The sequence below is a fragment of the Centruroides vittatus genome, unplaced genomic scaffold (genome assembly GCF_030686945.1).
Source record: "Centruroides vittatus isolate TY-2023 unplaced genomic scaffold, ASM3068694v2 contig_14, whole genome shotgun sequence".
In the NCBI taxonomy this organism is placed as follows: domain Eukaryota; kingdom Metazoa; phylum Arthropoda; class Arachnida; order Scorpiones; family Buthidae; genus Centruroides; species Centruroides vittatus.
Window position 1 is genome coordinate 408,415 of NW_027120879.1, and position 58,581 is coordinate 466,995.

Below are 58,581 nucleotides of genomic sequence, written 5' to 3' on the forward strand. Positions count from 1 at the left end.
TTTTATTGCATACAAAATGCAACATTCGTCAGGGAAAAGGCTTCATAAACGTCTTGCGTCTTTTATGGCGAAATTGTGGTCTCCCATAGGTTAATTAATGAATTTCCCAAATGGCCTTTGGTCTCCTAGCTCCTTTAATTAAAAAAAAAGTTTTTGTTTAAACGCATTATTATTATTTTTTGCTATAACCAAGCAGCTTGATAAATTTTAATTTACCATTAAATTGACATCTTTTAATATTTAACATTATAGCCTAACGAATGCCTTTGGGGAATTCATTAGCCTACGGGAGATTGCAACTTCGAAAGAGGAGCATTGGCGTAGCCAAGGTTTTGTTATGGGAGCCTAGTAGAGGCTGTAATTTTCCGGGGAGAGGCACCAGGTTAACTGGGGGGCCGTGCCCACCCATGCCCCTTCCTGGCTACGCCCATGAAGAGGAGTCATTTACATTGACTTTTTGTAAACGCTTCTGTTCCTAATTAGTGTGCATTCTAATTTTTAGAATACAGTAAATAAAAAAAATGGGTGATTCTGTGCTGAATTGAGGGTGCCTCATATGTCGTAAAATAAGGCAAGCGAAAGATATGAATGTCTCAATGAAATGCATCTAAACTGTGTGGCAATTATAATTCGATCTCCAAAACAGAGCAATTACGTTGAGTGTGTCCATTCCTCAAAGCTGTTAAAAATATACATGAAATCAAACATTTCGCTACTTATCGGGGCTTTCCCTCTGTCCGGACCATATGAGGAACCCATAGAAATGGTCCTCTATCTGCCTCTACTGACTCAGTAATAGTCAATTGATTTTATACGAATAAATCGAATAAAAAAAAATCAAACTGATACTTTCGTATTTAATTTGTAAATTCTCCCTTTAATTTCATGAACTAAGTGCGGGAAGTTAGGCAACACAATGCCTTGTTAAGGGAGGATGCCTCCCGAGAGGACTTTTCTAAGGGGAAACTGGCCTCTAGGGTATTCTTCACGTTTGTAATACCTAAATAAACTCCACGTGGGCAAGTGCGGAAAGTAAAAAAAATAAATAGAAAATTTACAGCTCAGGCTTATTTTTAACTTAATTACACGTTACGATTCATTTAACAAATGAAAATTGACGTTTTATTTAAGAACTTGGACTCTTGGTTGAAATCTAAAAGAAATATTCGTGTTATCCAATTAAATGCCATTAAGAAAACGAGTAGCATCTTCCAGTATAATATTTTAGGGGCTGTCCATAAATGACGTCCACACTGGAAGGAAAGAGGGGGTTATGACAAGTCGGACGAGGGGGGCTGAATTTCAGTGGACGTCCATTTATTTTGTTGAATTTTATATAGTTTATGCATTTTATTCATAAAGTGATGAAGGTTTTAAGGGGGGTGAGTTTTGTTGGGCGTTCGAAGAGGGGAGGGGGGAATAAAAATTTCAAGAAAAATGCGGACATAATTTATGGACAGTCCCTTAGAAAGTTTGATTCTATAACATAACTAAAAATTGCAAAAGCAATTATACTGATCGTTCAGTGGCACGAAAATTATCGTTCTTGCCGAGAAGACTTGCATTTATCATTTAATTATGATTGCTGTATCGAGAGAGCATGATACCAATTACTATATAATAACAAATATAGAATTACTGCATAATTGCGGCCATTTTTAAAATAATTTATAATAATAATAACACAAATGAGAAGGAAACGTTAACGATTATTTAAATCGCTCTGTAAATATTAATCGATTTTAAGTGAAAGAAAATATTGTGACACGATAAAAGGTTCACAATTTCAAGAAGCTAGTGTCTCCACTTGTTTATCGTCATTGTCAGTTATGTCTGGAATCTACAGAGTGGTGTCTGTAGCCTCTAGGCCGTAAACACTACTCGGTAGATTCCATTGTGTTAACAATTCTTTTAAAAGCATATATCCGCAGTATGTTATCGCTATGTTATAACAAAGTAGTAGCTAATATCGGGTGTAGAGATCGTAGAACCTAAAGAGTGACGTATCTATGATTTTGAGAATGAGTGCTACTCGAGGCAGATTCAGGGGACCAAGACACGTGTCTCCGGACATTTTTCGAGGAACGTTACTCAGTTACCTAATTGAAATCATGCGATACGCGTTATTATTATTATTTTTAAAGTAATAGACTTGTTTATTTTATTGGCTTCGGATCAAGAGGGTGCTGCAACACCATAAGAACAACCTGAACTTAAAATATAATAAAGGATAAATATTTAATAATATAAATGTCATTAAAATGCTACTATTTAAAAGAATGATAAAATTTAAATTATTTCGTGGTGTTAGGCTATATATATAACAAATATAACAAAAAGTTGAGTATTTAACATCAAAAATGATCCATTTTAGTATCGAAATCTCTAAATTTAACTCGTCGTCATTAATAAATTAATTTTAATTATAACTTAATTTTAGTATGTATTATATTCTTAAGACAAAATGGGGTCAATCCTCTAGGAGTAATTTAAAAAGATTACCATGTGAGAATTTGTGCGAAGTTTTTCTCCAGAAACTAATATTTCCCACGATATTAAACGTCTAAATTCCATGTTTATTTCGTAAGTTTGATCGATGATCCTTAATTCTTGAAATTCGATCTTTAATGAGGACATTGCCACTTGGAGAAAGAAGTTACGTCAACTTTAAACTCCTCGTTAACTCGGTAACAAGATTAAAATGGACGAGTCCGAGTAGATTGGCCTTTCGCATGTTTAAAACACTACGGGAAATGATAAAACGTGAGCCACATATAATGAGCCAATTTACGTTATCGCTATAGAGGAATTTCCTTCAAAATTTAATTCCATTTTAAAAAATTGAAGGAAATTATAGCTTATACAAAAACTTTCAACATTCTACGAGATATAAACAGTATAAATTGAGGCAGAAAGAACGCGAATTGCTCAAATATAAAGGATTCGTATTGCTTTTAAGCTTTTATATTTAAAATACGAGTTATGTACAAATTTACAGTTCCAATGCATTATTGTAAATCATAGATTTGTAAAATGTGCTTAACCCCTGTGCCTTTTGTCGAAAATTTAAAATTTTATGGGGAGGTTTGTGTACTGGAGAAAATGTTTCTAGAAATTTTCAAGAAAATTGGATCGTTGGTTCAGGAGATATTAAGGAGGTGAGACCATGTCTCTAGAACCAATGATCCGATTTTCCTGAAAAGTTCTAGAAGCATTTCCTGCAATACACAAACCTCACTAGCAAAATGTCAGAAATTTTCGACAAAAGGCACAGGAGTTAAGTTTCAAAATGGGAGAAAAAAAGTCATATCCCCACACAATAAAACCCCCAATTTTTGCATTTCTCGGCGTTTCAAGGTCTCCTGAGTCAAAAAATGTAAAAATCTTTTGGGGTCATTTTAGTCTTGCGTTCGTTGTCCGAGAGGAATTTTTCAGTTATTGCAAATACCCTAAATTCAGGTTGGCTGGATGACTGAGCGGTCAAGGTAGCGGCCTACCGGGGACCCGGGTTCGAATTCGAACGGGTCGATTAATCCCCAGAAATTTTTTGGGGAGCAGTCCGTCGGATATGTCAGGGTCCTGTCCCTCACCACCTGACCGCCGCATTGTGGGCCTGGCCCACAAAAAAATCCTACATTTAGGGCCATTTTGAGGTTCCTGGCCCAATTCTTCAGGGCATTATACAAATAAATATAGAATAAAAGTATTAGTAATGGGCAAGGAGATGCGGCTCTTGGTTATGCGTCAAACTTAGAAATTCTTAAAATATATTAAGAATTTCTAAGTGTTTTGATTGTGGACGTATAAATAATTAAAGTTTACAATAAATACGTTCATTTACGAATGTAAATTACATCAGTAGTTGCCAAAAACTTGATTTCCTTTATTGAGAAAAACAGTCTCCTGCATTTTAATTAAAGTAGTGCCTACTTTTTCATTAATGGATATTTGGTCCTTCTACGTACAGTACACAGATTAACTCCAGATATTTCTACCTCAAGAGTATTCGTGTTCATGGAATTTTGGTTCTTGAAGATATTCCACAGCTTCTTGTTCTTGTTATCCATTTTTCTAAATTGAATATGTATACATTTTAATATTCAATCTGTTCGGCTCTTCTCTTAAGTATATTCAATCTTAAAACTGATTTAATTCATTTATATTCTATGTTATCTTATCAAGATGTGTATCATGTATTAATGCTTTGATTAATTATTTAGGTTGCATCTATCTAGTTTTTCTGATATTTATATATACGTAAACATGATTTATATATGTAAAAAATAAGGTCGTTTCACGTGAATATAAATATCACAGGGCATGAGAGAGATGAGTCAACCCAGTCACAAACATGGGTTCTAATTCTTTTCTCAAATTATATAAAATAATATTTTAATATTTTATCAAAAGAAAATTTAATTTATATCCATAAATACTTTGCATAAAAGTAATTTTGAGATCTCTCTGTGTCTGTAATCCAGGACAAAAGAGCTTGTTAAACTTTTCTTTCCGAGTTTGCAATATGGAGTACTCAGAACAAAATTTTTACTTATAATCGAGGTTTAATGACATTCTAAATCATTGCATTTTATCGCAAAGAAACAAAATGGCGCCCATTTATAGCTATTAAACTTATTTCTGTAGAATTATAATTAACTTGCCATCTGCTCTAGGCATTGCCTCTACACCATTAAAAGTAGAATATGTGTTAAATCCGTCGTCTTCTCCCTATATGGGCCTCTAACAACGTATAAACAATGAATATCTCTTCATTAGAAGTCAATTAAATATATTTGTTCTTTTTATTTTTTGGTCAAATTGAATATTTATAATTAAAAATTAAGTTAAATAACCGGTAAAACTGAAAATATATAATTAGATGATTATTTTTGTGATAAATATTTAAATGGGTTAGGAAACAGGTTTCAATGATGCATCACTAATACCACGTAACCTTTTTTTTTTTTAGCGGAAAAAAAATCTCTTGAATTTAATATGAAGAATGTCAGAAAATATTATGTACTAAACGATTTATGAAAAAACTTGTATGAATTTTGTTATAAAGATTGAATGTTAATTGGAAGTAATTGTAAAAAACATTTTGCACAAAAAAAAGAATAGCTTGAAAGCTTTAAAATTTTTGCAGGGATTTGTTTATCTTGCCTGAGAGAAGTGAGATAATGCCTGTCAAAAGTATGAGGCCTCATCTCTCTCGGAAAGCTATAAAAATATATCATTGAAATCAACAAAACAGATTTTTCAGACTCGTGTTTTTCTACATGAAAGACCCACCAGTGACTGAGCGGATGCTACTGCTGAACAATGGTAACAGGGCAGATAGCGTGAGTTTTCCGGGTTTCTTCACGTGTCCAGCACTTAGAGTCAGTTTCCCATTAAAAAAAATCTTCCCGGGAGGCACCCCCTTATCTGATCGCCCATGTGTTCGTTGCCTTATGCCATCAATCTACTCCTTTTCTATATAAAAGACCAAATTCTGAAGCTTTCTGGTTCTTTGTGTCTGGGGCTGGGTCAAATAGTCCTTATAGTATCCTCTCTGAATATGCAGAACATATTAAAAGTAAATTATATTAAATGCGAAATATCAACAAAAGTCTTTAAAAATGAAATGAATGTCAGATTAACATATACTAAGGCTAATAGAGTTAAAAGTCGGTTAATCATTGAAAAAGCCGAAGTTCCTAATTTATAGTTTGCGACTTATAGGCCTACTCTTAACTGATTTTTGGGATACTGTATATACAGACTTAAATCTATATTATTGAACTATATTAGAAGAAAGTAATTTATGTTTTCTATAGTTAAATATGTAATTTGTATTCTACAAATAAATCAAATGAATGGAATTTTAAGTAAAAAAATATAGTTTTAATGGTGCTTATTAACTTAATTTTCTCATATAATTTTATAAATATAATATATTTTAGTGGGACAAACAAACGTGTTTGAAAATATGTGAAGTCAAAGGCTGCCATACAGGTTCGGGCATTTATCTTTTTGAGGCAGAAATCACTAATTCTTACGAAGAGGATCTATTGTTCCATTGTATGAGATTCTATTCAACATTACGAAACAACAGATGATCTACACTATCGATTTATAATACAGTTAAGTCAATATATTAAAATTGTTGAATAATATAGAAATATATAGTTTTAATGCTCTAGTTATACATAATAATCTGTACACTAGACGTTGAGATCGTATAATATTTGCATTTGGTTAATGGTTCTGACCTAATATTTGATACTACCTAACTGTAGTTTAATGTTACAATTTAGCCTATAGCAACGTAACTTATAGATCATAATTACTTTTGTAATTAATTATTGCTTAGCTTATATTACTTATCATAGTACTAACACAGTTATAGTATCATCATATAACTATAGTACCACTAAGTATCTATGGTACCACCACAGTAGCTATATCTGTAGTTGCTATATGTTAAACAGTTAAGGAGTGAGTTTTCTCCATAATAGTACTAGTAACGCTACTACTGAGAAAGTGTTTTCTATGATACGCATTCGCGGAATATTTTTCTATATGTGAAATGAATGTAACTAGCCAAAAAATACGCATCTGTTTATAACAATTTTATATAATCTCGTCTAAATAAAGCTGTAAAAAATAATAAACCTGCGGGTTATAATGTAGCAGAACGTTTATTCGAGAATTTTTATGTTTTAGTATTCAAAATTCTAGAAAAAACTGGAATGAAAACGATTGTCTAACCTGTCTTTTATTCCTTCTACATTAATAAATTATATTTAATTACATTATCACGATGCTCTTATAAAAAATCTTTAGATCTTTGAACCTTGACCCGTCCATCCCTTCTAGATAACCTAACCTGATCAAAATTTAAATATGTCTAGCTATAAGGCTAGACAAGCCTGTAGGCTTATAACTTACGCTAGTGAACTTGCCAATCATTCATTATAGGCCTAATTCTTTAGTAATTTTTAATAAGGTTGATAATTTGCTACAAGATTTTCTTTTTTTACGATCTTTTGTTTGTCCGCCATTTTGTATTTTTCGCTGTTCTAGAAACTTGAAAATTTTTAAAAAATAGATTTTTGGATCACTTTTTAATGCAAGAAGTTGTACATTTTGAAGGCGTTTTAAGCACTTAAAATGATGACGTGTTTATTAAATATGATTTTAATCTTTATTAACACGAATTCATTTTAAATATTTAAACAATTATTATATGCAATATAAACGAGACATTGAGTAGGGAGTGGTCAGACAGGTGTCGGAATTGTGTCAAGGATCATCGATGGACACCTTTTATAAATGTACGAGATTCGCTTTTATGAAAATTCCATAAGTAATTAATGAATTATCTGGAATAATTTTTAAAATAATTTTGTATTTAAAACGATGCATGGATCACTGAAGTGACCAAATTCAGATTATTGAGTCTAATTAAGATGTAAATTAAAAGAACTAGCATTCATTTTAATAAACCATAACAGATTTATTGGCTTAAAAAAAAGAACTAAATTTACTATAAACTCTTATAATTAAATACCATAGCTATAAAATATTCATATGCAATGTAGAATACTTGAATTTTCTATCGCATAGTGGAATTTGTAATTTTATTATTTTAATTCCTACTAAACACATAAATTTATAATGAAAACAAGAGCCACAAAAATGGTAAAGATTCCGTGTAAGACCCTTCCAGAGTTGAGTGACCAATAAATGAAGAACCCACGCAGTTCGTTGCCAGTTTATGGAAGCGAATTAACTTCTTAGCAATAGAGGATGACTTAAGATTAAACCTGAGATTTCAGAAAAGAATAACCCTCCTAATCGACCATTAAAGATGACTGTGTGGAGATTAATATATCAAAAGGCTCAAAAAATGGATCTGTGACGTCAAGAGAAACGGAGACAAAGAGTGGAAACGCAAGCATCCAATAGTTATTATAAGACAGGGACAGTGACTTCTACATGACAAGTTGCCCGTCGAGAACCGGTTCTGAAGTCTGTTTGTGTGTCGAACGGTGTTGGCTTAGCAGAGTTCATACCTGCAGTTTCCGAGGATAAATGCCTTTACGTTGACTTAGTTAATGATGATACAAACTTTTAACGGATCCTTTCGTTAATTGTTGGATTGTTATTTGAAGAATGCATCGTTATTTCTGTTAACAGCGAGGCAGGTAAGTGGTGCGTAACTAAAACTTAACGGTGACTGTTTTTTTTTTAACCATTACTATCTGACAGAAGTTGGTAGAATTTTACAAGCGCTCGAGTCTAGTAGACAGCTGTTGCTTGATTATGAAAGTATATAACAGGTGATTAATTTTCTTGATAGCTACGCGGAAATTGAGTGACCATGTGTGATTGTTACCTGCTTATTTAAATTTGGGCACGGAATATGTGAATATGTTAACGTTTTTCGTGAACGTTTAAAAATAATTCGTGTTTATGATATTAGTTGACGTCAAATATATTTTTGGAAATTTTTTCATGCCCAGTTTTATGTTGGCGTTATGTGTTATCTATTTTTGATTGTGCTACAAGTTATCTGTTTCTCTACTCCTATTGCCTTTTAGGACACAGCATTGTATGAACGCTTAACTATAAGATTACGGTCACGAATAATTGGTTTGTAGAGGATATAAAATGAGGAATTCTCACAATGTGATTCCATTTTAGATCAAATTTAAGCAATATCATTTTATCTGATAGATCGAGGACGTTTGTTTATCATACTCTTGTCTCGTTATTAAATAAGAAATACCGATTTTATCACTTATTTCTTTTGATATCGTTCAGGAACTACTTCATAAATTTCTTATCCTACTTGCGCTTCGATGCCTGCTTCCGTTTAAGAGGTTTTTTCACAAATTACAATAGCACAAACTCACCTCTCACCTAGTTAAAATGTGTTTAAAATGACAATTAAGCACATTCGCTAATAACATAAAGTAAAAATTACTTTCGAGAAATTAAACTAGTTTAGAAAAATGGGCATTTAAAGTAACAACTAAAGAATTTTTTTTTTTTTTGACATCCAGTTTTATTAAATACCGGAACCGAATGTCACAGCACGTGGGCCGTTAAGTGAATTTTTCATCGAGTATGACTGGACACAATCGTGTACGTGTACTGTTTAGGGCGAATGCAGTGTCAGAGTAGGCAGGAAGTCGTACGAAAACTGGTTTCGTCCAGGGCCAAAAACCTATCGCCCCAGTGACCTTGCAACGTGGAGGACGTTTAGCATAGCGGGATCTTCTTGTAAAACCATTAGAAAAAGTAATCACGCCCGCATCCATTTTCGTTTTCCACGTTGTCAATAGAAGAGAATGATTGTTTCTTTTAACTAGGAAAATTATAATTTTTTTTCTTTTGTTGATTTATGGCATCGTGACTCGTTTAACCAGTCTCATCCAATTACTAATAATTTAATAAATTTATCGTAAGGTAAGCATTAATGCACGTGGACGTTTGACACATGTAGGAGGATGAAATTGAATTGATACTATGTTTCCAGAAGTCCAACTTTCACGCTTAGAATATTTCTCACGAATATTTAAGTATTACGTCCTTGTTTCTAAACAATTAACGCAATTATGTTGACAGTGACACGGCGATCAAAAAATTCCGATTGCAGCAATCGAATATTTTCAATTCTGTTACAATTTCGTAATTGTAAAAATACCAAAACCATCGATTTAAATTCGGATTATAACCCGTATTATAAAGCTAGAAATAATAAATTGTGTGACTAATCAACGTTTTTAACTGGTAATCTACATCGGCTCGAGCCATTTTTGTTCGAATCTAACGGAACTGGAACGATTAACAATGGTTACCGGAACACTCCAGTTTTTTTCCTGCTTACCTTGATGCAGAGCGCGATATTCGTCCCAGATAAACACACGTTTGAATGACCTAAATTTCTTAGAAAACCTGTTTTTTTACCCCCACCGTGACTATAGATACAGATACGTAACTGCTTTCCCCTCTTTGATTTGTATAACCGGATAACTTTTACTAAAATTTTAATATTTTAAGAGGATATCGAATATCTTCTGAATGTAAAATTTATATAAGAAATTTTCCTGTGTTAAGATGATTAAAACGATATTCACGACTGGATGATTAAAGTTAAGTTCGTAATTAGGACACATCTAAATAACTCATCGTTTGATTGGTGGGGATAATTATACCATAATTTAATTAATAATTGATACATAAAAGTTATATTTTTGCGTCTCGATTATTCAATTAACGTTTGTGGGTATTATTTAGTTAACAAACTTAAAAAATCATATTATTTACTTACATTTTTAGTTTTTGATGCTGTTCTTTCACAGCTAGGAGGTTGAAAAATGCTTGGAATATCTCCCTGTAATGTTATAAAAAATATATATAATATTGGTGTATTTATGAAATTAAATTTATATATCGAATAGGTAGTTTTAAAACATATTTTTATAACTAAATTTAGATTTATGTCTCCCATAAACAACTGGAGGAATGGATAAATCGAGCAAAATTCTAGATGACTCTTCAGATGAAACTAATGATGATGAAAAGGAGAGTCTCATCGAAAATACTTATGGAAGGTAATGTATACTTTTGTTCTAAATTAGTATGAAAGATACATTTTTCTTCAATAGAATATGTTCTAAGTACGCTCTAAAAACACACACATTCTTATAAACGAGCAGATATATATATATATATATATATTCTACAGACGTAACTTTACTATTATCTAATTATATAATTCTGTTTTAAACAGTCGTAGGAGCACGCAAGAGACGAAAGCATGGGACGTTTTCGTTGTCACACCTCCAGATGACGAAGATGAAACGATCAGTTCTAAAGCTATAGAAATTACTTTAAAATTCCTTAAAGTATTCGTTTATGGTCTTACTTTCTTATTAGTTTTATGCACAGCTGTGATAGCCAAGGGAAGTTTTCTATTTATGACATCGCATCTGAAGATCAACAGAACTTTAACAATATGCAAAAAAGGAATAGGTGGGTATTGGAAAAACCTTATTTAAAGAATGTTATAAATTCTATGAAATCATAAATATTTTCTCTAGAAATCAGTGTTATTTATCACTGTCCATTCTATTGTTAAACGTGGGTGATGGAAAGATGGTTCCACCCTGCATTGTTTCTTACAGGTTTAGTGTTTCTTGTAGCATGTTTATCTACATTATTGCAATTTTTGAAGTATGAATGTATGAAAAATTTATTCAACTAGATTAAACTTTAGTGTTGATTAACATTAAGTCTGTGTTTTTTAATAAGATTTGTTATTTTATCTAGGCTTGGAGAGGGATAAAGAGTACACAGTTTCCATACCAGATCGTGAAAAAACAGCATGGATATGGGCTCTGTTCTTCGTTTTAATTGTACCAGAACTATTCACTTTCTTCCGAAGTACTAGAATTTGTGTTTTTAAATCGTATAAAAGGCCGAAACTTCCAGTTTTTTTAATGGTAATATGCAATTTTAGTATAGCATTTGAACTTTATTATTGTTTTATTTAGAATTTGATTGAATATCTAGGTCAGTAAACCTTCTCTTCAGTTGTATATAATAAATTGGGGTTAATTTCAAGCTCGAATGATCAATTCTTTTTATTTTCTCCACCGTGCTTCAGTTATTTTTAAGCGTTCAAACATAATGCATTTGTTAAGATTTTTTTTTTCTCAGATAAGCTACTTAATATTAAAATAAATAAATTTAGATTTGTGATATTTTATAACAGAATTTTTGTGCTTTTGCAGGTTTTTTTAATGGAAACGCTACACACCATAGGTCTTTCGCTCTTGGTTTTTGTAGTATTGCCAGATCTGGATGTAATTAAAGCCGCCATGTTGACGAACTGTGTTTGTTTTGTGCCCGGAGTTTTATCTTTGCTTTCACGCAACAGCGAAGAAGAGAAAAGAGTTTTGAAAGTTGTTGTGGATTTCCTATCCATTTTGGCTCAAGCAACGGGATTTTTTATATGGCCTTTAGTAGAACGTAGCAATCATTCTTGGGCCATTCCTCTTTCCATATTTTTGGTCTCGTTTCGATGGTGGGAGAATTATATAGATAAACGATCGCCCTTAAGTTGTATTAGAAGGTTAAGCAAAATGAAAGACGATCTCAGAAGGAGCAGATACTTGACTTATGTCTTCATATCCTTATGGAAAATTACCGTCATCTTTTGTAGCATGTTATGTTTCCTCTACATGACAATGGAAGACATATCTCATATTTTAAAATTGTTTAAAGAAAGCTTTCAGACCCATCTTATAAATGTGCAGCAAGTAAAGAATAGCGTTTTATCCGGAAAATTACCCGATTTACCGACAGCTAGCCCTTTAGACGAACAAATAGCCATCGAATCGTTTCCCATGACTCCAATTTATGTCCTTTTTATACAGTCGATTTCTGCCCTACTCTGCTATGTATTCGGGAAATTTGCTTGCAAGATATGTATTCAAGGTTTTAGTTTTGCATTTCCTATTAGTTTAACCATACCTGTTTCTATATCGTTGCTGATTGCTTCTTGTGGATTTCGGATGGAAGATTATTGTTTCTTTGATGAAGTCTTCCCAAAATATCTCTTCTGGACATGTCCGCAGGGTGATTTTTTTCAAGATTTTGTTTCAAACCAATACGCTTGGATGTGGCTCTTGTGGTTGCTATCGCAAACATGGATCGCGGTACATATTTGGATGCCCAAATGCGAAAGATTGGCTTCGACTGAAAAGTATGCAAAATTTTACGCATTATAAATTAATCATTTTTACTTTTATACAATAACTTTATATTTGCACAGGTTGTTTGTTAATCCTATGTATTGTGGAGTTCTCATCGATCAATCAGTGGCTTTGAACAGAAGAAGAGATGATGAAGGAGAAATTAAAAGTGATGTAAGTTATGATATTGTTTAAAATTAATTAAATTTTATGGTGTTTGCAGTTGTTTAATACTAAAAATTTATATTTATACTATAAGATTAGACATTGTAATACATGTTTTAGTATAAATTAGGTTCTAACATATTAAAATAATGCTAGAATACGTCAAAAATGTATTTTTGTAGGAATTGGACCTGGAAGGAACAGAAGATAACGATATTTCTCAATACTATGAAACCATCTCGATTCACACTGAAACATCAGGAAGTCAGAATGGTGGAAGTAAATCTACTGTTAAGAGTGCTGATCAGATAGTTCGCGTATATGCGTGCGTGACTATGTGGCACGAAACTAATGAAGAAATGCTTCAGATGTTGAAGTCTGTAATGAGGTATGCTTTTAACACTTTTTTTTTACAAAAATAAAAATATTTAATTTTTTAAAGCAGATTTAATGGTTATCACTTACGCATGAAATAACTTAGAGTGCAATAGTCATTAGTCTTTTTATTAATTTTCAGGATGGATGAAGATCAAAGCGCTAGAAGAAATGCCCAAAAGTATCTCAGGATTGTTGATCCCGATTATTACGAATTTGAAGGTAAAAAGTTAAAAAATACAATAGAACTTGAACTTTCATAGAAACTAATCAATGATTGATAACAGTTCATGCCTATTTTGATGATGCTTTTGAATTGAGTGATGATAATGATGATGAAATGGTGGTTAACCGCTTTGTAAAGGCAATGATCACAATTATTGACGAAGCTGCAAGGTAAATGATAAAAAAAAAATGGATTTAATAACCTTTCTAAAATTCCTCTATCTTAACTAACCACATTTTTTATGTTATTAGTAACGTTCATCAATGCAACATACGTTTGAAACCACCAAAAAAGATTCCCACGCCTTACGGAGGTAGACTAGTTTGGACTATGCCTGGAAAAAACAAACTCATTGCTCATCTAAAAGATAAAGCTAAAATTCGTCATAGAAAAAGATGGAGTCAGGTAAATTTATGAGCTTTAACGTTATTATAAAGGTCGAGGTAAACTAGTGAATAAGTTGGAATGACGTATGATTTTTCATTTGAGAGTAGTTTATATCGGGTAAATAATATATCCAGAAAAGCAAGTTTGTATGCTACTTGGAATTTTTTAAATGCATATCTAAAACTTGATTTTATAAATAAATAAACTTACTAAGAAATCAGATTACTTTTTCTCTCTATCTTTTGAAAATGATATGGATACAGTTATATATAACAACCTCATAAAATATATATCAATGGCTTCTTGATAAAGTAACAACCATAAATTTACTTATATACTTCACTTAAGCAGTCTTTGTTCAAGCCCTCCATGGGTTCAAGCAAGCCCACAACAGATGGCTGGGTAATGAATGAAGGATTGGGCTCGACATATTGTGTAAAGTTATCCCGAGAAATTATCTGAACTCGGGTCCTCCAGAGCAATAGGCTTTGACTATCCAATTGCCTTACTTATGGATTAATATTAAGAAGAATGGAGCTTAGTAAAAATGTTATTAAATTGTTCTTTCCAGGTGATGTATATGTACTATCTTCTGGGTCATAGATTAATGGAGCTTCCTATTGATGTCAATCGTAAAGCGGTCATGGCTGAAAACACTTTTATATTGACCTTAGATGGGGACATTAACTTTACACCACCAGCAGTACAGTTACTGGTCGATTTAATGAAGAAAAATAGAAATTTGGGTGCTGCCTGTGGTCGTATCCATCCTGTCGGATCAGGTATGTTTTTTAAATATTTGTTTTATAATAATTTATCTTTATATCGAATTAACAATAACATTTGTCCATCAAGGACCAATGGTATGGTACCAAAAATTCGAATATGCTATTGGCCATTGGCTGCAAAAAGCCACAGAACATATGATCGGTTGTGTACTTTGTAGTCCTGGATGCTTTTCTTTATTTCGTGCCAAAGCTTTAATGGATGACAACGTTATGAGAAGATATACAACACAATCTGATGAAGCTAGACATTATGTGCAGTACGATCAAGGTAAGATTTGAATGAATTTATAAATCTAAGTTGAATCATTGACGAATATCATTGTTAGAGTATAAAAAGTAGAAAATTCAGCAAAAACTTGTATCAATGTTAAAATCTATATAATTACAGTAAAAAAACCCGTGAAAGTCCATTCCCTACACAGATAATTTCAATAATCCTACTTTGATTGAAGAGACTATCGTTATGTTTTAAATATAGGCATTGTTGAATTTTGAAATTCTCTGATTTTTAAAAGCTCTCGTATAACGACTAAAATGTATCTTAGCTCATTTTTAATATATTTATTCAGGTGAAGATCGTTGGTTGTGTACCTTACTTCTTCAACGGGGATATCGTGTAGAGTACAGTGCTGCTTCCGATGCTTACACACATTGTCCTGAAGGATTTGGAGAATTTTACACACAGAGACGTCGTTGGGCTCCATCAACCATGGCTAACATTATGGATCTTTTGGGAGATTATAAACGAACTGTTGAAATTAACGATAATATTTCCGTTCCTTACATTATGTATCAAGGAATGTTGATGACTGGTACAGTACTTGGACCTGGTACTATATTTTTGATGTTGGTAGGAGCTATGGTAGCAGCGTTTAAGATTTCCAACTGGTACTCCTTCAATTATAACATTATACCTATTTTATTTTTTATGTTTATATGTTTCGTGGCTAAAAATGATATTCAGGTGAGTATCGTATTCTAATACGAGGTATAAACATTTATAAAATTAAATATTAATATTTAATTTTTCTTTGAGACAGATTATGGTAGCTCAAATTATGAGTGCTTGTTATGCTCTTCTGATGATGGCTGTTTTGGTTGGTACGTCTATTCAATTATCTGAGGACGGTATAGGTTCTCCTTCGTCAATTTTCTTGATAGCATTATCGGGGAGTTTCTTCATAGCGGCCGTTGTTCATCCTCAAGAATTTTGGTGTGTTGTTCCTGGTTTGCTTTACTTCTTAAGCATTCCTTCTATGTATCTGCTGCTTATTATTTATTCTCTTGTGAATCTTAACGTCGTTACTTGGGGAACTCGAGAAGTTCAAACGAAAAAGACAAAGAAAGAAATGGAAGAAGAGAGAAAACAACAGGAAGAAGAGCTAAAGAAAAAGAAAAAGGGTGGAAATCTGCTAAATTGGTTAGGACTTACTTCAAATGATGATGAAGATGGAAGCATCGTTATCAGTTTGGGAAATTTGTTAACATGTATGCTTTGCACGTATCCAAAATCAAACGAAGAGAAAATGCATCTGATTAGGATTGGCGAGCAATTAGATCAACTTAATAAAAAGTTGGAATCAGTAGAAAGACAATTGGAAGTTACTCACGGGTTACCTGTAAAACACATTTCTTCTATTGGTCGAAGATCAGGTAAAGGTTCTACTGGACTTTCTACGGTTGCTGAAAATGAAGATGAAGAAGAAGGTTTCGATTCCGCATCAGATTTAACTGAAAGTGAAAGATTAGGTGCGTAAAAAACGTATATTAAATTTAATATATCTTATTAATTTGGTGATTTACATAATAAATCATAATTAGCTTTATTGCATATCTATTGTTTACTGCAAAGTGACATTCCGATTTGAGTGATTAAATTTAGGTTTTTTTTTTTTTTTTTAATCAAGTAAATAGGTAGAGCATAAGGTAGAAAAATAAAAATACTTCAAAATTTTTTACAACTTTGTAACAACGTAAAAATGTTTAAGTCATAAATTATGTAATTTTTGTCTAGTCCGTATTTCTAAGAAGACATTCCAATTTTTAACGCTGAATCACTGTCACAAACTCGTTCCAGTTTCCATCACTTTACTCAGCGTTACCCTGTAGGGGGTGAACTCAACAATGTCATCATTTAGAGGACATACTAGAAAGTTAATTCCCTATATATCTTGAAAATTAAAGGCACACAAAATAATACTATCTCGATAATGTAATTGTTTAGCATTTTAGCAGGCAAAAAGTAGGAAATACATAAAACAAAAAAAAAAAAATCGAGCAACGAGTTGCCTAACTTTCCCGGCCAAAAATACTAAGACATACTAGCACAAAATTAAAATTGTCTGTGACGTCATCTACTATGAGATCTTTGTTTATAAGCTTAAAATGGCAAAAAGCTTAACGTTGAGGGTAGAGATGAGTTTTATAGAAAATTGCTAATATTAATAACGAGTAAAATCTTCATTAAGTCCGACCCCACTCGAGATATGACACATGACCCCCACTGTCTTCTCACCCACTTGACCTTTAACCACCAAAACTTAATAACACAAATCCTTCTAATACAAAAACCTTCCTGCAAAATTTCGGAAATTTTCGACAAAAGGCACAAGTGTTATTAAGCTTAAAAGTGGGTAAACAAAATTGTGTCCCTCCCTACACACACACACACACAAACAAACAAACAAACAAACAAACAAACATCCATATGTACAGAAAAAACAACTTGTTTTTTGCATTTCGCAACATTTCAAGGCCCTCTTAAGTTCAAAAATGTAAAAATCTTGGAGTACAATTTTTACCGATCATCATACTTTATCTCTTTTATATATAACAGTCGGGAAGTAAAATTAATATAAATTTTATAATTTTTTCAAAATATATAAAATAAATTACACTTATTTTCTTGAAATGCTAAACTGCAAAACTGTTGTTAAATTTTTTCATTATTTCACTTTATCACTCAACAATATCATAAATATACAAGTATATTACTTTAAGAATTTGTTTAAAAATCTTACCAAGTAGCTAAATTATACTTTATGATTTATTCATTTTTTTTTTTTTTTATAGAAGTTAAACAAGAAAGAGACGATTTGGTGAATCCATATTGGATAGAAGATAAAGACTTAAAAAGAGGAGAAGTAGAATATTTATCAGGTCCAGAAATTCAATTTTGGAAAGAACTTTTGGAAAAATATTTGTTTCCAATTGATCAAAACAAAGAACATCAAGCTAGAGTTGCTGCAGAATTGAAAGAACTGAGAAACAAAGTGGTCTTTGCGTTTTTCATGTTTAATGCGCTGTTTATCTTGATAGTATTTCTTTTACAATTGAATAAGGATCAATTGCATTTAGATTGGCCTCTAGGAGTTAAAACCAATATAACGTACATACCTGAAACCAGCGAAGTAAGAATAGAAAAGGAGTATTTGGAACTGGAACCTATTGGTTTGGTTTTTGCTGTTTTCTTTGCTCTTATTCTTGTGATACAGTTCGTCGCTATGTTGTTTCATCGATTTGGTACCCTGTCGCACATTCTTGCATCTATAGAATTAACTTGTTGTAATCAGAAAACCGATGATGTCACTGATGATGCCTTCATCGACAAGAATGCTGTTCAAATAGCAAAACAGCTACAAAGATTGAGAGGTTTCGACGAAGATGATACAAGCGACGATTCTAAAGGAACAGGTGACAGATTGGCCAGAAGAAAAACCATTTTCAATCTGGAAAAGAGAAGACATCAGAAAAACAGAATTGGAACACTGGATGTTGCCTTTAGGAAAAGGTTTATGAATATTTCTGCAGCAGATGTTGAAGGTAAGTTGATTTATTCGTTGCAAAAAATAACGAGAAGTATAACAAAACTATACTATATTTATTTGCCTTAAAATAATTTAAACTAGAAATATTTTGCGTCGTGTATTTTTTATTTTTAATGGAAGCCTACAGCAAAAAATATTGCATGTAATGTATCAAACATAAATGAAAATGCAAAAAGCTTCAAATTCTCTGATAGCGTGACGTTAAATTTAACAAATTATCAAAAATTTTAAAGTGTAGATCTATGATTAGATTATTAAAGCTGATTAATCAGATTTCATCAACATTTTTGTTCAAGAATATTTAAGAATTAATAAAAGAATTTTCAAGAAAATCTTCTTGGAGCATTGATATGTAGATCTAATAAAGTTCCTATAAAAGTATGAATAGGTTTATATGATATGTTAAAAATTATTATCATAATTCTTTATTATCATAAAAGTTAACATAGCTACATCCTAACATTTTAAAAGTGATTTTTCTTGTATAAATCTCAAATAAATAAGCAAGGAGTTACAGAAAAAAAGGTCCTCTTTAGCCTAATTTGCAAGATAAATGAAGGTGCCTTCAAATGAAACATAGACTCAGACATCCAATGCAAGTACGACACGTAAAGATTTACAGACACAGTACACTTGCCGCAGGGGCCGAAGAATCTAAAAAGTACGCCCCCTCTACCTGTACAGTGTCGCCCTATTGTAACTCATTTTAAACATCCCGATGGTCCAAGTTGATTAACAAACAAAAGTATTGCATAATGTTTAACTAAATACTTATTTATAAATAGTAATCAGAACTCTAAGCATATATAAGATTCTGGAAATGAAGTCTGACATAATACATTTATTGATTTTTGGTAGTTAGGCCTAATATTTTTTAATATAAGTTTAATTTAATCGAAAATAGTGTTAAATTCCATTTTAGTTTCTGATTCGGTTGCAAAATCCGGTTTTAGTCGAACCTTACCTGTTAGTGAAATATGTAACGATACCAGATCCGATACCCGGGAAAAAGTATCGATACCGGTATCGGTACGGGACCAAAAGTATCGAGTACAAAAAGTACTCTGTGTCGATACGGTATCGGTAGTATCGGGACGTCCCCAAGTCTGATACTAGCATGCTAGATTGTACAGTAAATTATGTATAAGTTAATATATGTGTAACATATTGTAATATAAGCTTTTCTGTATGGACAAACGAGTAGTATATGTTTGATAATTCTTATTCTTCTAGCTATAGACTATATGTAGAAATGTGGCATATCTTCTACTGTAATAATATGCATGTTGAAAAAATAATAACTTTTTAGTATTTAAATTGAAGTTTTCAAACAAATATCAAGCAATGGGATCGGTTATTGTATATTTAAAAAACAATAATCTCTAAAAAATTTGTAAAAATTTCTTAAAAATAAACGAGTTTCAAAAATTAACTCTTTTTTATCCGATTTCGAAAGAGCCAAGAACTGAGATGGACACTGTGAAATTAATAAATATTCCTTACTTTATTGTTCATTATCCATTTGAATAACAACGTATGGATAATGAACAATAAAGTAAGGAATATTTATTAATTTCACAGTGTCCATCTCAGTTCTTGGCTCTTTCGAAATCGGATAAAAAAGAGTTAATTTTTGAAACTCGTTTATTTTTAAGAAATTTTTACAAATTTTTTAGAGATTATTGTTTTTTGAAGTTTTCAGTTATTATTATTTTAACATAAATTATATAGATTTAATATGTAATAATATCTAAAATTTCATTTCAGCAACACCAGTTCTCGGTGCATTAAATAGAATAGATAGGAGAAAAGAAACGTTAAGAGCGCTAGAAGTCAGAAGGAACACTGTGATGGGTAATCAATCGAAAATGCAAACTCTCGGTGCCAAAAATGAATTCAATTCACGTAATCGGACAAGGTCGAATGTGAGAAGAATCGATCAAATGTTTTCTAATGGTAACTTAGAAAGCTACACTAACAACGCGCTGGATGTCAGTTCGGACGAGGAAACCGGCAAGAGCATGAGAATGCAACACTACGGCTCTAGGAACAGTATAGCTAGTTACAGAGAAGAAAACGAAACGACAAAGAAAAGAAACAGCCATTTATAATGAGGATTTTCTTATACCCTTATAAAAATGATCTAATATACTCATAAATCGCAATAATAGTAATAAATATTATATATATTGTACAGTAAAATAAAATTATTTTTGTACATTACCCATACAGAAAATCTACCCGCAAAGTCCCTTAAAAATTGTTAATTAACTATTTTAAATATTTAAGAAAATGAATTGTTTGTAGAGTGCTCTATTGTATGCAAAAAATTATTACTTGCGCCATCTGGCGTATAAAATTTAACTTAAACTTCTGTTATGTTACAGGTATGTTGTTGTTTTATGTCTATAAATATTTTTAATTCGTTTAATAAAAAAATTTTTTTATGAAATATTTAAAGTTATATTTATATTGACTACGTCTATATTATTTACAAAATTTAAGCAGGTAAATAACATTTAAAGTACTGTACATGAACTGACAGCATGGATATTTAGTGACGATCTACTATTTAATAATTAGAAAATGAAGAAATTTGACTTTTTTATTCGATTATTAAACAATACTCTATTCTGGTCTCAAACTAGTTTGTAACTTACTAATTAAACTCTCGAGTGGGATTAAGAATAAGAAAAAGCAAATTGCTTTCCTCTTTAAATGATTTTTTTTCCTTCTGTTTAAAAGTTTAAATTAAAAAACTAATGAATGTAATAATTTAAATCACGCTGTTATTTTATGCTTCCGCTTTGTTAAAACGTGTTCAGCACGTGTCACTCCCCGTCGTGTGTTAGAGGGAAACACTACAAAAATTCAATGAATACAATAGAGAAAAACCTCGTGCTTAATACGCATAAACGCATTTCCTGTATCTTTAGTATCAAAAATACACTTCCGCACAATTGAACTACTTTTTGCATTTGTGATGTCACGCTTTGTACTTTTTTGTATTAAATGTATCAAAATTAATCATGTTTTTCAATAATGACGCAGTTATTTAAATATGTAATAGTTTTTTGAGATGTGTAGTTCTATAAATAAGTGATAATTTATAAGGAAATTGAATTTTAAACCACGCAAGATAGGGCGTGTAAGAACTTGAAGTTGAAGAAAATGTCATTAAAATGTTGAAAACTTTTCTCAATGCTTATAAAATTACAATCCTGGTAAAAACTATTAACTTAACTGTTTTTTTATTTTAAAATGAAGTAGTAAATTTATACATTAAATGTCGATTTATAATGATTATTTAAAATATTTTTTTTTACCTAAAATGTTTTACAAAATTATTATAATTATTTATTTCTAAAAACGTATTATTTAATTTTTCTGTTGTATGGTTGCTGTATATTGGATATTGTGTATGAACGTCTCTTTAATCAAACTTTTGTTCGGTAGATTATCTCACAGCATCACTCTTATAAACATTATTATTTTTTTTAAATTGCAATGTAAAATGCAATGTAATGCAATTTTTTAAAAATTAAAAAAAATAAAGATGTTTCTAACCGTGATGCTGTGATATAATCTACCGAACAAAAGTTTGGATTAAAGAGACGTTCATACACAAGGTATTATTTAATTTCGTAACGTAATGGGTTTTCCAGCATGACAAATTCTTTTTTTTTTGCATTTAAATACAGTATCCAGTTTACCTCACGCTGTATCTTTATTTATGTATGAAGCAGAAAAATTAAAGTTTATAGATGGAAAGATGTCCATTAAATTTTTTAAATAAATATTTTGAGATTTTAAGTCCTTGCGTATTTAACCTATGAAGTATATTGTATGGGGATTAACAAACTCTTTATTGTATGAGTATAATTTATATAAAATATGAATAACTACACTTACACAATTGTTTCTAAATACAACCTATCTTAAATATAGCCGGAAGTGTAACCCACTGATACATACGACAGTTCTATTGTTAGTCTTATATTTAAAAATTAATGTACGTACAGTACATCAAACCAGGAACGTAAAGACTAATAAAGAATATTTATTGCTTTGATAGTATTTAAAATGATAAATATCTAGGGAATAATGAGCTTAGTCTTTCCTTTAAAAATGTTGTCAGAGTTAATTCTTTAGGATGTAAAAACATCCTAAAGAATTAACTGCCTGAGAACTAAAAAGAAAGAAGAAAAAAAAACTTTAAAAAAATCCGGCAACGAGTTACGTAACTTTCCCGGCAAAAAAGTTAAACAAGGTGAATGGGAGGCGCCATACACCATTTTTAACTTTTTTTGCTTCTGTTACGAGATTTTATTTTTAAAAACTTTTAATATTATTATTATAAAATAGCAAAAAGTTTAATTTTGAGGATAAAAAATGAGTTTTATAAAATACTTTATTGTAAATGCCAATAACGAGTAAAATATTAAGTCCACTCCAGTGGCGTAACGTAGTGGGAGCGGCAGGGGCAGCACTTTTAGGTGGCGACAAAATTTCACGATAATAATAATAAATAATAATATCTTGTAAAAATTTGAACCATTTCATTTCATATTTTTGTCGCACCTACGATTCGGACCGATTAAAATGAGCACGGAATTTTTCATTACTTATTTTCCTCCGCCCCGGGCGGCTGACACCCACGCTACGCCACTGGTCCGATCCCACTCGAGTTATGTCACGTGACCCTTTTATCTCCCCATCCACTCAACCCTTAACCACAAAAGTTTAATTGCATCAATTTCCCTAATACATAAACCTCCCTGCAAAATTTCAGAAATTTTCGACAAAAGGCACAGGAGTTATTAAGCTCGAAAATGGGTGAATAAAACTATTCCCTCTCCACAAACTAATATCCGGAAAAAACTACATACAGCAAAAAACCCCAACATTTTTTCCGATACTGGCCGTTTTAAGGTCCTGAATCCAAAAATGTAAAAACTTGGGAGGTCATTTTTTTGACCGATCGCCGTACTTTCCCTCTATCGAGTCAAATGATTTTAGCGATTGGTTTAAATATGAAATATTATAGATGAAATCAATTTAAATGTCCTGTAGGTGCAATATTGAGTTCTTATAAAGATGTGATTTTGTTTTTGGTTAAATATTTAAGAATTATTAATGAAAACGAATGTTGATAGCCTGCATGTTTAGAATGCTACATTCACAGCTATAACAATTAACACGAACTGAATTATTAAATTTTACAAATTCTGAGTTGTATCTAATAAGTAGCTTAATTTAAACATTTCAATGTGTGGTATCGATTAATACAAATTTATATAATTGTTAATATATAGGCCTATATGCTTAACAATAACATACTAATAATAAATAATTATTTATATAATATTCTATTTGATAAAATCGGTTTTAGTATTTATTAAACAATAACATTTCATAAAAGCAGAAAATTTTAAAGAATTTATATATCCCGATTATATAATTGTTAACAAGAAATTAAATTGTTCGGGAATTCTTAGTAATTGAAAATAAAATTATTCTCCTTTATCTGTTTCTCCAAAATTTTTATAGAGGTAATAATTATATCGGGGTTGATCTGTATAAATATTGAAGGGACGGCCAAACGACAATGCGTAAGAAACATTTCTCATTCTCATTGGATATAAAAAATAAGCTGTATTTGTTGTGTACACTACTAGTTTCTACTTTTAATTTTTTGTAGCTAGTTTAGAATAAAAATATATTGGGAGGGGACAATTTTCTGTTACAAAAATATTGGTGTATATGTCCTCTTTCTTTCATATTGATATGCCTATGCACATGTATAATTAATATAGGAATTTAATTTAATTGTATTTTTAAAATGTATACAAATTTATAAACAATAAAACAATTTCCAGTTTGTTCTGATAAATGTAGGCTATATAAGAAGTTATAATAGTTTATCCTGTTCGTGTAGAAAAAATAATTGATACTTGTCTCACGTGGCTCAATAATTTATTTCATGTTTATAAATTTATCATTAATTTTAAATCACCTAAGACGTTCGCTTGATGCAAAAAGTGAATATTATATCTAATCCAATCTTCTCTACAAAAAATTTACCGCCAATTAATATTAAAATAATTCATAAAATTAAAAAATAGGCCTGTTCTAGTGAAGAAATACGGCATTTTTGAATCAACACTAAAAGTAATTTAAACTCTTCCTTCCTTGTTAAATTACTTTACTTCGAAAAGTTATTGTTGTTTAGACCAGTTGCGTCTCCACTTAACACTACACTCAAAAGAAATTTTTACTGTCGCGGCTCTTTTGGTCAGTTATACAACAATACTCCCCACCAGCAATTTCAAACCTCGAGCTTTCTTCTAGATCGTTTCTAAATGTTTTTTGTAGCCCCTCCTACGGTTTTCTGAGATTTAAGCTAAGTGCTGCGTGTGGCTAATGTGACCCAACCTTCTTAACTAATGACTTAGTCTGTAACTCTGAGACAAAAGCGAAATAAAAGAAAATTCACTTTACTTCACCGGCGACATCTCAGTAATTCAGTTCCGACCCTGGATTTGTCAGTTCACTTTACGATTCCTCCACTCTCAGACTTGTTTCATGGCCTAAAACCAGAATTTTCTTTATTTATAAGAGCTGAAAGAGAATTTCGAGAATGGTTATCGTTGAAAATATACCGTTCATTCATTTATTATTTCGGTATGTATCTAGTTTTTTTAAAAAAATTAACTTAATGTTGTTGTTAGATTTTCATAAATTTCAGTATCAAACAAGTATAAAATTTATGTTTTACGTTTTGAATATATATATAGATCGTAATATTAGCTTATCAGATTTCTAAAAATTCAATAAATAGTATATTGTAAAAAACATTTGAGTAAAACTTCCGTATTGTTTGAATTTTGTTTTAAACTGCATGTTTAAATTTATATTATTTACTCTCTTCAAATTATTTAGCTTAGTGTTCTGTCTTAGATTAATTAACAAATTATATTGTAAGCGATTAAATTGTAAGTAATTAACATACAATTTATAGTATATAACATACGATTTATATGTATAACATACAATTGTAAGTAAGTAACATAATTACAACTAAGTAATTAACATAGTTTTATTTTATATAGACCCACACTGCAGGCCAAGCAAAATGCAACTCTATGCAATATCTATAGTCTATCATGGTGTTGCATTTTACTTGATCGGCAATGTATATTATAGATATATACAGTATATATTTTTAAAAGAAAATTGTCTAATTATCTGTAAAGTGTTTTATCATTAAACATGAAAATTTAAAGCAAATGATAAAGTGTAAGATTACGGTCTCCAGTGACCAGATTTGTTCGACTAAATATTAATAGTTAAACGGTGCATAATCCGAAACGTGTTCCTTTGCAATATTTTCGCTGCCAAATTTGTGCTATGACATAATCCGTCAGTCTGTCATCAGAAGTGGTCATATGACCACTTCCCACAGTCTGTCATCAGTCCGTCAGAAGTGGTCATATGACCACTTCTGACGGACTGATGACAGATTATGTCATAACACTTAATGACGGATTATAGAAGTGGTCATATGACCACTTCTATATCCAGCGCCGGATCCAATAGGTGCGAGGCCCGATTGAATTTTTTTTTTTTTTTGCGGGGCCCCTCAAACTTTAAATAACAAAATTAATTAACTGTTAATTTACATATTGAAATATGTTGTTTTATTTTTAATAATAATATACCTAGATATTTATTTTTGTAACATGTACTATTTTTAAATATATAAATTTTGACGTGATGCGGGGCCCCTTTAAGCGCGGGGCCCGATTGGCACCAATCGCTCCAATCGCCTAAAATCCGGCCCTGTCTATATGACCACTTCTGATGACAGACTGTGGGAAGCATAACTGGCATGATTATGTAATAACTTACTTAGGATCATGTTTCGGCAATGATCCTGTGATCGGCCATGATCTTTTTTATTTGTACAGGAAATTGACAATCCTGGTGTTTTCTATGTTATATATATATATGTAACAATATCAAATCTTAAATCAGAGAGTCATTTTCTTTGAATAATAAGGAATTGATGGAAAATGGATCTTTTTTTATCTATAATTTTTAAAAATTTGCATTTTGTAAAAGCTCCCTCGACATTTATAGAATGTTTACAAATAGCGTAAATAAAATTGTACTTTTTAAAGGAATTCATTGATACGTTTGTCTTGTTTCCTCTATCCTTTCTTAAAAGTTATTATAAACCAGTGGTGTACAAACTATAGTCCCCGGCCAAATCCGACAGGCAAACAATCTTGACACACACAGGCGTCCGCATAAAATTTTCCAGGGAAAAATGCCTGAAGACAGACAATTACGTCAATAAATTTTTATTTAATTATTTAATTTTCTTTTTCAAAAGTAGTTTATAGAATACATTATTGTATCAAAGCGTCCCATGGTCGAGGGTATAAGGTTACATATTTCAATCACTTTTACAATTATAATTTGTGAAATATTTTACTTGATCCCAGGGAAGGACAAGTGTCTCTTATGTCTCCCTATGTAGACATCCATGTTGATACATCACTTATAAATGATAGAAATGGCCCTACTTTTTGTATATATAGAATGTACAAAATATTTGTGCCCCGTCTACGACTATGAGCACCAATGCTATAAAGAAATGAAATTAGACTCTATCTAACAGTTAGTGTTCCTTTATTGTTCAATATACAATAACTGTTTCTGCAAGAAAACTTAAAGGGTATAAAACCTTTAAAGATTCCTACAAAAACGTTTTTGTGTAAGAAATGAAAATGATTATCTGTAATATAAAAACAAATTTGTATAGAATAATATGAATGTTGCATGCAATTTGTATTAAATTGCATGCAACATTCCATTACCTAACTCATTAAACTATTTAAAACCACTTCTCACAATAAAATAACGATTATCACCGAAGAATATATAAAAAATATTTTAAGATTTATTTAATTTTTAAACTTATTATCAATAAAAATTCTAATAGAATACGCTAAAACCTTACCAGTTCCATAAAATGACAGACGACAAATCACCGAAGCAAAATAATATATATTTTTTATTAATTACTACTACAGAAAATTTTCAAGGATATTTATTTATTACTACCGAATAAGTATAAATATTAATATAATATTATAAAAATTAAAAGACAAAACTGAAATTTCTAAATAACCTCCATTGAATATAATAGAAACGGCATTCGAATTAGGGTGGTTTATGTTGTGGATTGCGTCGATGTTGGTAGAGCGCAAAAGAGGCCGCCCAGCAACTCGTGTTGACGCCATCCGGTAATAAGTAGAGTTCGAAGAATAATATTGAAAATTGCCATAGAGTTAAATGTAGTAAATTAAATTTATTATTTGAAGTAAATTTCGATCATTTATTTGCTATAATGACGGAAATTTACGATCCAGCTTATCCAACCGGGTAAGTAGCAATTATAAATATTAAGTCATTCAAACGACAGCGTTTCATTCTGTTTATAATCATAGATGTCCTTTTCCAAAATGGCGTCCACAGGTTAGAAGGAATTCACTCACAGAACAAAGAATTAACCAATTGATTTAACATTATAAATTCTAACATTCTACACTTACACATTGACATATCATTCGTGTGTATATACAAAATAATAAACATTACATTGATCAGTAACACAACCATAGAATTATATTGAGATGTATTTTTGTTTATTCTTGATTATAATCACTTACTTTTTTTCTTCTTGTAGAAATGCAGTTATATTGCAAGAAATTCACTTTGAATTGTTAACATTTTTAAATGTATCTGTATAAATATATTTTATTTAATAATATATATATGTATATATATATAATTTTAAATTTATTTGTATTATTAAATATTCATAAATTTTCAATATTTTTTTTGTATAGGTTACAGAAGAATTTGCTTAAAAATATATCCTAAATGCCATATATAACATCAGAAATGTAGTACAAGAGGAAAATTTATTACATAAACGAACACTTTTGACTGTTTAATGGGCATCGTCAGGTTGAAGAATGGAACGCCGAACATAGACTAATCTGCACACGCATGACATTAATGAGTTCCGTAATTTTTAAAATTTGTGTTATATTCTATGTTCCATTCTTCAACCTAAAGATGACTATTAAATATTGCAAAAAATGCTCATTTATATATTAAATTTTCTTTTTTGCACTGGATTTCTGGTTGTTTTTGTTATTATATATAGTACTTTTATCCAGTTTCTTCTGTATATGTTGATGCATATTGTGTTAAATGGCTTAAATATATTTATTTTTTTAATTAATTTTTTATTTGTTGTTTCAGTGATTATAGAAGAGGCAACCGATTAAAATTCTTAATTGTTTGACTGATTAGATGTTGCTTAAGTGGCATTTTATGTGCTTGGTGTATTAGAGTGCTATTATATACGAGACAGAATTTTCTTTGTGGTTATTATTGATAAAAGGTGATTGTGAGGAATATCCAATTTTCTACTTAAAAGAGGTTTTCTTAATAGTTATTTTATATTTGGTATTTTTATTATATATCTATCATTATCATAATTTTGACTCTGATTTGCTTTTAGACAAAACTGTGATAGAATTAAAACTGTTTATTTAATTTCTATCTCTTTGAATTCATTTTAAATTTTCAAAATGAAATTTTGAGATTCTTTTAGGTATATGATTACTCTCTAACATGCTTCATACTAGTATAAGAATTACAGTAATAATAAAGTTGCAATGTTAAAGATTCCATGTATAATTAATTTTAAGTACCTAAATGGTGCTGAAAATGTTTAAAATGTAAATAGTCGCTACATTTGATAAGTACTTATCAGCTTAGCTACCATTGTATATTTGAAATTGAAATATGAAATAAGCTATAATAGTTATGTGTTGATCATGTCGATTATCTGTTATAAATTGAATACGGTATGCAGATGATCCTTCCTTTGAATTTCTTATTTAATTAGGTGGTATATGGATATTTTATAGACAAGTTGTGAGAAGTATTGACCGATTACAGCAAAATTATCTACTAAACTGATTTTTGTATTAAAAATTAAAGCTTGCATACTTGTAACTCCCATATCAGTAGTTTCCATTGATATATTAATGAACTTATGCTATTGATAGAATTATAGAAGAAGAAATATATTGTTGCTAACAGAAAGTGGTAATTATGTATATTATATATGAATACATTCAGATACATTTTTCTATATAATTTTTAAATATTTTATGTTCTTCATAGGTTCACATTGATGTTAATTTAGCTTTCAAATAAGAAAAATAATATAAATTGCTTTGTATCTAATTATTAATTAGCCTTAATATAGCCCAATAAATAATCTAGCAGATCATTTGGAAAGAAAAATAAGTTAAGTTAATGAATAAATTATGTTAATTTAATGCAAGTTCAAGTTAAATTTTTATTTTTGACATAAAATTAACAACACTATTGATTATTTTATAATATCTCATGTTATAGAAGCATTTAAAATAAACTCAACAAAAAATTGTTTGGTCTTTGTTAATGAATTATTTGATATAAATATTTGATACTAACAAGTTTCATTTCAATTTTATATTTATTAAAAATCATAGATTTAACTACTAATGCAAACTGTCTAAAAGTGATTCTTATATACGATTAAGATTGATTTTTTCCTTAGATTTCAGACTTTATTATTAAAAATAAATTTAAGAATTTTATACTTTAAATTGCATTAGAAAAATAGAATTTGTTAGAAGGAACACTGTCTCCCTTGTTCATTGTGACACAAAGGTATGTTTGCTATTTTTTTTCTATACCTTTTTACTTTGTTGAATTCCTCCTCTCTCTTCATCTCAATCATTATATAGTTTCTGTCCCTGTTTGGAATATTTATCACTATAATAGAATGGGCCTAGAGTTAGAAATGAAACCATAACCCTTAAAATAATGTTTTTCACTTGAGTGTGTACACCTCAATTATCATCATCATTGCACCTAAAGACTCCAATGCAACAATGTTGGTTCAATCTGTGGCTGAACAGTGAACAAAGATAGAATTTTATTTAGAAATTCTTTGCAATGTAAAGTTTGTAAATAGGCTTATAGCTTTTGAGATATTTTCTTTTTTATTTTATTAAAAATTTTCTTAGACAAAATCATAAGTGCCATTCTGGTTATCAATATAAATTCCTAGATTTTAATAATATAAAATTATTAAAAAAAATTCAGTTATCTATGATAAGGAAAATGGATAATAAATTTATTTGTATTTATTGATAAAGTAAGATAAATGTTTATTTTTTCTAAGTTTTGTTATATTTAAGAAATTATTTGCTACATTGATGAATATTATATTGAAATAATTTTCTTTTCTTTATTTCTAAATACAGTTTTATTATTAATTAAATTAATAAACAGGTTTATGTATACATTATCTAATTGTTATGATTCAAAAACTAGAAAATCTAAAATTGATATTTTTCTACTAATTGCATATTTTTCCTCATAATCGGTTAACTTCATCTTGTGTAATTTATATTTTATGTTTTATATTTAGTTATAAATAATTACATATTATAGACTTATTTCAAATTAATTTAATAAATAAACTGTGAAATTATTGTCTAAAATGAATTATGATTTTCCATACAAAATTTAATTTATTCTGTCAAAAAAGAAAAAAATTGTTTGCTAGTTGTGGAGATAAAGATTATTTTTCAGGTTTCTTTGAGCATTTTTATTTTACTTAAAGAATATTTGATTTTTCCAAAGGATTAGTAGCAGCTTAGTAGATGTAAATTGCCTTCTTTTACTGGCAGAGACAGTTAATCCTTCTGTAAGTATATGAATTCTCTGAAAGTTTATTTGTGATTACTTATAAATTTTATTCTAATATTTTAAAGAATTTTGTTATCAAGTTAACAGGTTTTTTTCCTGTCTACATTTTTTTTATGCCAAGTGATATTGGATATTGGAGTAACGGTATGAGGATTGTTTTTTAATAAAATCACTCTAACAATTAAAATTTACTCTCTTTCATCTAATGAGTTAGTTTGTGAGTTGAATAACTTTGATATTTTGTAGTCTATATCCTATTAAAATTAATAAACATGGAATTTTTTTTTGTAAAAATATGGTATTTTCACTTTTTACTCACATTAATTTTATTGTATGAAATTATTATTATAAAAAGTATTTCAATGTTATAACCTTTATTATGTACTGCATTAACTTGATCATAATTCATTTAATATATATATTAAATGAATTTATTGATTGATTTTTAGTTAGAATAATTACATTTTAATAACTGTAAATTAGTAATTGTTAATTAAATTAACAATTATGTCTTGATTAAAATTGATATCTGTTAAACTAATAATCTAGATTAATAACTGAACATAATGCTAATTTTCATGATATAAATTGTTTTCATGCATTATTTAGTTGTTAAATCATCCTTCTTTATTCAAATAACAACATCTATAGTTAATTCATTATATTATTAAATTATATAGATAATTAGTTAGGTTTTTAGATGTTTAAATTTAATGAATACGTAATTTTATAGGTGTTAATTCAGATTGGCATAAGTATAAAGTGTAGAATTTATGATGGTTTACATCCCACCTTCAAAACAAAAATGATACATTTCTAAGAATATGAATTGTTGCATCGGAAAACAGAATAATTAATGCTTGGAACTTGATTGAATTATCTATTAGTGTATGAAATTTTTATTATATTATCAATTATCAGTCTCTTCATTTGGTAATTTGTTACAAAATGATAACTATTATTTGGTTATTAATGATCAAATTGCATTTTGTTTTTATAAATTTATGAAAAATTATTGTAATTTTGTGTAAACTCCTCTTACAATCATAAAAAATATTATAGATAAAAGTAATAATGCAATAATCAATATAGATGATTTGCAGACATTAAGAAAAATTCCCATTGACTGTGAATTATTTTCTTGATTTAAATATAAAAAAAGTATAAACAGGTAAATTTTTAAAATTTTTGCTGTTACAATATATTGTATAAATTCAGCTTTTTAATGTTATGTTTTTGTTTTAAAGTATATTATATTATATATTTTTCTTGTATGTTCAGACCTGAACATACAACAACAGCATTATTAATAATGTAAAGAGAATAAATTCTCTTATTGAATATATTTAAAAGTAAAGGGATTTACAATTTATTAGAATATTAATTAAGCATACAACTCTCTTTATGAACTTAAATTATATTTTTATACATGTTTTCAAGTAACGAGAAAATCTTGGAATTTGAATAATTTCAAAAATCAATAGTTACTGTCTCATGTTAGATAATAATGTACATAGTCTCATTAAATGCAAAATACTCTTGATGTAATTTACGTTTCACAAAAGATTATAGATTTCTGTATACCATAAATAGTTTTTAATCAATATCACGTGCTTTAGTATTCAGAAGAGTATAATTTAGCTATAATTTATATTAAAAGTTTCTTTTCTTAGTTTCCAATGATAATTTTAAAGTTTCATTTGACTTTCTAGTTTAAGGTAAGACATAATTTTCATTTCTATAGTTTATATTATTCAATGTACAGTACTTGTTCGCAAAGTTTTCAAGTAGAGATTTTCAAATTTCTTCTTTTAAAATTCCTATATAAATTTTATTATATTAAATATGAAAGTACATAAATTATATTGAATTTTCTTTTGAGTCTATTCCTTGGCTTATTATTATGTAATAATTTTAAATAAATTTGGTGTTTTTTGTTAAAAATCTATAAAACTTCATTTTAGATAAAAATATTATTATTCATTAAACCTATTTTGTATTATTAAACCTAACTCCCATTTACATTAACTGCATTACTATAGTAATTTTTGTAAGCAATGTTATATAAGTTACATGTTTATTAATATAACTTAAGTTGATAAACTAAATTTAAAGACAGAATTGGCCATTATCCTATCTTTCTGGTGATTGTATTATATCCCAAGTAATGTAGCTTTCAATGATAAGTGCCATTTTTGTTTGTGTTTTCTTTCTTTGTATCAGAGATAGTAAGTAGATATATTATAAATGTTAAAAAATATATATATATCTAGTAAATTATTTATATTACAGGCAACACAGAATCAGTTTAAACAATACACTATATCCAAAAACTATAGTTTGCTTATTTTTATGTTGTAGTTACTAACTCAGTTCAATAACTCAGCGTAAATTAATATGGGGAACATTGTTAAATTAGTAACTATACAATTACCCAGTGTGGTGTTACAGCTAAACATAATTAGGTTTATAAATTAAATATTTATAGGGAGGAGATAATTTGTTGGAAGGAGTTGACAAATATTTAAATGATTTAATGGCTTTTATTCTTAACATTCATGATCAGTAAGAAAAGAATAAGTATAAGCAAAGTAAGAATTAAAGTATTAAATTTGATAATATAAAGTATAATGGTGGAACTTATAGAAGTATAAAAGTGCAATTCGGCCTATGTTTAGATAACCAAATTTAAATCAAAGTTTTAAACTTATTAGAAGACTTGAATTTGTAGCAAAAGATCACATGTTGTAAAATAAAAAAAGATAATTCTGTGATTATCAATGTGATAATTGTAAAAATTCATTTCATTTAGAACTAAAAATAATTTCTGATAAAGTATATTAAGTTTTTATAATCATAAACATTTAAAATTTTCTGGAATGCTCATTAATCATAACAGAAGGTATCAGATTTACTTGTGTTTGTAAACAGGAAGTTGCATTCAAATACTCAGTTTCTACATTTCTCAATCAGTGGTTTATGATCCACCTGGGGTCATGAATTTTGTTTCTGGATAATTTCTATTTCTTCCAGTTGACTAAAAAGTAGGTCATACACTGAGAGAAATTTTCTTGATTTTCATTTATCAAAATCAATACAAATTATCCTCACAGATACATCATGGAATATTCATTCTGTAAACTTTTGGTTAGTAATTCGAATTTTTTTATATCGATTTCTCTGTTTTTTTTTAATGAGTTTTATCTAAATGTATTTTTAATCATTAAAAATTATTAGAACAAATTACAAAAATAAACAATTGTTTTTAGACTAGTTTAGTCCAGATTAACTTTTCAAATAGAACATAGATACAACTGTTGATTTACTTGCTGAACTGATGCAGGGCTAAAATTAAAATTAGTCTGAAAGCATTTCTTTTCTAATAAATACTTTGGTTTTCTTAATTGTTTATTTTTGAACTTTTGAATTTGATACCAAGTTTCATTTGATCCTTTGATAAAACAAATTGTTAACAAAGTCTGAGTAATGTTAATGATAGTACAATGATATAAATAAAAACAATAATTATTATTATATACAGTATTATTAAAAAAGATTTTTGTAAAATCTTATCTTATAAACATAAAGTATTTAAATGATGATAAATTGATGCATACATAGTTTTAATGAAAGTTTATATAATTTTATAAATTTACTAGAAATAAATTTGAACTGCTAGCTAAAATTATATAATGAAACCTTGATCTTTGACTTCAAAGTGTTTGAATTTTCAAGTTGTCCAGACATTGTGCTAAAATTAGTTTCTTGTTAGATTTCAGTTATGATGACAAAATTTTATTATTTTGTTATTTAAATATTATTTTTATATCTCCACAATTTTACTGTAGGGATTGCTTGTCTTGTGATATGTCTGTTATTGTAAAGCATGAAATATTCTAATATTTTTAATATTACTTTTATTTTAATTTCATAAGCTTGATGTAATTTTACTTTTAAAATATTTTATAAATATATAATTTTTTAAAATACAGTAATCCATATTGCATTTGAATCAATTTAAAGCAAGTTGTATCAGTTCTTGTACAATGAGCTGGCTCCTAATTTTGCTTTACACCATATGAAGGTTTTAGAATATTTGGAATGCGCCACTTTTTAGAGGTTGGTTGGAATTTTTGCTTATTTTTTATACAGTTACTCATGTTTTGGTTTTGATTTTTAGAAATCAGAAATTTATTCTTAGTTTATTTAGAAATAGTTTAAGATGAACTCAAAAGTAGATAGGAAAACTGTTAGAATTGAAGTCAAAAACATAATACTAAATGTAATAACTTTTCCTGTTTACAAGATGTCTGATTCCTTATAAAAAAAATAAAGAAAGGAAAAGATTCCTATTTCCCTTATTCTAAATATTATAATGCCAGCATATGGTTTAAGGAACTGGAGAGGCTACCTTATCATGATAGGCTATAAACACAGTATAATTTATAGTATAAGAACTTTATAGTACTCAAATACAATTCAGTTGCTGAATATAAAATATTTTTATTTTTAAAAACTCTCTCTCTCTCTTTGTGCATGTGCATGCATGCATGCTTATAATTATATAATAACAATTTTACAGATAGCATGTTACAAAATGGTGCATGAACTAATTTGAATTCTTATAAAAATGAATTGCTGAGCTGGATGTAGTTTTAAATGATCTTTACCTCAGATCTTGATACTCAAATCTTTATCTATAAAACAGACTTCTTAAATAAATTATCTCTTGGTATTACAAAAGTTTTTTTTTGTAATATATCATTAATTAAATTTCTAAAATATTTGTTTATTTAGGTAACATACATTGTAATATAAATACACATAAAGAATTGAGGAGAAAATCATCAGGAATAGAAAGAAAATAGTATTGAGATTGGATCATGATTAAAGGTTTCTCTGTACATCCCTGAAGCTAGATATGTTGCTTTGTTCTCCACTTCCAATAAATATGTAATTATTTATCAAATTGGTAGGAAATTGGGATGTATACTTGTTAATACATTACTTTTCTATAAAAAAAAATTATCTAGTTATGACAAAAAAGTGTGTATTTAGTGTTTCAAAAGTTCTGTTATTTATCATGTGCCAAAATTTGATACTGTTTTAAATTTATATTAAGACAATCCTGAATGTTCCATTAAGGAGACAATTGTACGTCACAAATTCTCTGAAATGGGAACCAATTGTCAGATCTAGTGACTTGGGTAGATAGAAAAAAATTCAATAGGTTTATTCAGATGTAAAATTTATTAACATATTCAAAATATACTTTGTCTATAGTTAGATGATGTGAATATTTTATATGTAGAGGAGAATACATTAACTTAAAATATGTATAGTTTATATAATGTAAGTTGTATGTGTTAAGGTCAAACAAAATGATTTGCAGGCCTTTGTAGACATTCATATTCCTTATCATTAATAAATGTATTTACTTAATTGATAAAATTAAATGCTTTTAAACACAAAATAAATTTACATTAAAGCAATTAGTTGTAAGGGAAGGCAAGGCAAGATGATATAGTCTGCATTGTGCTTAACAAGTGTTGTAACTTCTTATTAGTAAATATTGCAAATAAATCTGCATACTGGAAGTAGATATTGGTAAAATTGCTGTTGTTCAGTGTTTTTCACCCACAAAGGAAACAAAGTGTTTGACAGCCATGTTGGTATAATTTGTTATATTTTTAAAAACATTTGTAAGTAAGTAATGCAAATTTTTTAATGGCCAGCTTGTTTGAATAAATAAAAAAAAAAAGAAGCCCGAGGAAGAGCCCAGAAGGGGCTTCGAAAATGTTTGTAAATATCAATCTTTTGCACTCTGGTTAATATGTTATTGTGAGTCGTTCCCATATATATTCATCCCTTATATATTCATCCCAGTGTGGTGCAGTTAAATGCAGTTAAGTTTTTAATTTTTTGACTCTGTCTATAGAGTCAAAAAATTGAAAAAGAATTCTATTATAGAATTTTTTCAGCTTTATGTGACTGTATGATATCTTTTATTAATACCATTTATTACTAAGGAGTTTTAAAAAAAAGACTTCAAAATGGCATATTGGGACAAGATGGGGAATAGTCGTGGAGCAAAATGAGGTTGCTTCATCATGTCTCTTGTTTGGTACCCCATCGTAATGAAGAAAGAAAAAAAAAAGTTTAAAAGAAGACAAACTTAAGAGACAAAACAAAAAGAGGAATGATAATCGACTTGCAAAAGGATAAAACAAAGAAGAAAAGGAGGCCTGCATTAGTTAAAGCATCTGAATGTCTTCACTATGGATATTTATATTCTGATTCAACAGAAGGTTTGATATGCAGTGTAATACCAATGGATATACTTTTCATGAGCTAGTGAAGAAGATGAAAATGATGAGGTTCATCACATTTGTGCCTTATGCCTTCAAGAAAAGTAGAATATACTATAAAAATGTCTGTAATAAACTCTAAATATTGCTTCATTGCTAATTTTGATGTTTTATCTTAATAATTATAAAAAATAAATTTAATTTGAATTACTCCATATTTCCTTGAAAGTTTTTCTGTATTTTTTAGTCATCTGATTGTTGAATATTACAAAGCTGCAGTTTAGATCACTAATTAATTAGATTTTTAGAAGTTGCAATGTATTTCTTAACTCCAAATTTTAAATAATGATAGTAGAATAATGATTAATTGTAGAAATATTGTCTGCAATCATTAAATTTGACAGTTTATAACTTTATAGAGTAAAGTAGCAGGGATAGTTCGTAAGCATGTACAGATAGTTCACAGATTGAACTAGTCATTTTTCTAAAATATAATTCTCTGTTTAGTCAGAGAAAAGTATATTTTTATGCACCATTTATTTTTTATGTTAGATTCTGTTTATATAAAAATTTTTAGCATGCACCTAAGATAATTTTTTTATGGGATTAGAAGTGAATGGAGGTAAAGGTGCTGTCACATCTGTTACTCAAATTAAGTGATCTATAAAAATCACTAGTTTAGAATAATAGATGATGATTAAACTTTTTTCTGAAAAGATCATATACATGTCTAACTGGAATTTTATTTCTTAAATTGATAAAAATCTTCTTGGAAAACAATTTTCCAATTAACCTATCTTTAAAGTATAAAAACCATGTATAAATTTGAAAAATTTGGGAAAATACATAACATAGATTTACTCTATTCATCTTACATTAATGTGATTTCTTATAAATCACTGTGCCATATAAACCATGTACATATTTAATGAGTGAATGTTCTGTATCAAATATTTTATTAGCGAGGTTGAGGCCGAAGTTTTAAACATGAAAACGTGTATGTCGGACGTTCAGCGCCACTTTCCTCGTAAGGCTAGAAGTTTGACAATGGCATTTGGAATGTCGAGCATGATTCCACTGACTTTCCAAACCCCATTGTAAAACTTCTAGGCTTACGGGAAAGCAGCGCTGAACGTCTCACATACGTGTTTTCATGTTTAAAACTTTGGTTTCAACCTCACTATTGTTTTTTTATATAGTTGTTTCTACATATTCTATATTATTATTGACATTATTTTTTGATATCCTGTTTAATTGAACTCAATTTAAAACTAGACTTGAATAATTGAAGATCTGTTAATACATATCATTTCTATAATTTTTAATTGATACATGAGAATATCATAACATATTTCAAAATAAAATTTCAATTAAATATATTAGTTTTATTATTGTTCCTTTTAATTCTTATATATTGAATTTTTTATGACTATATAATATGTATTTGATATATTTCAATATGTTTATCCTATACAAAAGTTTCTGAAAAATCATTTAAAGAAGGCAATAGTGAGCTTATATCAGCGATTATCAACCTTTTCCAGCCTGCACACTCTACCATGAAGATGGAATATTTCATCTATTCCTAAACCCTATAAATTGAGAATGAAGAATGTTGTCAAATGGCTTTCAATAGTTGCTCCATAATTTTTAATTTAAAGTATTACTGTATTTATTTTAATAATCTAGATACAGAATTAGGTGATAGAAAAGAAAGATTAATTTAAACTAACTGAATTTGGATCTTCAGAAGTGTATAAAATATTATATTTTAAAGCGTAGAAAATTTTCTAGGACTAAGTTCTTAAAGCATAAGCTTTCTTTGAAATTGAAAAATTCCTGATTTAAAATTATATTTAGTAGTCATTACAGGTTCATTTCAGATAATCCCTGGAAGTGCCTCACATACTCATGGGGTATGTATAGTCCAAGATGCTTAGTCTCAAGTTATGCAAGTAGTAACATGAATGTGTTGAGAGTGTAAAATACAAACTTTTTCAGTTAATGGTCTCACTGATTGAGTTGGTACCTCATGTTATTCTCACCATATTTGCATTGCTACTCACATTATTTGAGATTGCACCCAGATATGCACATTATTTGAGATGAGAAATGCTGGTTTGTATAACAAAAAAAACCAAACAAACTAAAGTGTAGGAATTAGTAATTTATTATATTAGAAAAGTTTTCAGACATTTCAGTTTAGCATCATAAAATGTCTTATATTGGTTAATAATATGAAACATATAACTTGATATCTGTAAATAAATAGAAGAATTGTTCTGTATTCTTATTTGTAGATGCCATAAATAGTGAATAAAGACAGAAGCATTCTTGTTTTATTTAATATTTTTCTGGCTATTATATACAGAGGGGTGCAAAGGTAGATATACAGTTGTTATTATGGAAAAAACATACAGGGAGAAAAAAGGAAGAAAAAACATTTATTTTTATGTACAAATTAAATTACAAATAAGGAATACAAACTAAAAAAAATGATAAAAATAATAATAATAAACACCAAACATTTGTATATCTCAGATTCTCGACTGTATACCTACTTTTGCATCCCCCCCTGCATAACAGAGGGTCAAAAAATGATTTGCCAAGAGTTTTACGTTTTTGGATTTGGAACCTTGAGATGTTGAGAAATGTAAAAAAAAAAATTTGAATTTTTTCTGTATGTATGTGTGTTTCTGTGTGTGAGTTTGGGGGATACAATTTTGTACACCCACTTTGAAGCTTAATAACTCTTGTGCTTTTTGTTAAAAAATTTCTGAAATTTTGCAGGGTGTTTTGTGTATTGGTGGGATTGATGCTATTAAATTTTGATGGTTAAAGGTTGATTTTATGCATCACATCTCAAGTGGGGTCGGACTTAATAAGGATTTTACTCATTATTAGCATTTACAATTTTTTATAAAATTCATCTCCATCTTCAAAATTAAGCATTTTGCCATTTTGTAATAATTAATAATATAAAAAGCTTTTAAAATAAAATATAACAGATGATGCCACACGTAATTTTAACTTATTTGCCAGGAAACTCATTACACAACTCATTGCTAGATTTTTTAATATATTTTTTAAAGTATTATTTACTTGTGTGTGTTTTGTATTATTCAACAGTACTTTCTTTGAATTGTTCTATGTTATTCATAAGCTGATATTGAATTAGTGGTTTTAAAATGTTAATGATGTAATAAATTAGTGATTTTGTACATTTCTAGTTTTGTTTTTGAAAAATATTTCCTGTTTAGATTTGACTATGCAATTGAATTTATAACTAAGTATTTATTTTTTACTTTTTCGAGTTTACCTTTAAAATTTTTGAATTGTTTTTTTTAGAATATATGCTAAGTTTTTAATACAGTTTTTAATAGGTTGATGCTCTTCACATTTCACCAGTTTTTCAATAGAAGATTGCTTACAATATGAGATATTTTCTCATTCAGATATTGCTAATGAATTATAACTTTTGAAAATTTTCTAGTACCTTAAATGAAATGGATTTTACAGAGGAAACGATGAATGTATATGTTCTGTTTATTCATCTATAATCATTTTCAAGTTAAATTGTATGAAAAAAATTCTTATTTTATATGTACTGTACTGATAAATCTAAATTGCTAAATTATTTTTGGAATATATTTTATGTTTGGTCAAAAGATAGATCATATTTTATTATTTCATTAATAATAAAATATCAGAAATAATCTAACAATTTATCTTTACAGGTTGGACTTTCATCATATTGTCTTTTTATATAGTTGTGTGCTTGCTTGAAGGTTTACTTTAACCTCTAAGTCATGTATTATCTATCGGTTTTCTGCTCTTCTCTTACATTTAAATTGTTACAAATAATGAAGTACTTTACATAATTTTGTTTATTGATTTAGTCGAAATTAAATTAGTAAATTTTTTTTACATCAGAAATACTTAAATTGATGAAAATTCTCTATTAAACATTAATTTTGAAGTAAAAGAGTAAGCATATCATTAGATCTCTAGTTGGGAATTTATATTTTCTGTATACTTTACATATATGAATTTTTTTGGTAGAAATTCTTGAGAAAAATGAATTAATTTATATATATATATATATATATATTTTGCAGAAAATACTGTTTAATTTGTTGTTAATATTTCTGCAAATTTTAAAAATATGATATTGCAACCTTTTATGTATATATATTCATTATTGTTTGAAGAAATTAGAATGCTTTATTCCAGATTTTGTTATTAAAATTGTTCTTTTTTTAGAAAATTCTATAGTGGACTATTACAACATTGATTGAATTTAAACTGAAGCAATCTCAGCATGAATATCGAGTTTAAGATGAGATTGAATGTAATTGGAGTTAAGGGATAAAATTCTGTATGTAAGTTATTTAAAATAATGTTTGAAGACACAAAAAATTTAAACTGGTTTAAAATTATTAATTCATAGTTACATAATATTCATACCTGCATTGCAATATACAGATACATTATAATTGTTAGTTGATAGATAAACACATTTGTAATTTGTTAAATATTTACAAGTTGCATTTCTACAACTTACAAACTTTTGAAAATAGTTAATTAGCGGCATAAAGAATTCATTTCTGATATGACAACTTTATATAATTATCAGTTACAGTTTGCATTTCACTTGCTAATTATTAAAAAATACATTTTAAACGATTTATTTGATGATGATTGTCAAAATTTATCATGTACAGTATCTACTACTGTTATTTCAGCATCGTGATTTATATTTTAATATTTTTATACCCTACTGTCTAGAAATTGAATTTATGCACTTTATAAGCAGATTCTTGATCAAAATGAAGGAAACTATATTTCATTGATAATGATTTAAGGTAATTGCCCAAATTTTATGATTGCTGGGCCAAATTTCACACAAGTCATAGGTAGTATTTTGTATATTCCATGTATACAAAAAGTAGGCCTATTCTATTATTTATAAGTGATATATCAAATATGTTTGCTGGCCAGATTAATATGCCAGTAGTTAGTTTGGGCACCACTGTTTTAAGGTACTGCCTTGGGTTCAAACCCAGATCTTAAAGGCAGTTTTATCTTTGTTTGTTTTTCTAAATTATAAAAATAATTGATGATTTCTTTCACATTTCCTCCATTAGCCACACTGAGAACATGCCACATCTTTTAGATCTTTCTTAAAAAATGCAATATATGAAATATTATACTTATTCTTAGTGAGTATTAGAAATCTTGAAAGCTATTGGTTATGATCAAATGAGTTTTTGATTGCTGAAATGCTTGATAAACATTTTACAATTACAGATATTGTTTAAATAAAATATATCTAATATTAGTCATTGATGTTCTTGTAATTTAGTAAATGCTTTAAATGTGTTTTCATCTTTATTTATTTAAAATAGGAATGTTTCATATTTGTAATTCATTAAATTTTACATTTCACTGATGATTATTGATAATGAAATAATATTGTATTCTAAAGTAATAATTGATATGTCTAAATAAAATTAAGCTTGCAAAAATGGTGATGACGACATTCATATAACTAGATTTTTAATTGCTTAAGTAATTAATTATGGAAGCACATTTTATTTTGTTGATCATGTGAAATATACTTCAAGAAAGTTAATTTTTCAAACAAAATTACTGTATATACAATAATAATTCATCTTAATTAATTGCTACAAAATTTTAGAATATGAATAAGTGATAGAATTGACTGAAATTCAACAGGCAACTGTTTATTGATGATAATCTATGTAAGTTAAAATTGTTTTTTGGTTTCCTTTGATGCAGAGGCAGTTTTTTCCTCTTTAATCTATAAAGTTTAATTGAATTCACTACTGTTGCTAACCTGGCCAATTCTTGCACAGAGGGATACCAGATTACTGAGAAAATTCAAGCCTAATGGACCTGTTGCTCTTCAGTACCAATTCTTTTTCGGAGATAGGTTGGCAAATAATATTGCACACTGATGTACAATTCTATACACAGAAATGAAGCCCAAGTACAGGAAAACAGTTAGCAAGAGAGTACTGTAACAGTTCATCTTGAAATGTGCTTATGATTGTTGCCATTACAAAAGTACTTATGCATGATGATAAAAATATTATTGCTTTCTAAATAAAATATTTAAGTTTACTCAGAGAATAAAATCCAAAGTGTAAAGATGTTTTTCAATTCTAATTAATTCTATACTTCATTATCATGATTTGCAATTTTCATATCAACATTTTCAGCTGAGTAATAAAAAAGTAAGAAGAATACGATAATATTCATTATTGTATTTTGCTATTTTAAATTTAATAATAATAATTTTTTATTTAAATTTGTGTTCACATTCTTGAAGTAAACACTCGGCACAATGATATACATTTTTTGTTAGTTATTAGAGTAATGTATAACTGTACTTATAGTAAGGATATCCTATTTGATTTTAACTTTTTTTGTTTTAGGTTATTGATATTTTTAAATACAAGTTTTCTTCTCAGTTATTGCATGAAACTGTTTCCTATTTTATACTTGTCACTGCTGATTCTTGCATGATTAATGGATTTTACTGTGTTATTAATTCATTGTTTAATGAAAATGTTGAATTTAGAACAAGTAAATTTGTATACTTTTGAAAAACAGAAATGAGAAGACTAAATATATATATATATTTCAGTTTTATATATATATAATAAAAATATAAAAATAAAATAATATGAGGATATATTTTAATACATATAAGTTTGGATATTCTTGAGATTAGGTCTATATATTATTGTTGAAATTGTAATGAGAATATTTTCAAGATATATAAAATTACATTTGAGTTTTTTTTTTCCTGTATTGTAATAGAATTTTATTTATGAGCATATTCATTTATTATTATAAAAATTATATGGAAGAATATATATGTAACATTTTATATTAAAGTTTTAACTGTCAGTATCTGTCTTTTAGATCACGTATGTCTTTGATTTTGCCACAAAATAACAGTTTTGCTTTCAAATCGGAATATTCGCTTCGAAATTTTTGATTTGCTTAACTGATAGTTTTTTTTTTTACATGCTTTCGGGGTATAAGTTGATGATTGTTACTAGGTTATAAGGCTAGTTGGGCTGCAATTTGAAAAAAATTGTAGATCTATAAATTCCCATTGTTGTCCATCTGTCTGCCTGACTTTCCTTTCTTGATCTTGAGAATGAAGTTAGAAGAAAATTGAAACTAGGTATGGAAAGTTTAGGGGCAGGAGGTCCTGATTACCTATATATGAACTTCAGGTTTTTACCAAAAGTCATGTTATTTCAGTTCAAAAATTTCCCTTGAAAGGAGTTAGAAAGATGACTAGCACAACCGTATTGCTAACAGGAAAAGTATGAAGTACAGGGGAAAGACACTACTAGTTTGAAATGGAGAAAAATTGCAGCCCGGCATTGTGACAATGTCACAATAAAATGATTGCTGGTAAATGGTGTTAAGAAAAAGACCTTGAGAGCCATGACATGATGCTGAAGAGCATTACATATCTTTTCCATTGCACAGTAACTTTTCAGACACCCTGTACGTTTTTGTTTATTATATGTTAAACATACTTAATTGCTTAAGGAAATTATTTTTTAGTTAAACTCTAATAATACAGTTCAGTCAAAAATAATAATGTATTGCTTTTTGCTGTAGAAATTAAAAATTATTGTATTAAAAATTTTTCTAATTGACTCTTTTTAAGTTATTCATTATTCATTCAAATAATTAAAATGATGTATTTTAAGTGAATTGAATATACATTCATGCTGACTAAACTAATACAGGGTGTCTGAAAAGTTACTGTGCGGTGGAAATGGTTTCAATAAAGATTTAATAAAAGGAAAGTTTTACATATGATATTACAGTTTCTTCTGGAAATGTCCCCAAAGGCCTCAAAATTTAGAGTATTGAGGTCCGAGAACTAGCAGGCCTGATTCTGCAGGAAATGGACTGCCACAATGGTAGTTTGGATAATAGAAATCTAGAATACAAATTCAAATTTTACTATCTAAACCAGTGTTTCCCAACCTTTTTTGTGCTATGCCCCACCTAAGCCTTTCTAAAATTCTTATGCCCCGCCAACATATATGTTGAACTCTTTTGGAAGGTCTCTCGTTGCCGTGTTTGTTGAAGTTTTTTTCTTGCACTTAATTGTCACACTGTTTTATTGTAACCACGATAAAACCCAATCCTTTCATCAAAGTCTCTTGCACTTTCCAGTCATTGCCAAACACGACCTGGAACACTACAACTCACGTCTGCCCACCTCGAGGTCTGGGCAAAGAATGTTCTTTCTCCTCTTTCACCGGCCTCAGGGCCTCGTTCATCTCTTTGTTCTCAGTGGTTCCCAGAATTGTTAATCCCACCCCAAGGGAAAAGGGTTATAAAGGAAAGTTCTAGAAGGAAACAAAGGGAAGGGAAACAAAGAAAATTAAAACTAACTTAAATCAATATTTACAATAAATATGGCATACAGCAGCTATACGGTTAACTTAAACTCTGGATGAGTTTCGAATTGCCCCCCTTAACAATCAAATTGCTCCCTTGTGGGGCATGTGCCCCACGTTGGGAAACACTGATCTAAACGTTAACATATAAAATGAATGTATAAATTCAAAATTTTTGAATTTATACATTCATTTTATATGTTAACAAAATAAAGGAATACAAAAAAAATAAATCATTTTTTTTTAATGTATTCCTTTATTTTGGGTAAGTAAAATAATAAAATTTGACACTGTTATGAAGGAAGGATCTAGCTACAAAATTTCATGCTGTGTGCATGTTGCTGGTTATATATATGATGATCATTCAAAAAGAAACGAGTCGGAGGCTGGAATGTGAAAATAGATGACAGAGTTGTAATATTGTTGCGCGTGTAAGAATGTGTGGTTCCGACAACAGCACAGAAGATCACAGCCCACTGCTAGAGGGTCACGGGTGCATACCACATGACTACAAAGCTAGCAGAAGCACTCATCAATTGTCCACCACGGTCAGTCATGTTGTAAACAGTGAAAGAGTGAAATGGAGGCATCAAAAGAAGAGTAAAGAGGTGTTCGTTTTCTGACAGTGGAAGGAGTAGGGAGAACAGACATTCATCGAAGAATGTCACAAGTGTACGGTGACATCTGCCCTTCCCTGAAGTGCTTGTGCCATGCCATGACCCTTGCAAGAGACGTGCAGTGTTCACCATACACTTGTGACATTCTTCGATGAATGTCTGTTTCCCCTATTCCTTCCACTGTCAGAAAACGAACAACATCTCTGCTCTTCTTTTGACGCCTCCGTTTCACTGTTTACACACGAACTGACCACAGTGGACAATTGATGCATGCTTCTGCTAGCTTTGTAGTCACGTGGTATGCACCCGTGACCCTCCAGCAGCAGGCTGTGATCTTCTGTGCTGTTGTCGGAACCACACATTCTTACACATGCAACAATATTACAACTCTGTCATCAATTTTCACATTCCAGCCTTCGGCTCTTTTTTTTTTTTCCTTGAATGATCCTCATATATGTTACAGTGTGCATTACTTAACAGCTGATCTATTGATTTATGTATTTTAAGAATGATTAAAGCCAGTTTGGAACCAGCTATTTCATTATTTGCTTCTTTAGAACAGACTGAATAATAATGTACATTTGTTCCAAACCATTTTAAACCAATCTTCAATATATATAAGGTGTGTTGCAAAAGTTTAGGTCTACTTCTTTCAATTAAGCAAACACATCTAAAGAAACCAACACATACATTTATTTGTGAAGGTAGCAGAAACATGTAAAAATAATACGACATCATTAAACTAGCATATTATTAGACGACTGTAAATGAGTAAATACACAAAGTTAGATAATCCATGTGTTGCAAGTTTAGTTCCACCATTTAAAATTACATATTATTATTCTAGAAACCACTCTTTTTGCACTCCAATGTGAAAAACACGATGAGGCCTGTTGTCTAAAAGTTGCTGGAGCACATCTTGACTTATCTCGTCCCGTACACAGGTGATGGCTGTCTGCTTGTGCTATATGGATTAGTGTGTTGTCCTGTTGGAATGTCCAGAATGGTCGTCCAACCCTCTCTCCAAATTCCATGAGTTTTGGTCTTCCAAACAGTTCTTGGTAGTCTCTGGCCTTCATACGCCCACTTGGAAATGAGATGTTAGTCTTCCTGTTGTATCCGAATCTGGCCCAGACCATTATCGATCCTCCTCCCATTTGGTGTATGGAAAAAATCTTCTTGTCTTCTCTGATAGCATGCTAGTAGTAGCACAGCCATCAGGACCATCTAAATTAAATTTTTTTTCATCACTGAATACTACTTGTCTCCATTCTGTATTCCAATTTGAATGTTCTCTAGCCCATTTTACCTGTGCTATCTTATGGGCTGATGTTTTTCCTTCTTGTACAGCAGTCATCTGTTGAGCCTTACATCTCTTGATAGGGTTGACATGAATGTTAACCATTGGATCATGTGCCAACTGTCTGAGAGATAATCCTGATTGTTTTAGGGTGTTTACGACCCATCAAAGATGACGTTCACTGAGTGTTCGTGGATGTCCTGAACAAGATTTTTGGTTGTAATCCTCTTGGTTACATACATAATTGTTCACCATGTCATGTGACCGATTAATCTGTTTTGCTATGGTCCTGTTGAATAGCCCATGCTGCTTTAATGCATCAATTTTGCCTCTCTCATAGGCGGATACCACATTGCCACGGACCATGTTTCCATAAATGTTATATCAAGCAAATCACACAATTCAAAGTTGCAGCAGTATGACAATTTCACTCTTAACATGTATGAAATAGTTTGTAATGTTTAACTTGCAGGTTCATATTATTATTTCTCCTGGGATTGTGGTAGAACTAAACTTTCGCAACACATGGATTATCTCATTTTGTCTGTTTATGCATTTACAGTCATCTAATAATATGCTAGTTTAATGATGATGTATTATTTTTACATGTTTCTGCTACCTTCACAAATAAATGTGTGTGTTGGTTTTTTTAAATGTGTTTGTGTTATGTTTGTTTAACTGAATGGAGTAAACCTAAACTTTTGTAACGCACCTTATATAATATATATATAAAATCAAATTCACATCTGTCTGAGTATCATGTGAGAATGGCTGAACCATTTCTATGAAACTTTGTACATATGTTTAGAATAGTTCTGGGAAGATATAGGCTACTTTCCATTTCAAAAATCATTTGATTTTTTTTAAGTTTTGGTAGAATTATATTGTTTTTCAAGAGTAAATAGTTCACATCTGTTTCTTGTTGTCAAGGTTAGTGGATGTGAAGGACACTGTAAAATTCAAATACACTATGTAATGTTGTGGTCATTAACGAGCAAAAGTGGACATTAGTGAAAGCTGTTCAAACAAAATTTGAATGGTCAGCCTGTTGCTTGAGCAACACATATTCAGTGCCAAATGTATGATTGTTATTATTCTTACTAGTGTCAGATTGTCAGTGAGTCCCTAGAATTTCTTTTCATATAAAATTGTCTTTGGTCAGATCTATTATAAGTATATATTATTTTTCCTTATATATACTGTATATTTGTGTATGTTTTATATGAGTATATTAACTTTACTTGATATGGAAAAATTAGTACAGTTTTACTTTTATACCTTTTTACACAAAATTATAAAATCTTAATGTGTGCTCTTCCTGTTGCACAGAGAATATCTAAACAATATTCAGTTTACTGCCATGTGTTCTACAAACAATTGATTGCAGAATTTTGATTTACTTACCTTTCTGACAAATGGACTTTTGTAGGTTTTGTTTCAATCTCCCTGATTGTCTTGACATTCTTGTCTGACAATTGGGGTTTCTCACCTCCATGACCATTTGACACACTTCCCATGCTTGTTCAGGTGGACTGTTCCTTCCATGTCGTGATGGTGTTTTGTGACATAAAGTCTTTTCACACACAAGATGTATGTTTTGTCACACACACTTGCACGAAATTTATTTCATCATACAACCAAAAAGTTTACACTTTCTTGAGCTGATGCCATTTGACAATTGCAACTACAGTGTCACAATTAATTACAGTAGAGAACCGAAAATCGGAATCAATTGGGGACTGGGGTTGTTCGGATTAGGGATTTGTTCCGATTACGGTCTATGTACGAAAAAATATATTAACCTGTCCGATGTTCAAATTCTTCTCCGTTCCGTGTCGCTTCGTGTTGAATTTTTCTCCGTTGCGTGTCGCTTCGTGTTGAATTTTCGTCGATTTTAAGCCTAACGAAAATTTTTATAATTATAATCGAGGCTATCGTATCGTTAAAAATTATTTCCTGCATTTTGTACAAACAAAATAAATATATTGAAGAATATAAAAACATGAAAATTATACTTTAGAAGTATATTTAGTATCAAAAACATTCGATTCAGCACGATACAGTTCGACTGAAAATCGTGCCGAATACCGGCGATTCTGATTACCAGGGTGCCGATTTACGACTCTCTACTGTACTCTATGTGCATCAATTAATTTTAAGGTAAACTTATGCAGTCTTTTTTCTTATGCAGTGATTTACATGTGTTTATCTTTAGGCACTGAATTTTGCTGATTTAAAATGTGTCAGTTTTAATCTGGATACCCTGTATATCAATTGTCTAACTTTTTGGTCCTGCCTTTTATATATATTTATATATGTTTGCATCAGTTTGTTTATGCAGGACAGTTAAGTCCTGTACGATGTGGGAATACATTCCACATTATAGAAAATCACGTTATCAAGACATGCATTATCTGACAATTATATGCAAGTTTAAATCTAGGCCTAGAAGTTGAAACAGAAGACATACTTCGTTATGACAAAATTAGAATTTCGTATAAGTACAAGTTGCAATTTTTTTGTCACATTATATGAATTTGCATTTTAGGGGAATATGTTATATGGGAGTTCACTGTATGTAACTTATATGTACTGTACATATAATTAATTAATTTTATTTATTGCAAATTTTATAGTTAGTTTTCATATAAAAATAAACATTTAGTGAGATGATTTCTTTTTATTTCTACCAAATATTTTTGTCATTGCTATGTACTTTGACTACAGTAGACCCGCTCCCCCATAACACGGTAGATAAGTTCTGTGTTATATTGGGGTCTGCTGTAGTTCTAAAATTATTTATAAATATTGTTTTTGGATTAAAATTATATTACATTTACATAGCTATGCTTTTTTCAATGGCTATAAAATTTGTGTTTGTGAATATATTTTGTATTCTTATTACTTTCTAAGTTAATGTGATAATTATTTATCTGGATAAAATGCAGATAATGATAAAATATATAATCGTTTGTCATAACTTTATTTGATCAGAAGTGTCATAAATACTCACACATATTCAACAAGTATCATTGTTTTATATATTGACGTCATGTTAAGAAAAAAATTGTAGACCTATATATTCCCACTGTTGTCCATTTGTCTGTATAAACTGAAATTGCACAGTGCTGAATTTTATTTCTGTATTTATTTTTTCATTTAGACAAGTTTAGTTTTTGTTTTAAATAGGTTTTAGTTTTTTTTATCTTTAAATTAAACAGGATAAATTTCACACGGTTATGTTCACCTTTATAGAAAAATTATTTTTAGACGTGCAAAAAATTTTATTATTGGGCCTTTTATTGGCATAATTGAGAATTATACTTGCTATTTTCAGTAATATCAGTTCTCCTGAGAATTTCTTATACTTAGCTGTTCAGAGGATTTATTACAATACTGGACAAAAAGCAAATAATTATAATGATCTTACAAGTAGTGATTGTATATAGCAGGTGTGGCCAAACTTTTATCCCTTAAGGGCTACTTTTTCGGTAAAATATAGTCTGCGGGCGACTATGAATATGGGCAAACAATTTTAGGATTTTTCAAATTTTTCATAGATATTTTAATAAATATCACTATTTATTTATCATTATTAATTAAGTTTTTATTTTTTCCGGCCTGTACTTGGTTTATTCATTCTAAAATAATAGAGTTAAATATTAATAACATTTAAAACAATAATTAATAAACTAACATACCTGCTTCTGTTTGCTGTATGAATAAATAAAAAAAACTAAAATTGAAAGTAAATACAAGTGCACAAACAAGGAGTAACGAGTGGATTGAAGCCGGGGGCTGTCACGTTACTGTTTGACACATGACTTTACGCCATTTTATGCAATTGCCATTTATATGCACATGCGTTGAGACTACGATTAATTTAAAAGTTAACATTCATTTGCATTGTTCGTCGGGATAAATACAAACAGTGTGGTTACGTTGCACAGAGCCTATTATTGTAAGAATAAATTATCGAATTAAGATTTTTAAACATTAATTTAAGTGAAAGCAAATTGTTCAACTTTAGCTTCGTGGGCTACTTTCAAAACCTTTGCGGTCGACCGCGGTCTACGTGTTGGCCATCTCTGGTATATAGTAACAATGTACTATATACAATTACCCTATCACCCTGTGTATTAGCCTACACAGGGTGATAGGCAGCTCTAAGTACAAACTGATACTAAAATTTACAAATTGTACAATATAGTGTCGTCTTCATTTTACATTTGATAGTGGTAATAATGTTATTTCAGTACAATTAAAGTTCTAAAGGAAATCATTACAAAAGCAAACAATACTTACTTGAAATAGGATATTTCTGTAGTTTTATTATTGCAATTAGTCAGCCATATGTCAAACACACTGCTGGCATCATTCAGAATTGAATATCACTGAAACTTTACATTTCATTTTTTGTTGTATTTTTAAATTAAACTCAAAAAATTCTTAACCAGCTGCACTTACTAACTACTGATTGACAACAAAACATGGCAAACGTTGCTCTCATTGTCCTTTGCAAGGGACATTGATTTCACATGTTTAGCCCCTCTAGGTAATAAACCTTGTTGAGTTAGATAGATGACCTATATGACTCCATTGCTAATGGAAAAGTGTGATGTATAGGGGCAAGACACTACAGTACTAATTTGAGGTGGAGAGCATATATTTTAAATAAATTAAAAGTATGATTAAAAATTTCAGCTCAGTATTATGATGGTGTGATAATAAATAATTGTTTTTTTTTTTTTTCAATGAATTACAATCTGCTTGCTTGTCAGAAACAGACCTTGAGTTTGTGTGTTCTTTCATCACATGACCTTTATTTTTCTGGAAAGGTTTGTACTTGTTCTCAGAATACAGTTTATTATGCAGTGATCATTTTACCTGAAGACAACTTATTTGTCCACAAGTGGTATCTTAATTTTCCACTTTATTCAGATTACATTTTTTGTACTTAAAACTCTTTTGTTCTTGCTTTAGACAAGTTTTACTGTAATAGTATTTTTCTTGTATTTATTATATATTAAGATATACATTGTGTGGCTAGAAAATAACGAGACTGTGATTGTCTGAATGCAATGGTTGCACACGGGTGGGTAAATGACCTTGAACAAGTTAGAATAAGCACAGTGAATCAACTTGCTACCGCTATTAGATTGCCGTGAGTGCCTGCTGTGAATAGATGTGTTGTTAGCCCATGTTGGAAAAATGGCCAGCTTGAAAGAGGAACAGCATATCAACCTTGAAATTTTTGGTGAAATTGAAAAACACTGTCACTGAATCTTTGCACCCACTTTGTGAAGCATGAGGAGATACATGTTGTATTGCACGTGAATTTGAATGAGTGCAGAAGATTTTCTGAGGGCTGAGAGGATGTGAAAGACGATGAATGTTCTGGACAACCCAGCACATCAAAAACTGGGAAAAATTGAAACAAGTTGTGAACCAATAATACTACAAAGAAATTCTGGAATTTTTGTGGGAAAAGGTCAGAAGAAAGTGGCAACACTTGTGGCAAAATGGTTTCATCCTTCATCAGGACAATGCACCAGCCCATTCTGCTTTGTCAGTGAAGCAAATTTTGGCCAACAAGGGAGTCACACTATTTGAACACTTACTGTACTCACCTGACCTAGCTGTGATTTTTACCTTTTCCCTGCTCTGAAGGAAAACACCGTTTTGATTCAGTTTATGCTGTCAAGAAATAAACAACAGAGCTTCTGCATAGTCTTATAGATAATGATCTGCAGCGTTGTTATGATCAGCAGAAGTTGCGAATGCAGTGCTGTGTGGAAGCAGAAGGATCATACATTGAAGGTGAACACAACTAAAGTTAGTATACTACTCAAGATTTAAAGTTCCAGCTTCTGTCTTATTATTTTCTAGTCATACTTTGTATACATAAATTATGTATGATGATGATCATAAGAATTCTTCTTAATATAATACTATTAATAGAGTTGTATAACATTCAGTTTAAGAACTTTTCTGATTCAATTTAGTGATTAATTTAAATTGAATTAACTATTAAATTATGATTAAACAAGTTAATTTAAAAGTTTTAAAATATGTAAATTAAAGTATTTTAAAAACTTATTTACATTCAACTGTTTGTTGCTCTATTTAACTTGAGTAAGGCTTTTATTTATTGTGAAGCTGAAATACTACCAAGTTTTGGTTATTGTATTTTCTGTTAAATATAGATTTGTTATTTAAGAACAATAATAAATTAAACATCAATTACTTTTATTGATTATTTAATATGGTATCATCTGGAAAGTTAAAACATGTTTTCTAAGTTGTATATATTTCTTTTATTATTAAAAAATAATCTGTTGAATTAACAATAAGAAATTATTTATTATAATTCATCTAGCTTGTAAGATTTGTGCACAGATGAAAATGCCAACTTAGACTGATATGCTTGTCACGAATATGACAGTATCATTATTTGACATCAATTGAAATAATTACCCTTTGATTATTAACATGTTTAATTACATTTTTATAACTTTTTTCAGAATATTTAATACATTGTAAAGCTGATATGATATAACTCAATGCAAGTAATGCAAAATTGCTTACAACGAAGGCTTAGAACGTTAGTGCTAAAAAATCATATAAGTTATCATTCACATAACTATATAATTTTTATAACTATTTATATGATTGTTTAGTGTTTAGATGTTCTAACCTTACTTATAACACAAAGATTGGCTTTCAATTTCACATCTTTCAAATTTGATAGAAATATATGGTTAATGTTACCCTAGGTTCCGAGATGGCGCGGGGGAAATTTTTCCCTACGTCGGAGACTGCGACGGGGAAAAATTTTTCCCTCGATTCAAGATGGCCGCATTTCCGGCCGCCATCTTGAATTTCTCTGCAGACTCCGCGGACGTTAACCGAAATACCCGGAAAAAAAAGAAAAAAAAATTTTTTTTTACTCACTTTTCGATGGTGGTTGCCTACTTTTTCCTACTTTTTTTCCCCTTTCCGATCCATTCTTTTTCCGGTTTTGCCAGCTTGGATACTTTCCTTTTCTCTTGGTGCGGCTCTTTTCTTCCCTGTTTTTTTCGATTCGGCTGCTCTTTTATTGGTCGATTGGCGTTTCCCTGTGTTCGATTTATTACTACTTGGCCATATAAACGACAGAATGCAACCCCAAGAAATGTGACCTAATTTACTTTTAAACGTTCCTTCAAAGGCAGAAGTCTTCATTCCGCACTTACTACATCGCAAGAAACAGCTTTCTCTGTTACTCCGATGATATAATTTGCATTTACAATCGCACGGAATGCAAACGGACTAGGTCGGCTGTATGCCTACTTTTACAGCAAATTTCGGAAATTTCAATGCGTTATCGATACGGGGAGGCAAACGTAGCTCCAAAAAGTCGTCTTCCATTGACTTGTAGAAATCACGGGTGGTGCAACTCGACCGAAATTCGTCGTTGAAACTCAAATCGGCAAAACTACTCATTATCGAATAATAGGCAATAAACTAAATGCGGGGAGGTGGTGAGGAAAAAAAATGAAATATCGTAACCAGAAAAAAAACCACAGCAATTATTCCAATACGCAATTCGTCGCAACACTGCAGTAACCGATTCCAACTGGAAACTAGTCGATTTGCATAATATTGCATTGAAATGAACAGATATCACGTCACAGATCGAGCATTTGCATATTCGTTCGTAACACCACTACGAATTTCTCGCCGATATTACTCTCGCATGACGTCACGACAAGGCTCCCTCTACCATCGCAAATTTACACACGACCGTCACCGTTTCGAGGTTAGAGGATACTCGGCAACGTCGTACTCGGGGTTGAAACCGAACGGGGAAAAATTCTCAACGGCGTCGACGTCACGACTGTAGGGAAAAAATTTTTCCCCGCCGCAGTGGCCAAGATAGGGAAAAATTCCCACCGCCGCCATCTCGGAACCTAAGGTCACATCTTTCAAATTTGATAGAAATATATATTTCTAGCATTCAAAATATTGTATATATTATAAAATTATTATCATCATCTTTCTTAAGGTCTTTGTATGTTATACAAAGCAGCGAAATAATTAACATTCAGTACTCTGTGCTGTACATTATTTCTTAGAACAATTAAGAGGGTTGATTGAAGATATATGTTGTGTAATTTTAGTAGTGAATATGTGCAATATCATTACGTAGCATTATGTGGACGGTCATTGAAAAGTATGAAAAGAACATAAAAAATTTATGAATCTTCCGTGTACTCTGTACACTGTAATTTTCATTTATGGAAATTGATATTGATTTTTATGAGCTTTACTCTGCTAAGTTCTTTGCAATACTAACACACTGAAGATAAAACAATGAGAAATATATTAGTATTGGTGATGTATTTAAACACTTAAACACATAAAAATAAGCTGACTTGAGTTTGTTTTTTTAATTTTTGTTTAAATAAACCAAAATTAAAAAACAAACTCAAGTCAGCTTATTTTTATAATATATTTAAATGTATTTAATTTGTAAATAGTTCAAGATCACTTTACATATGCTGAAATGAAATCATCCGAGTGTTTATTGATATTTTTTTACTAGTTAATTAAAGATGTATACTGAAACATTATCTATAACTTATTCTCATTTCTTTTATTTTAAAAATAATGAAATTAAATACTAACAGCAATATTTTATGTGTAATATTCACAACTGAAAAATAAATTATAGTTAACGTGAAATAATACTTTCAGTATTTAACAAATATTCATTAATAGGGCATACAATTTTCAAAACCAATATGAGATGTTAGTTTTGGGCTTATGGATGTAGCTTTCTGTTTTGTCTGTCATACTGTGTTTATGTTGTTCAAAATTGCATGTTTACTTATTTGGATGTTATTGAAATACCAGTTTAATTATTGTGCGCTCCAGTGTCATGCCAATAATTAAAAAATGTCCCAGTTTGAAATTCACAAATTTCTAATTTATACTTTCTATGAAATGTTACTTCGTATAAGTAGAATGATTTTTATTTGATAAAAACTGTATGATATATGCTTACTTGTTAGTAATTTTTACAGTTAGGCTATGTGTGTACTCAAATCTGTCTAAAAGTGCAAAAGTTCTTGTCAAAATTCTAGTTAAACATACTGATTACTGACAATATTTTGTATTTTTTTTTGTCATTAACTTCTCTTTGTAGCCTATTAATACCTCAAATTACCGTATTTTACGGACTAAAAGACACACTTCTTTCTTCAAAAAATTGCCTCACAAATTCAGGTGCATCTTATAGTCCGTAGCGTCTTATAGGTATTTTTTTTTTTTTAAATTGCTTTAAAAATTAAGGTGCGTCTTATAGTCCGTAGCGTCTTATGGTCCGTAAAATACGGTAATATCAAGCATTTTTGTAATAAATTTTTTTTTTATTTCTTAATAATGCTTTCTTCGTAATTATATATTTATTTATTATACTCCCATGTTGCCTACATTCAGGTATGAGACAACAAGAGCAAGATCAAAAACAAAAGCCAAAAACTATAAAACATCAGTGTAATACTTTAGGCTTGTTAAACTGTCCTGAAAGTTCTGCTTTCTGCTTTTGTTCTTGTCTTGCCAGGTGTCATCAGATAATTACCAGAGGAAATCTAGTGGAATAAGAAACAGCACATTATGTATATTACAAAATTTTGTTTCATGTCTTCAAGAAAACCATTTATTGTCTACAACATATCTAATTGTATCTATGGAGAATGAAATTAGATATGTTGAAATTTATTAGTAAATTATTCAATGGGATTAGTAAAAATTTTTAGAAATACAGTAGAATGTCGATTATCCAAATCAATTGGGGACTGGGGTCGTTTGGAAAATCGATTTTTCGGATAACCGATTATGTACGAAAAAATATATTATTAATATAGTATATTAATATATCCCACGTTGAAATTTTTCTCTGTTGTGTGTCGCTTTCTTTGCATTGAATTTTTGTTGATGTTAAGCCTAACGAAAATTTTTATAATAATAATCGTGGCTATTGTATCATTAAAAATTATTTCTTTATTTTGTACAAACAAAATAAATATATTGAAAAATATAAAAATTATACTTTAGAAGTTAATCTAGTATCAAAAACGTTCGATTCAGCACTACACACATCCCAGCATAGTCCGACTGGAAAGCTTTCGGTTAATTGATGTTTCAGTTGATCAACATTCAAATAATCGATGTTCTACTGTATTAAAAGCAAAATGTTCTGTCACTACCAACCGAAACTGGAACTAACACTTTACAAAAAAGTGCTATAAATAAAGACTCAACTCTGACTGCCAAATCAATTAAGACCCACAAGTACTGTACTTTATCCACACTTCTGAAATAATGTGTTTCAATTGATTTGATTTCAATTTTTAATTAATTAATTAATATTTATTTTATTTTAGTTTCAGTTTCAGTGTAAAGGCCAGTTTCAATTATTATTTTTACTTTTAACTGTCTACCTAGTATTAATAAATATTAATATTATGAT

The 58,581-nt window shown here is 29.7% G+C and overlaps 1 protein-coding gene and 2 long non-coding RNA genes across 8 annotated transcripts; 2 read left to right on the top strand and 1 right to left on the bottom strand.

The window, feature by feature from the left end:
• Window positions 1-1,070: 1,070 nt before the first annotated feature.
• LOC136968120 (uncharacterized) lies at window positions 1,071-25,126 on the bottom strand. Of its 3 annotated transcripts, none has more exons than XR_010879607.1 (5): window positions 25,022-25,126; window positions 16,311-16,424; window positions 12,532-12,756; window positions 10,325-10,387; window positions 1,071-1,153 (listed from the first exon to the last, which is right to left on the bottom strand). It is a non-coding gene; the product is annotated as an uncharacterized lncRNA (long non-coding RNA). The 3 variants fall into 3 exon arrangements; XR_010879605.1 differs by lacking the exon at window positions 1,071-1,153 and adding an exon at window positions 5,420-5,552; XR_010879606.1 differs by lacking the exon at window positions 1,071-1,153 and adding an exon at window positions 5,420-5,552 and having other exon boundaries at window positions 16,304-16,424.
• On the top strand, window positions 7,697-20,816 carry kkv (hyaluronan synthase-like protein kkv). Of its 4 annotated transcripts, XM_067262074.1 has the most exons (17): window positions 7,697-8,192; window positions 8,257-8,327; window positions 10,490-10,607; window positions 10,787-11,028; window positions 11,326-11,498; window positions 11,790-12,763; window positions 12,833-12,926; window positions 13,100-13,305; window positions 13,435-13,514; window positions 13,580-13,688; window positions 13,770-13,923; window positions 14,477-14,687; window positions 14,761-14,961; window positions 15,263-15,657; window positions 15,734-16,442; window positions 17,766-18,515; window positions 20,288-20,816. In XM_067262074.1, the coding sequence occupies exons 3-17, from the start codon at window positions 10,519-10,521 to the stop codon at window positions 20,629-20,631; spliced, it is 4,731 nt and encodes a 1,576-aa protein (XP_067118175.1). In that variant the 5' UTR covers window positions 7,697-8,192; window positions 8,257-8,327; window positions 10,490-10,518; the 3' UTR covers window positions 20,632-20,816. The 4 variants fall into 4 exon arrangements, with proteins under 4 accessions (XP_067118175.1, XP_067118172.1, XP_067118173.1 ...); XM_067262071.1 differs by having other exon boundaries at window positions 7,697-8,327; XM_067262072.1 differs by lacking the exon at window positions 8,257-8,327 and having other exon boundaries at window positions 7,697-8,199.
• Window positions 25,127-27,663: 2,537 nt separating the features above from the next.
• On the top strand, window positions 27,664-31,478 carry LOC136968132 (uncharacterized). Its single transcript, XR_010879611.1, has 3 exons — window positions 27,664-27,973; window positions 28,862-29,003; window positions 31,310-31,478. It is a non-coding gene; the product is annotated as an uncharacterized lncRNA (long non-coding RNA).
• The last annotated feature ends 27,103 nt before the right edge of the window (window positions 31,479-58,581 follow it).

What these genes read in the sequence shown, in the direction of transcription:
- kkv (XM_067262071.1), top strand. Translation starts at nt 10,519, where the DNA reads ATGGATAAATCGAGCAAAATTCTAGATGACTCTTCAGATGAAACTAAT. An exon ending in ATTATTGACGAAGCTGCAAG is followed by an intron (nt 13,689 to 13,769) that starts GTAAATGATAAA and finishes TTATGTTATTAG; the next exon opens with TAACGTTCATCAATGCAACA. An exon ending in ATAGAAAAAGATGGAGTCAG is followed by an intron (nt 13,924 to 14,476) that starts GTAAATTTATGA and finishes TGTTCTTTCCAG; the next exon opens with GTGATGTATATGTACTATCT.